Genomic DNA, 65,175 nt, shown 5'->3' on the forward strand with positions numbered 1-65,175 from the left:
CTTCTCCAGCCTCTGTGAATGGCAGCTCCTGCCTCCACCTCCCGTCCCTTCTCCTATATTCCCCATCTGCTGTGGGGTTGACCCCTGACCCTGACTCTGGGCTCTCCTGGCACACACTGGGACACACCAGACTCCACACCAGTTACCTGCTCATGTGGCTGGAGTCCCCGAGTGCTGGAGCTATGTGGCTCATCCCCGTGTCCCTGACACCAGCACTCAGCCAGCACAGACCCTCTAATGTCTGCTACTAAGTGAGCTGGGGGTAAGAGGCATGCTCAGCAGGAGTTGTTTTGACTACAGTCACGCCTCCCTGTGGGGCTCGGGTGCCCATGGGAAATGGGTTGGGCATAGCAAGGTCTTCTCTGGCCCAGAACCCCTCGAAGGATGCTGTTCCCAAGACCTGCACTGACGCAGCCCTGGGAGGCATGGGAGTGAGCCAGGGATGGTGAAGTCCCCTCCAGGATGGAATAAAAGCCAATGTGAGGGTCCTGGTGACAAGTCGGGTGGTGGGGAGGGTTGGGAGGAGGAGGTCAGGAAAGGAGGAGAGGGGAAGAGGAGAGGGAAGGAAGAGATGACAGAGAGGAGAGTAGAAGCAGGAAGAGAGAGAAGGTTGTCTGTGAGCGAGAACCACCTCCCTACTTTTTTCTTCTAAAACTGGAGCAGCAGCATGGTGTAGGGTTAAGGACACAGGTTTAGACGCCCTCCTGCTCTAACACAGCCCCTGGCAATTCACGTCGCCTCTCTGCACCTTGGTCTCCTCATCTGTAAGAAGGCGTGAGCACCTCGCTGGATGGCTGTGGAGAGGAGACGGCTCCATGGTAAGGCAAGGTGGACAGTGTTTGGCGGCGACACAGGTGCCATGGCTGCTCTGAAACTCCACGACTGCCCACCCACATTGACCCTTTCCAGGTCCTCACTATCGTTACTCTCTTCCTTCTCAGAGAGCATCGCCTGCAAATTCCTCTGCAAGCTTCCTTATATTGGAAAACTCACTGCAGAGTTTAGCCTTTTAAATAAATCAAGCTCTATTCCTCCACAAAAGGACTTTGTGTGGCTTGTCATCCCTGCAGGAGAAGCTCCAGGCTCCCTGGTCTGGCTCAAGCGTCCTCCACCATCTGGCCCCTGTCTACCTTTCCTCTGTGTCCTGCCGCTCCTCCCTGCACCCTCCTCCTGGCCACATTGACCCCTGGCATGTTGTTCACCCATGCTTTTTCTTCAACTCCAAACCACCTGCCCCAGGCCCCAGCTACAGGCCCTGTACACTTGCCATAGCCAGGCTGGAGCACAAGCCTTCCTTCCATGTGTGTCTGGATGTCCTGGTCCATGAGCTCCTAAAGCCTGGAACCAGGGTTTACTTGTAAATAACAGCAGCAGTAACAATAATGCCATTTGTAATAATAATGCCAATAGCTATTATCGTGTACTCACTTTTATGGGCCAAGAACCAGGCAAAGTGTCTTCCCAGAGCCTGAGAGGCAACCTGGTATAGGCTTAAGTGCATATATGTGACCCTAAACTGCCTGGGTTCAAATCCCAGCTCCCTACATTTCTGGCTGGGTGACCCCAAGCAAGTTACTTAGCAGCTCTATGCTTCAGTTTCTCCAGCTGCAAAACATGTGTGCAGATACAGTTGTCATGAAGGCTAAATGAGTTAAAATATGGAAACTGCTTAGAACAGCACTTGACACATAGGAAGCTCTAGGTTCATAATTGCTGCAGTTAAGGTGGCCTTATTTTTTCTTCTACAGGAGGAGCAGGTCTCACAGGTCAGTAAAGGAAAACCCACACAAGCGATGATGCCACTGCCACTCCTGGAAGGCTGCCCTGGCCTCTGTAAACCGGGGGATGCAGTTCGACGTGGACACAGACAGAGTCAGGGAGCTGGAACTGAGCCAATGTCCTTGGAGGGCTATCCCCTCAGTAACAGAGGGAATTAGAAGATAGAGAGGAAGTTTGTCCTGGCTTGAGTTCTAGGTGAGAAGAAAAAAGCCATCCTTAAGAAGATGTAACCATAGCCCTATATCTCATGGGAATTTGGGGTTGAACTCCCTTGAGGCTGTGATATACTCGGGGCTGACGTTGAGACACACAGGATTCCTATAGATAAAGCCCCAGGGCTAGGCGTGGTGGTTCACACCTGTAATCCCAGCACTTTGGGAGGTTAAGGCAGGGGGATCACGAGGTCAGGAGTTCGAGACCAGCCTGGCCAACATAGTGAAACCTCGTCTCTACTAAAAATACAAAAATGAGCTGGGTGTGGTGGTGGGCACCTATAGTCCCAGCTACTCGGGAGGCTGAGGCAGGAGAATCGATTGAACCTGGGAGGTAGAGGTTGCAGTGAGCCAAGACTGCGCCATTGCACTCCAGCCTGGGAGACAGAGTGAGACTCTGTCTCGGAAAAAAAAAAAAAAGCCCCAGAAGCCAACATTACAAAACACCCAAGAAAGCAATCCTTTATGAATGAAGACATAAGATGTATTTGTCAGAAAGGTTAAGTTCCCCCAAGAACATCAAACAGTAGAACTATTGAATAGAGACCATAAAGTGGATTCTTAAAACAATTAAGATAATGTCTAACTAACTTGGATATAGCACTTATGATGGGACAGTACAACTCTAAGAGCTTTATCTGTATTGACTTATTTAACCTCAAAATAATTTTAGGTTATTTTGGTAGGTAGGTGGAAGGAGCCCACTTTGGTAGTAGGTGGAACTCCCACTGTAAAGATGATGAAACCAAAGTACAGAAAGATCACACGGCCTGGATTTAATACCCAGAAGTCTGGCTACAGAGTCTTCATGCTGCGAGTCTTTTCATGCTGCAGAAAAAAAAAAAAAAAAAAAAAAAAAAAAAATGAGCTTCAGGATTTTATCTAATGAAATTACCTAGAATATAGCTTAGAAAGACAGAAAGAGGATGGGTGCAGTGGCCCCTCACGCCTGTGGATCCAGCAACTTTTGGGAGGGCCGAGGCAGGTGGATCCCAGAGGTCAGGAGTTCGAGACCAGCCTGGCCAACATGGTGAAACCCTGTCTCTACTAAAAATACAAAAATTAAGGCCGGGCGCGGTGTCCAAGCCTGTATCCCAGCACCTTTGGGAGGCCGGACGGGTGGATCCACGAGGTCAGGAGATCGAGACCATCCTGGCTAACATAGTGAAAACCCCGTCTCTACTAAAAAAATACAAAAAACTGAGCCGGGCGAGGTGGTGGGCGCTGGTAGTTCCAGCTACTCGGGAGGCTGAGGCAGGGAGAATGTGGTAACCCGGGAGGCGGAGCTTAGCAGTGAGCTGAGATCCGGCCACTGCAAACTCCAGCCTGGGCCGGCAGAGCGAGACTCCATCTCAAAAAAAAAACAAAATAAAATAAAATAAAAAAATAAAAAATACAAAAATACAAAAATTAGCCAGGTGTGGTGGTGTGTACCTGTAATCCCGGCTACTCAGGAGGCTGATGCAGGAGAATTGTTTGAACCCAGGAGGTGGAGGTTGCAGTAAGCCGAGATCACACAATTGCACTCCAGCCTGGGCAACAATGGTGAGACGCCATCTCAAAAACAAAACAAAACAAAACAAGAAAGACAGACAGAGTTAGTTATAAGTTAGATATAGAGGTTATGAGCCACAAAGGAAAAAATTGAGTCAATCTAAAACTGTTAATATGAGTTTCAGAAGGAGAGAAAAGACAAGGGTTTGAAGGTGTAATATTCAAATATATAATAACAATTTTTCAGAAATGCTGAAAGATACAAATTCTCAGATTTAGAAATCATAAGCCCCAAGGAGGATAGATAAAAATGAATATATGTCTTATAGCAAAACTCCAGAATCACAAAGACAAATAGAAGATGCTAAAAGCAACCAGAGAAAGAGAAATAGATTACCTAAAAGTACTTAGCAGTTACACCAATAACGGGCTTCTCGATGAAAGCCAGAAGACAGTGGAATAGCACTGTCATATTACAAGAAGAAATAATAGAGAATCTAGAATTCTATATTCAGCTAAATGATCACCTAACCATAAAAACAAAATAATGACATTCTCAGGCAAAGACTGAGAGGTTTTTACTGCTAAATGCCTTGCTAAAAGAATACTCGTAAGGAATGTGCTCCAGGGAGAACTAAACTAAACTCAAAAAATAAAAATAAAAAAAAATCAAGAAAGAATGGCAAGTAAAGAAACTGGTAAATCTAAAAATGTATTAACTGTATAAAATAATAATAGTGACTAATGTGAAAAGTATAAAAATACAGCGAAAGTCTATTCCTGAGAAATATGAAAGATGCCAGGGGAGGTAGGAAAGTTAAAGCCTTCTTAGGATTCTCTGTGCGTGGGGAAGTTGGAGATGCCAAGCCAAGAATGCACATTGAAATGTTGAAGGGTAGCCACTAAAATAATAGAAATATCATGCACACCTGGGGTGAAAAGTAGACTAGAGAAAACTTAATCAGTTTTGTATAAAGCAAGAAAAGTGAAAAATTACCAGCATAGCAAAGGCAGGGTAAACAGTAAGCACACAATAAGATGATGGATAAATATATATATATATATTTATCAGCTATAATATATATATTATGATATACATATATCAGTTATCATAATCATTATAATGGACTAAACTTTCCATTTAAAAGGCAAGGATTGTTCTCAGCTTAAAAATTTTAAAATACAGCTATATGCTGTTAACAGAGACATACTAAAAATATAAAGACACAGAAGGATTGACTGTAAAATTATGGGAAAATGTGTACCAAACAAATACTAGCCCAAGAAACTCAGAATATCCATATTGACATTAAACAAAATAGAATCAAAAGCACAAAGCATTATTAAAGATCATAAAGGTTACTGCCTAATTATAAAACAAAGATTCATAGTATAATAGAAAAATACTAGACTTATATGCACTAAATATTAATAATATAGCCTCAAAATGTATAAGGCAAAGACTAAGAAAATTAGAAAGAGAATCACCACAGTTGGGTATTTAAACACATCTTCCTCAGAACTTGACAGATCAAGCACACAAAGGTACCAAAGAGGAAACAAAGAAAATTTGAAGACCATGATGAACAAGCTTCATGTAATGGATATATATATAGTCCGAAACATTATTATAATAACCAAATACATAATATTTTCAAAACATACATGGAACATTTTCAAAATGCATTTATAATCTTGGAAATAGAGTAAGCCCTGACAAGCAAAAAAAAAAAAAAAAAAAATGGAAATTATATGAACCATATTCTCTCTTTACAATGGAATTAAAACATAAATAAGGAAAACCCCACATATTAAGAATTTGAAAATATCCTTCTAAATGACTCATGGATCAAAGGGACCATAACAGGAATTAAGAGAATCATATAGTCTTTGTCACCAAGGGGCTCTCTCTTCAATAATCCCCTCCAACAACTTAACTATTACAATGTGCTAAGTGGGACCCAAGGATCCAAAGGTCACAGAAGGAGGGACCCTCTGATCTAAGGAGGTGGCCTTAGGATGGGGAAAGACAAGCCTTCCCACCACTGAATAAGAAACAACATTAGGGTGGTTTTGCAATCAGTTTACTAGGTCCCTTGAACAGGCCATTTTTTTCCCTCTGGGCCTCAGTTTTCTCAAATGAGATGGTTGAGCTGATTCATCTCCAAGTCTCAGATAACCTTTTTAAAATTTAATTTGAACCTATCCTCAGTTTTAATTCTACTTAATATCACACTAATCAAGGCAAATTCTTCTCTCCTATTGCAAAATCTATCAAACTCCTTTCATAATATGACGTCAACTTTTTTTTTTTTTAACATTTAAGACAAATGATGCCTCTTTTCCACCTTTGCTTTCCCCTAATCCTCCCAAGTTTGCTGGTGTGACAGATGGCGTCTCCATCAAATAGCTTGCTTTCCTCTGTCTGCTCATGCTGCTCTGCTTTTTTGATTTATGAAAAAAAAGGGGGGGCAGGGCTCAGTGGCTCATACCTGTAATCCCAGCACTTCCGGAGGCCAAGGCAGGCGGATCATCTAAGGTCAGGAGTTCACGACCAGCCTGGCTAAAATGGTGAAACCCTGTCTCCACTAAAAATACAAAAAATTAGCTGGACATGGTAGCGGGCGCCTGTAATCCCAGCTACTCCGGAGGCTGAGGCAGGAGAATTGCTTGAAACTGGGAGGCAGAGGTTGCAGTGAGCCAAGATTATGCCATTGTACTCCAGCCTGGGCAACAAGACTGAAACTCTGTCAAGAAAGAAAGCAAGAAAGCAAGAAAGGAAGGAAGGAAGAAAGGAAGACAGAGAAAGAGAGAGAGAGAGAGAGAGAGAGAGAGAGAAAGAGGAAGGAAGGAAGGAAGGAAAGAAGGAAAGAAGGAAGGAAGGAAGCAAGGAAGGAAGGAAGGAAAGAAAGAAAGAAAGAAAGAAAGAAAGAAAGAAAAGAAAAGAAAAAAGAAAAGAAAAGAAAAGAAAAGAAAAAGAAGGAAGGAAGGAAGGAAAGAAAGAAAGAAAGAGAAAGAAAGAAAGAAAGAAAAAGAAAGAAAGAAAGAAAGAAAGAAAGAAAGAAAGAAAGAAAGAAAGAAAGAAAGAAAGAAAGAGAAAGAAAGAAAGAAAGAAAGGGAACACACCAGTCACCACTTGGTCCATCAGCCACTGTCCACAACCAGGCAACATCCTCTCTCCCTGTCCCCTTTCTCCACAGTGATCCAAAATGGTCTTCCTAAACCACAAGAAGTCCTTCTCTGTTTGAAACTCCCCCTTGACTTTGAGGGCACCATGGGGTCAAATATCAACAGCAGCAAGGTGAGGGCCCAGTGTGCTCACTGACAGCTTCTCTGGCAGAGTAACACTGATCCTTTTCTTCTGGGCATCTAGACTATGGAAAACTCTGCTCTGATGTTCAGAGGCTTTCTCATTCCATTTCCTACTCCCTACTCTGCACAACTTTGGCATGTGACAAACGTCTGGAGGAGAAACCCACCCTGGCCTTTGAAGCCACTCAAGTCTCTAATTTGTCTCTCCAACTCCATCAGTGGTCATTGCACTGAACCAGGCCTGGATGCTCAGCCCTGTCCCTGGTCCCCAGACTGTAGAAAACCCTAGTAGGAGAGCAGCACTGACTTTCAGAAGATCTCCCCTCTCCAGGATTTGGTTCCTTTAGTTCTCACTGCTTCAGCAGTGATAAGAGACCACTAACCATGAAGTGGTTCTGGCCAGTCTACAGAAAATATGCAAAAAGGGTTTTTGCATCCTCTGCGCCACCTTTTGATGTCAGATGGCTGAAAACACCCTCCGATCATGCTAATGCTGCCATTTTTTAACATGGGTCCCATGGAAATGCATGAAGCTCAATTGCACATGTGTATGTTTATCCTTTCATAAATATTCATGACTCCTCCCATAACTAATTAAATATGTATATCTGGCCACCCAACTCAGCATAAATTTCTGTTCTCTTTGTCCGTCACTGGAAGTGTCTATTTCTGGCTTCTGGCTGGAGATTATGCTCCCTAGCCTGCCAGAATGGTCACCCTGCAGGCTGCAATCCTTTATGGGAAATAAAGCTCTCCTTTCCAAATGTATGAACCTCATCATTCAGTTGACACACTTGATAGAAATCTTACTTCTTATCTGTAATTCATTTTACAATTATGGTTTTCCTAGAATTCTGCAGTTCTCACTGACAGAAAGAACCCAGGTGTCCTTCCCCTAGGCCCTGATCTGCAGCCCGAATCCCGCCATCTCAGATGCCTCAATGGCTTGGCAGACTTGGCCTGAATATAGTATTCCCGGTGACAGTGAAGTCTTCGCCTCACCATTTTGCTATGTGGATACATCTGTGGAAGCTGAAGTGTCTGGTAAGTAATCAGAGCCTCAAAAATGTCATTTCCTGCCAGTGAAGGACTGTTTGCAAAGCTAGTTGCAAGAATCCCTCCCACCTCTGTGTGCACATTCATTTGCAATGTGACTCCCCTGCCCCTCCCAGCTAGAGGTAGAGTCTGGTTCTCCACACTTTGGACTGGCCTTGCCACATGCCTAGACCAACAGAAAGATGCAGAAATGACATTGTGGGAGATTTGAGCCTGGGCCTCAGGAGACCTTGAAGCTCCTGCTCTCTCTTTTGGAACCATGCCTTTAGACCACCATATGCAGAAACCTGAGCTAGTTTCTGGAGGCTGAGAGGATACAGGGAGCAGAGATGAGCATTCTAGCTGAAAAACCGGTCAACTGATGGCTAGCACCAATGGCCAGACACAAAGCCCTCCTAGACTACTCAGCCCCAGTAGAACTATCTGCTGAATGACCCAAGTGAGACCAGCAGAAAACCACCCTGCAGAGCCAATCTACATCTAATGTATATACATGAATATATAAAATGGTTGTAGCTTTAAGCCAGTAAGCTTTAAGGTGGTTTATTACCCAACCATATCTAATTTATCTTTTTTCTTCTAATTAATAAAATGTTCTGATAATGATGATGATTTACATTAATTGGGTGCTTTCTTTGTGCCAGACTCTGTGTTGAGTGTTTTATAAGTTTAAAGCTCTTGTCATTCTGACAACAACACTGCGAGTTAAGTACTATCGCTGTCCTTATTTGCTCACAAGGAAAATGAGACCCCAAGAGATGAGGCAACTTGGCTACAGTTGCAGAGCCTGCCAGTGGCAGAGCTGAGACTGGGACTCTGGTGTGCTGGTTCTGGTTCCCGCACCCATTGCTACTCCTTACATTGCTTCTCTCTTATTCTACCATCTCCTCTCCCATCTTCTCACACCCTCATCTCGCATCCTCCTAACTACTTCCTGGAACCTGTGTAGGCTGGTAGGGACGGAGAAACTAACTTTTATTTGTTAAGTATTCATTTGTCCAATAACATTTCCTCATGCCTGCCCAATACTCTTCTAGAAATTAAGGGCACCAATTTCTACGACACAGAAGACAAGGCTTCTGCTCTTAAAAGTCTAAACTCATGCTCAGCACACACTAAACCGTCCAAACACATTCTCTCCTATTGTCCTTACCGCAGCCTTGTCCCCATTGTACGGAGGAGGCTGAGGGGAATAAACTCACTCAGGGTCACACAGGGATTGGAACGAAGGTTGGCCTGGCCCCAGACCAAGGCCTTTTCCAATTTACAATGGGACTCTTCCTCCTCTCACTTTCACTAGGTACTCCTTGGGGTGGTAGGTTCCAAGTCTTCTCTAAATGAAATACCCCATCTCTTTTCTTTGTCTTTCTTGGGTTTTGGTTTCAGTCCCAAAAGCATCTCCAGTTATCAATGTTTATTTTTTAAAAGTGGTTTTCAGCTCGACTGTGCATGCATTTATGGAATGCCAGGCATCTACCAGGCACTAGAGAAAGGATTGATCCTGGAGGAATCTCAGTCCTAGCTGCCTAAGGAAGCTTTAGGGAGAGGTGGCAGCTGATTTGAAATAACCAGAGGTGTGGGCTGGGTTACAAATGGACTGAAAAGGCCTCCTTTCCTGCAAACATACAAAACCCTAGGTAGTAGCAACAATCAATATCAGACAAATCAATAGCAGCATCCACAGTGCCAATCTGGTTTGCTTAGAGCTAAGATCAGGAGCAGGGTGGTCTGGGTACAGTCCAAAGGCTTGGGGGTCATACAGGACCCGAAGGGGTTTGATTCTGGCTTGCCGGTATGACTTGGCAAGTGACCTGTCTGCCCCAATTTTCAGTTTCAACATCTGTGAAATGGGAGGCAATATCAGTTTCTTGGCATCATTTAGAAGTGCAGTGTGACAACATGTGTGAAAAGACCCTGGAAAATGCCCAGCACGAAGTAAGTAGTGGGGATGAACAAGGGAGCCTTAAATAATTTTACTGAAATAATAATAACATCAAACATTTAGTGAAAACCTGCTCTATGCCGGGTCCTGCTCTAAGCACTTTACATATTTAGTTTGTTTACTCCTATAAGAGTATGAAAAAGGTGCTGCTCTTATCCTCATTTTATTTAGGAAGAAATGGAGGCACAAAGGGATTAAGCACTTGCCCACAGCTTGAGAGACTATTCCAGAATCCATTAACCAACATGCTATCCTGCCCCTACAAAATAGCATGTCGATACTGCATGTTGAATGAGAAATGCTTTAAATATCATCGCATACAGTACGATCTCGTGTTTTAAAAAGCCTGGATGCCTAAGGATAAATGTCAAAATGTTGAAAATGAACATCTCTTGTTGGTGGAATTCCATGTGTTTTTGTCACTTTATTTTTTTTTATTTTCCAAATTCACTCAAATACATATATATTAATTTTTTATAAGCAGAAAAATGTTATTTAAAATATGTTTCTTTCTCTCTGCTGTGCCAGGCTTGGTTAGGCACTAGGCACATATGAAAGGATATTTGATTATCCTAGTGTTCCAGGCAGGATCTTGGAAAACTTCTAGCCTGAGCCAGAATCGACGCTCAATGAACATCTGGCCTCATTCCTCACAGAAGCAGCAGCTGTTTCTGTGACGCTGTGTGTCTGTTAGGCACCGGCAGTAGGCTTCTTCTTAAAGTGATCACATCTTTTCTAAAATTGCTCTGGACACAACAGAACCGAACAGTATCTTAATGGTTTTGTTTCTTTGCATTCACTTTGAAGCTAAGCCCCTGAGTTTTCCTAGGGGTTCACATTTGGAATAGCCACATTTGATTTTTGGATTTTACTGGCTGTGCACCTTTGCGTTGATGTCCAAGCACCAGGGGTGAAAACTGGGACAGCCCGAAGGTCTGATTTCCAGGGAGCGGGGGGATCAGAGGAAAACCAGCCTCTCCCCTTCACCCCAACTGTGTGATCTTGGGAAGATTCCCAGACTTCACTGTGCCTCAGTTTTCTGATCTGCAAAATGGGCATCCTCTTCCTTGATCCTCTCTCCTCACAGCTGTGAGACTCAAACAAGAGCACACATCAGGAGATGCTTTACAAACTGCGAATTCCCATCTAAGAGGCGGGAAGTACTTTTGAGTGTCTCAGCTATGAAGCCTCTAACACATCAAAAACGTTGGAGTCAGAAGAAGGACAGGAAATTGAGAACCTGACAATAATCCCTTATCAGCTCCAGAAATCACATTCGATTAGGAAGCACTGCCCTATGTAAGATTAGACTCATCATACTTCATCTTATTTCATTAAACGACAAGTTCCTTTTGAGAGTGAAGACAAACCCCGTACAGCTGTCTAGACATGAAGATGGATGCTGACAAAGGGCGAGGCCAGACAGTGGGGGCCAAAGGTTCCCCTCAAGCAGTCCTTGCTTACCTGTCATGTTACAGCTGGACAGTCCCCACAATGGGCTCTTTGGGAGGCCTCTGGCAGCCCCCATCTGAACCCTGTCTCTCTTGCCACATGTTTCTGACATACAGAGACAAATAGACATATAAAACCCTGGCGAGGAAGTCACAATACTTGTGCTCTGGGCATCAAGTATCCCTGCCTTCTGGTTCCTCCCTCCCCAAGGAGAGTCATAGTGGACAGTCTCTAAGCGCCTTTCTTCTCTCAAAGGCTGGGCTCTCAGCTTCTCCTAGGCCTTCCCCAGGGAATTCCTCCCTCAGGCCCCCATGGAGGCTGGAGGCCCCTTCTTGCCTCTCAGTCCTCTGCAGGGGAATGTCTTGTTTATATGGCTCATGATTCTCTCTCTCATTTTCTCTCGCCTTCATTCTCTGCCCCCCAGGAGTTCTCCCACTATCCTGTTCTCCCTGGAACCTTGGAGACGCTAGGTGAACCTTTGTGGAATGAAATGATTGATGGAACAAATAGGAGTGAGTGAGGGGGCAGCCCCCAGATAGAAAGCATGGCCCAGAGTCACATGGCCCACCCTTCGCTATAGCTGGTGAACACAAGCCCCACCCTGGCTCATACCTCGGAGAATCTTCTGGAAGCCCCAGTGGAGGAAGCGCCATCCCCCACACCTAGCCTGTGCTGGAATGCTGGATAAAGATTCAGCTTGGTACCCACAGGAAGCAGATGCACCCATGTCCTTGAGGAGCAGGCAGCCTGCTGGGAGACAGGCAGGTGACAAGGAAACAGAACAGGGCAGCTGGGACAGGGCTCAGCAGCGCCATGGGAAACGGAAGCCAGGAGTTCAGAGACCTGGGGTGGAGGGATCTGGGAGGACCTCCCCGGGAAAGGGAGATCAGAGCGGAGGGGACTAACACTTCCAAGCAGCAAAGATGGATAAGCCAGCCAGCTGCCTGATTGACTTAGTCCTTACCAAAGGCTATTTCACAGGGAAGGAAATGGAGGCACAGGGCCACAGAGACACCTGCCCCAGGTCTTGTAACTGGTAACTGGCATGACTGGAATTCACACCAAGGCTCCACACCTGTCCTCAGATTTCCAAAATGATCTGTCACAGGCCAGTGCCTTTAGCACTGGAGTGTGCATGGGGAGATGCCCTGGGCTGAGGGTTTTGTGGCCCTTCCTGGAAGGAGGAAGCTCCAGGCCCTCCCAGCCCCCCAGTTCCCACTGCATGAAGCAAGCCGAAGCAGAGGGCGAGGGTTTCCCTTAGTAAGCAGCATTTGGATTTGAATGCCTGCCGCCGGCATGACATCTTAATCAATCTTCCTACAGGGCTATTCACGATTCGGCTTGGTACCCACATTCCCAGGGGACCCCACAGCTGCTAGAACCCAGGCCCTGGCTGAGGCCACATCTCAGGGGACTCACTTCATTTTCTTCTGTGTCTTCTCCTGCATTTAAGTAGCCTGGCCAGACTGCCAGTGCCCGGGAGAGGGGAAACCTCCCATTTCATTGACAAACATGGCTCCTGAATGTGAGTCTGGCACGTGCAGATCGGAGACCCACATGGAATCGAACGAGCAAAATGAGTCGTGGGGCCCTGTGGAGTCGGGGCGGCGGGATCTCTTCCAAGGCCTTCACCTTGGAGAGCAGGAAACAGAGGCCCCGAAGGGTGAGGCCTGCCCAAGGAGGTGCAGATCAGACTTGCCCCGGCCCCTGCCTCCTTAACATCAACCTCCTTGTTGCCATCTCAGTTGCTTCTATTAATCATTTGAAGGAAACCTGCATTTTTCTTGACCAGCTGGCAGGCTGGGCCCTGGGCTCGACCCTGGGCTGGGGCATATGCCCTCTGTGTTTTTTCACACTCGGCTGTCCTGCTGGCTGCTGTTCTGCCCTCTTGGTCCCAGTTTCATCCATTCTCTGGCCCCAGGAGGCTGATCCCAAGGATTATGTCCCTGGCTTCCTTGGCGTCTGGCTTCCAGCTGGGCTTAGCCAATGGGAGGCACAAGGAGGAGGCTGGAGAAAGGGAGGACAGAAGGTTCTAGAACTTACTCTCCACTCCATTAGGAGTAGGTCCGGCAAAGGCCAGGCTCCTCTACGGCAGCCCCCAGTTCTAGCTCTCCCAGCCTCCAGGAGCGGCAGTGCCCTCTCCTTGCCCCTGACCCTAGGGTGGTCACTGCTTCCCATGCTTGCCACCCTGTTCACCCCTTGTCCTGTCCCTGAGCAGGACACACCCTCTGCTTCCCAGGAGTGCACAGTCAGCTGCAGAAGGAGCTCCCGGGGTGGGAGGACAGCAGCCAGGCCAGGGCTTGAGGGGACCTAGAAAGGACAGGTGGGAGGGTTTAGTGCTTTCTTCACAAATCCCAAACCCTTAGACCTTCAATGCATCCCCTGTGCTGAATGATAAAAGACATGTGTAGAAAGTAACAGTTCCTCTTCAAAGTTTCCCTTCTTGATAAATAATAAACATAAGTGTTAGAAATAATAGTTGCTTTTAAAGACTAACTTTATGCTACACATGCTCACAGGCACATAATACACTCTATGTCCTTGTACTTTAATGAAAATATCTATGCTGGACGTACTCACAGGCATGTCCCAGCTCACAGCCTCTGCCCTTCCTTATTTGGGAATGTTATTACTTTTCTAAGTCCTTTCGTAAGCAACCTCCTCTTTTCCTTTGTCTTTCTATTGCCTTTACCTATTTAGAAAAGTTTTAAACTGTTAGCCAATCAGGTTTCAGTTTAAATTGTGCGGTCTGGCTCCAGCCAATGGAGACAGGACACAGTAGCAGGGACAAACTGCATGAGGAATAAAAATTGCTTCCCTCCTTTGTTCAGATGTGCTCTTGCCATTATTCCATCTGCGATGAGCACCCTTTCTGCAGAAAGTAAACATTGCCTTGCTGAGATAATTAAATTCACGTTCAAGTGCTATTTCTTTGTGACACCGGGGAATAAGCATTTACATATAACAACGTGGGAGGTGATAACACACATGCTGCTCTTGGCCAGTACCCTTGGAGAGACCATCATCTAAATAAAGATGACAGCCATGGAAGGTCACAGGCTTGGCCTCCACCCCATCAGAGTTCCCACCAACTCATTCGTGGAACCTATTTAAGATGAAAGGTGGAATATTCTGAACAGTAATGTCTTATTTTATTCTTCTTTTTATTATTTGAACAAATAGACTCCCTCAGTCACCTCTTTCCTGTTGAGACCCCATTCATGAGATGAGGAAGCTGAGCTGCGTGACCTCCAAGAATGACCTCCCTTCCTACTGACCCCAATTTTAGTAGTTGGAGAGTTTTATATCAAGCCCCCAGTAGGGTTGCAGATTTGTTGAGAACTCAATGCCCATGGGCCTGGAAGAGGCAAATGCTCTTAGATGAGGTGGCTGATGAGAAAGGAAGTTCAGCATAGGAGGAAAAGACTACAGTTAATTGTGATGCTTGGGGCACCTTGGGGAAAAAGAACACAGCCTCCAGAAACACCCCTGGCAACCAGGCGACCTGTCCACGCAGCCACGCGCAGGATGCAAGCTCAAGCAAGAGATGGGAAAACAGTCCCCAAGAGGCTAGGGAGCCCCTTCAAATCATCGACTGGTGAGAGGCAGAGGCAGCTCCTGCACTGCAGCCCTGAGGGCCTCCCACACTCACAACCCTTCCTTTTGCTGCCTCTGAGGTCCTTTTCATCCCCACTGGAGCCCTCGATGTGGATTCACCCAGGCTGCAGCCTAACACTCCTCCAAGTCCTGGAGATGGAAGAAAACCCCAGGATACCAGCTGGATCGTCCCCCTGGGAGCCCCTGACAAAATTGGGACTGCTTTATCTGCTTTCAGTTTCAAAAAACTAAACTTAGAAAATCTAAAAGTGGGAGCTGTCAGCCCAGCCCCCAGGGTCTCTGCCAGCCAGCTGAGCCTCTGCAGGAGATCAGATGCATCCAGATGCAGGCACCTCTTCCAGGTGCCCCTCACTTCCAGGAGGGTCTGTCCCCTATGTGCGCCCACAGGATTGTGTCAGTACCTCTACCTCCATGGTCAATTTGGGACGAATCCACTTATGTACCTGTTTTTCTCTCCCACAGGTCTGTGACCACCCATGGGGTTGGGGACACTTCTCTCTGTGACCCCAGCAAGAGGCACAAAGCAGGCAGTTAGTAAATGCTGGGGACCGACAGAGCGAGGGTCACATAGCATGTAAGCTTTGCAAGTGTGAAAATTCAATTAACTGAGGAACTGAAGAGGGAGCGACGGGAAGTGCTGCTAGAAGGAGTCTTTCAGCGGATAAGTGATGAAAGAATGATATTATAGGACACCTTGAATTCATAACTAATGAGTTCATGATCTAGGTATTGGGCAATAGGGATGCTAACATCACAGAAAGAGAGACAGCCAGGGCCGGGCATGGTGGCTCATGCCTGTAATCCCCACACTTTGGGAGGTCAAGGCGGATGTGTCACTTGAGGTCAGGAGATCAAAACCAGCCTGACCAACATGGTGAAACCCTACTTCCACTGAAAATACAAAAGACCGGGCGCAGTGGCTCACGCCTGTAATCCCAGTGCTTTGGGAGGCTGAGGCAGGCGGATCATGAGGTCAGGAGATCGAGACAATCCTGGCCAACATGGTGAAATCCCATCTCTACTAAAATACAAAAAATTAGCTGGGTGTGGTGCCATGCACCTGTAATCCCAGCTACCCGGGAGGCTGAGGCAGGGGAATAGCTTGAACCGGGAGGCAGAGGTTGCAGTGAGCTGAGATTGTGCCACTGCACTCCAGCCTGGCGACAAAGCAAGACGCCATCTCAGAAAATAGAAAAAACAATTTGCCAGGCGTGGTGGTGGGCACCTGTAATCCCAGATACTCGGGAGGCTAGGCAGGAGAGTCACTTGAACCCAGGAGGCAGAGGTTGCAGTGAACTGAGATTGCACCATTGCACTCCAGCCTGGGCAACAGAGTGAGACTCCATTTCCCCCACCCCCAAAAAAAAGAAAAGAAAAAGAAAGAAAGAGAGAAAGAGAGACGGCCAGACATGTGCCCCTGATGGAAGAACTTAACACCACCTTTAAAGGAGTCTTGAAAATAAAACCATTGACCATGGATAAAATCAAAGCTCTAGAGCCAATGGCCAATTTAAGGACAGACAACGGAGGGAAGAGCACAGCAAACACCACCGCAGGGACACAGCAGCAAGACCCCCGCCTTGTGCACATGAAAAACTGTAGCACAGTGACCTGATTTCCTCAACAGCATGTTGCAAGAAAATAAAAAGAGAAGGAGGCAGAAGCTATAGATGAAAAGACTTTAAAGACATACCACCAGTGTTCACAGATGCATGAAGGAACAAACAAGATGTGCTTCTTCCAGACAAGGGAAGATTATTCACCCTCAAAAGAAGGAAATTCCGGCCCATGCTCCAACATGGATGAACCTCAAAGACACTATCCTCAGTGAAACAAGCCAGTTGCTCACAAAAGGACAAATATTGTGTGATTCCATTCAGATCAGGTCCCTAGAGTAGCTGGACTCATAGAGACAGAAAGTGGATTGGGGGTCGTCAGGAGCTGGGGGAGATGAGAATGAGGAGTTAGTGTTTAATGGGAACAGAGTTTCAGTTTGGGAAGATGAGAAGGGTTCTGTGGTGGATGGTGGTGATGGTTGAACAACAATGCAAATAAATGTATTTAAAGGTTAAAATGGGATGTAAATAAATGTACTTGAAGGTTAAAATGGGCCGGGCTAGTGGCTCACGCCTGTAATCCCAGCACTTTGGGAGGCCAAGGCGGGTGGATCATCTGAGGTCAGGAGTTTGAGACTAGCCTGGTCAACATGAAACCCCCTCTCTACTAAAAATACAAAACAACTAGCCGGGCGTGGTGGTGGGTGCCTGTAATCCCAGCTACTCCAGAGGCTGAGGCAAGAGAATCATTTGAACCTGGGAGGTGGAGGTTGCAGTGAACCAAGATCGCACCATTGCACTCCAGCCTGGGCAACAAGAGTGAAACTCCATCTCAAAAAAAAAAAGGTTAAAATGTAAATTTTATAGGTTGGTGCAAAAGTTGGCACAAAAAATTGTATAGGTTGGTGCTACTTTTAAATAGCAAAAACTGCAATTATTTTTGTACCAACCTATTCGTTCTGTATATTTTGTCACAGAGAAAGACAAGCGCAGTGTGAAGACCTTATTTACATTCTGATTCAAACAAACTGCAAATAGTTTTGTAAACTATGAATCTGACAGGCCACTTAGAAATTTGAACACTGATTGGATATTTGATGAAGTGAAGGAGTCGTCATTTGTTTGAGGTGTGACAGTGGTATCATGACTATTTAAAATATGAATTAAATGATATGATACCTAGCATTACTTCAAAATAACATGAGTGGAGAGAAGGGGGTGGTGTAGAGATGAAACAAGATTGTTCTTGAATTGGTCATTGTCGACGTTGCTGATGACTATGTGAGGTTCCTTTATTATTCTGTGTACTTTTGTAAAGGTTTGAAATTTTCAAAACAAATATTTTCAAAATGGGGCTGAATCTGTTCTTTTACTCGCTGAGTTCTCCTGGGCAAGCTACTTCACCTCTCTCCTGCCTTCCTTCTTCAACCAGTTTTCCACTCAGAATGGCACTTCCTCCAGGACGCCTTGACTGACAACATCCAACAGAAAAGGTCACCCTCCTTGTTTCCTACCCACTGTCTCCACCCCCTGTTTTTCTCCCCTCACAACATCCATCAGGACTTGAAATTATACAATATATATGAACCTGTGTGTAGCCTTTCTCTTCTGAATCCTTCATAGGATGCAGCTATGACTTGTTCACAGCTGAATCCCATTTCATAGCTAAATCCCATACACCAAGAAGCAGGACTGCACATAGGAGATGATCAGCAAGCATTGATCATGGGAGTGAATGAATGAATGAATGAATGGGTGGATGAGTGAATGAATGAATCACTCACGGCATTAAGGCAGTGACAAGAGTCCCTCCAGGTCAGCATAAGCATGAGTGAGACAAGGTGCTCAGCCCACAACGCCGAACAGAGTAGAGGCTCATGGCCACAATGTCATCCCCAAAGCAGCACATGCTTTCCTTGCCTGGTTTTCATGGACCCACAGCTCCTGGCTGGATGGCTGGCTGTCTTCTGGACCAGAACTAGAGTCCCATTGAGAGTCCCCTCATTCTATCTCACTCCTCCCAAACCTGCCAACTGAAATTTTCTCTATGCCATGAGCATCCTCTTTACAAACTACAAAAGGTAGTTTTCTGTACAAGGTTGAGAGACTATCAGTCATTCACAACTTAGTGCGAAATAGGTAAACCAAGTGACTTTTCTCATAACAATATAGTAAAGCCACCTGCACTGAGGGAATCATTGCGGGGGTGGGTATCACATGATTGTGAAGCAAGAGAGACTCTGAAATGAGAAACTGAGGCTCAGAGAGGTTATGTCACCTTAGATCTCAAAGCTAGTTAATGACAGATCTGGTACTGGTATCCCAGCCTGTCTCATTTCAAGTTGTTGATTACCCTGCAAACCAACACTCGGAGAATCACCTTCATGAACTAAGAAATGCAAATGTGAAGCTGAGAAAGGAAGTCACTTCATCTATGAGGTGAAATTTATGGCCCTAATAATAACGGCACAGATAAAATTCCATAATAAATGGTCCAAGACAGACGGTATGAAATAAATAACAGTCCTTCCAACAGAATAATTAAATTTCAAAGCTGAAGACAGTCTAAAGTCTCCCTGCACTACTGCCCTCCGCACTTCCTGTTTCTTCTCCATTCCTTCCTATAATGCGTTCGCTCTCTGTCCAACCTACCTTCTCGCTAATCCAGACCTCTTCCCCAACCCCAGCGAAACCCCGGCTCTCTCCTCCTTCAGCAGCAGGTGGCAATGTGGCAATGTGCAAGGGGAGCTGGGTTCCAATCCCTCTTCTCCTCTGCTCTTCCCTGAACCATTGCCTTCCTACCCCCTCTACTCCCAAAGCAAAAATAAAAAGGATGATAATATTTTCTCATCTAAGAGAACTTGCACGGAGACAGTGAGATATAATAAAATATGTGCTTGGAAGTGCCATTCAAATAAAATGAAGCAATGACTTCATGGAGTCATTCAACAAGCATGTTTGGAACCCTGGGAGGAGGCAGGCACTGTTCTAGGCACCAGGGATGGGGCTGCCAACGAACCAGGGTCAGGAGTCCTAAGAGGCAGCTGGATCCTGGGTGGAGGCGACAAGACCTGCTGATGGAGGGGATCTGAAGATAGATGGATAGATGATTGATTGATTGATTGATTGATTGATTGATAGATAGAGGAAGAGGAGATAAAAGAAGTTAAGCCACTTTTCAGCTTTCTTTGCTCTACTGATTTTGCACAGAAAGCCAATGAGAAGCCAGCCGAACTGTACCCCAGAATCCTGGAAGGGCTGGCTGTGGGGACAGCAGGTGCCTCCAGAGCGAGGGAACAGGGTGAAGTGCGTGAGCACTGGCTGGCCTCTCCTCAGAAGCAGCAGGGCTGGTCTCTGGCTCTGGGTGGCACAGTCAAGGGACCACCGCTCCCCACCTGGCTGCGGGTGGACAGGTAGAAGGTCCTTGGCTGGGGACCTCCATCCACTCCATCCACTCCATCCACCCCTTCCCTCACCACTTCCCTACCTTAAGGGAACTTGCAGGGAGATATTCCAAACTGCCTAAAAGGTCAAGTGCTAAAGAAATAAACTGGCTGGCTACTTTGAGGACTCCATCGTTCTTTTTGGGACATCTCTGTTTAGATCCTCAGGGAGAAGCCAGAAGTAAAGCCAGGTTTCCAGAAGAGGAAGGAGCGCGCTCAGAGAGGCCCTGGACATGCACAGTTACTGGCACCGGGCACTCCCGCCTCCAAGAACAACTTGTTTTGGCACCAGCTGTGTGCATCCACCCCTGACTCCACTTTAATTCCCTATCGTAAGTTTTAGTTTTGCCTGGAAATATTTTATGCCCTTGTGAAGATATTCAAGGAAGAGCCAAAGGGAGCCGAAAGCTGCTGGGAGCCTCCTCTGTGATGAGCACTGTTCTCAGGTGGCTGCTTCTGGTCTTGACCCCTGTCCTGCATGGGGTGTGCTAGGTCTGCTGTGAGAGGCTGGAGGCTGGATGCTGTCAGTTCTTCCTCCTCCTGCCATAGCAGAGGAGTGTGAGTCCCCACCCCACTGATGTTCACACTACTTCCCGGGGCATGGGCGGGCCTGAATCCCAGTCCTCTGCCTGAAGCAAAGCCTCCAAGCTGAGCCCAGCCTGGTCAGCCGAACCCTAGCCAAGCTGTAGACCGGAGAGTAAGAAAAAATGGTTGGGAGTCATTAAGTTTGGGCTGGTTTGCTACACAGCAATATTGCGGCTACAGTTGACTTACACAGAGAGGTTAAATGACTCACCTAGAGACACACAGCTATGAAGCAGCAGCTCCACAATCATCCCCACTGCCCTGGGTCCTTGTACCAACTGGCCTCAAGCTGGGCATGGGTGGAGTCACAGTAACTTCCTAAAGGAGGACCCAGGATGCAGGTGCTGGGACTATTTGGGGACAAAAGGCAGGACTCAGTGACAGCAGTATCCTAATCCCACCAGTGAGCCGAGAGCACTGTCCCATCATCCCACAGCAGGACTGTTCGCAGGCCAGGTCCTGGGAGAGTGCCAGCCTCCTGAGTCTGGCAGGAGGGCACCTGGGGGCAGGTCCAGCCCGCCTGGCACTATACAAGCTGGAGGGCCCTTCCAGAAAGCCTCGGGGACTCCAAGACCTGCCCACCCCAGGCTGCTGACTCAGCACTGCTAGGTCTGAGTCAGCAAAAAACACTGTGCTGGGCCACACAGTGCCTTTGTGCAGAATTGCAAAAAGATGTCTGCTCCAGGTGGACATAGGTGGCAGGGCTTGGCCAGGATGACTGAGGCAGACTCTGTAGGAACTTAAAAAAGGCACTGCTTCCTCCAGTCAGGCACAGCCCAAGGAGAGAGTATGGCTGGATTTCAGCCCCTCCTGCCCTTGGACCAAGTGCCTTGCTTAGGACACAACCTGAACAACCAGATGCAGTAGCTCTGGAAGAGCGGGGTCGATGCCTTTTGGCTCCTGCTGCCTGACAGTGAGCCCCACCCAGCAGTCAAGCTAAGAGCTGGCTCTGTCTCCCCGGCTCCCAGGACAGCAGCAGCACACAGTAGGCCCAGAGCAGTCAGTGTGTGTGCCATGGATGGACTATCAGTGACAATGGGGACTGGCTACTCTAGGATCCTGTCTGCAGCGTCCCCTTGTGTGTGTCAGGCTGGGGGTGGGGTATTGATCTGGGGTCTGGTCCAGTGTCCAGCAAACACCAGGAACCCAGCCCCGGGGCTGGGCATGGGGAAGCAGCAGCAGCTGGGAGCCCAGTTCCCCCCACCCCTGCCCTCAGCCCTGCACCTGCTGCCCGATACTAAATTACTCTCGGCCACTCAGACAGAGCCATGGCTCGAGGGCCCCAGGGAACAATGGGCTGAGGTTCTGTAGCAGAGGAGGGAGTTGATACGTGTTGGGAGGGAAAGGAGAGGAGAAAAGATGCGCTGGGAGGATGGGGGAGGGGCATCAGCTCCAGGCAGCAAAGCTGACCTCCACTCTCACCTAGGCTTCCCTGGGCAGGCAATGCATGGAGAGGAGAGGGCTCTGGAGCGTCACATGCCAGCCTGTATTCGATTCGTTCATTTTAAAAAGGGTCAGATCAAGTAAAAGGTACTGGCCCAAGCAGCAGGGATGCAAATTCTTCCGGATAAACAAACGTGGACGTAGGGAACAGAAGATGCCCAGATCAGCCCACCTCCAGAAGGCCCAGACAAAACAACCCTCAAATCCAAGGGAAAGGCTGTTCCAGAAAAGACGGACCAGTGGAACGGACCAGAGATGCTGGCTGGGAGAGACCCGAGAGAAGCCTCAGCAGCCACAGACGTTGAACTCCTGTTACTTTCAGGATTAAAGCTGAGAAGGAAACTTCTGGACAGGCTCGTTACAACCCCTGCAGACCTCCGCTGACCTGCCCTGTGCACAGGCCCGAAGCAGCAGCCTTGCTTCCCTCTGACCCCTGCTGTCTTCCTCCTGAGCTCTTCAGCTGTGAGCGTGTCTCCCTCTGAGCACCCGCCCCTACCTCTCCTTCCCACCCGCACCTTAAGTGATTTGTTTTCATTCTGTTTTTTAAAAATGACACGCATGGAGATAAAGCAGTGGCGGCACCTCCGTAGCTCTACACATGTCACAGGGCCCCCCATTGAGCGCTTCACAGATGCTAACTCACTCACGCCTCACCACCGCCCTTGGAGGCAGGCATCCCCATTTTACAGACGAGATCACCGAGGCAGGGAGAGGCAGGGTAAGGGGAAGAGCTGGGATGCAAAGCCAGGCGGGGGTGTGTGCTTGGCTTCTGGGTCACCTGCCTCCAGCATTACAGGGAAAGGACGAGGGATGGTCACACACCTGGGCTGTAAATGCCACCGCCGGGCACTGGCCACATGATACCTTTCAAGGTTCCATGAGATAAGATGATGTCACAGGGCTGTAATTTCCATTTTCCCAAGAGGAAGCCAGGCCTGAAGGGGCCTGGGCAGAGGGTCCACAGCTGCTGCGTGGTGGATGGGGATAGGAACTCAGGACCATATCAGCCTTCCTGGCTCAGCCCAAAGGCCACTTCTCAGCCCCTCACCAGCCTCCAAACTGCCCAGTGCTCTGTCAGTCATCTCCGGCAGCCAGATCCCAGTCTCCCAGCTGAGATCACTTCTGCCTGTGAGCACCTGCAGATGGAAACGCAGCTGACCCCTCCGGTGGAGGCAGGAAGCAAACACCTGCTTGCTAACTCCCATCTCCCCTACTCAGAAGCACCCCTGTCAGCGCAGGGCCCTGTCTGTGATGCTAAATGGAATCCACACATCACAGGTGGGTGCTGGCAGGGTTGGGGGCCCCAGGCACCCCCAAGCTCTGCAAGTAGATTCAAAAAACGCTACAACTTCAAAGAGAGGTGAGGAGTCAAGTTTGGTCAAGGCCAGCAAAATGACAAACGTTAACCTCCTCTGACCCAGGATTCCCTCTTAGCAATTTACCCACAGATACACAGTCATGCATATAACCGCGGGGATAGGTTGTGAGAAGTGTGTGGTTAAGTGATTTCCTCATTGTGGGAACATCAGAGAGGGTCACACAGTAGGATCACAAAAAAGGCAATGTCTTCCTTCTGGAACCTTCCACTCCAGGATTACAGAAAGCCATGTATCTCTACCACCATTTCCTACCCCAACCCCACCTGGGCTTTTGCTCATGATTTCTCCTAGCTTGGAGGCCTCCTCTCCCAGGCTGATCCCTACTCATCTTCAGGGCTCAACTCAGAGGACACTTCCTTCAGGAAGCGCTCCCTGACTGCTCATTGGTCAGCCGCCCACTCCATGGCCCCTGGGCCTTGTGTTGTCCCTGTTCATGTCACTCTGTCAGAGCAAACTCTAGAGGACAGGAACCTGGAGTGAGACTCCTGTGATTAGATCCCAGGCCTTCACCTGTCCTGACAAGTGCTCAGAGAAGCATCTGCTGAGTAGAACTCCTTTGCCGCTCGAGCAGAAGTCCCCCCAGGAGCACAGGCAAATGAGCCAGGCAGCAGGGATGGACCTTGCACTAATGCTTCTGCCGCTTGGCCTCAGGCCACGCCAACCCTCTACTCTGATTTGCTTAAAAGCCAAGGTGGGGCCCCTTTGTGCAGTGGGGGAGAGGTGCATTTACCTTGCAGGGTTTAGGACTCCGCCTCCAGGGAAGTTCACCATTGTTTGCTGACAGTCCGTGTGACAAATTGTTTTCTGCTGCAGAGCCAGACTGGATGTCTGGCTGGTCTCCAGAGGCCTCAAGGTCACTCGTAGAGTCATTGCCTGCCGTGGGGCAGCCTGAGACCAGCTCTTGTGTGCCAAGTTCCTGCCTGAACCCGCTGGGTCGCCAGAGCAGGTCCTGCCCTGGAGCATCTGATGGGTGGCAAGGAGTCACTGTGTGCCCTTCCAGGAGCTGGGGTCTACAGACCAGGCAAGGGGAATGCAGGAGTCCGCCATCCTGCACTGTAAAAGTGTCCCAGGGAGCCACGGCACAAAGCTTGAGCCGACCCAAAGTGCTAGATAGACCCAGATGGGAATTGACGGCCTGAGAGAATAAGTGGCTTCTGCCTTGGAAACATGATTTATTAGGGAATCGTTGGGTTCAGCTGCAAAGGTCATCTTGGCTTGCTTTAATGGATTTCCTGGGTTGCCTTTCTGCCCAGGCCCAGCACGTGGGCGCAGCAGGGGGAGCATGAAGTGACAGGACGCCGGACGTCTGAGCTCCTGGGAGTCCTGGAGACCAGATGTGGTGGCACCACGCTGCATCTCGCTGGCTCAGCAAGGGCTCAGCTGGCTGTCCTCAACTGTACCGGGTTTCTGTCCTCTCTCCGTCATGTTCCTGATGCTCAAAGCTAATGACGTCCCAAAATACAGAGGGAGGTAGAAGGCAGATCACCAAACCAGTGCTGCAGGTCACTTCCTACTTGGAAATTGTAGGGAAGCCCTGGGGTGGTTGAACCAACAAAGGGATCACCGCAGTGGTTTTCAATCTGGGGATTCCTTGAGGGGTGGTAACAGGGCCACAGGGTCTCCAGGGGGGTCCCTGAAAACCTAGGTGGACAGCATCATCTTTACTTCTTCCCCAGCAGCATCTAGTCAGACACTCGCACAGCAGTCACTAAACGCATATTGAATAAATAAACAGACAGATCTCTGGGTAAATCAATCCAGGAATACATGGATGAATGTGTTAACCCATCAGAAAACCCCATAAACGAATTTAAAGGGTGGAACTCGATGTGCTGAGGCTGCCTTTCTTATGTCTCAATGGCTCCCCAATTTTCCTCAAAATAAAACCCACTAGTTTCTATAATTGTACAACATAAGTCACATGAGATGTTAACATCAAGGGAAGCCTGGGGAGGAGCCAGTGGGAACTTCGTGTAATTTTCACTTCAAAACAAAAAGCTAACCCATGTTAAAATAAATCTACGCACTTTGACACTTCCTGGGGAGCCCTCAGTTCCTTGTCATTGTCCTTGTTTGTCCTTCCAGGAAGGGACAGCCACTTCCAGGAGGGGACAGCCACTTCCAGGAGGGGACAGCCACTTCCAGGAGGGGACAGAATTGGAGAGGTAGTGGCTTTGGCCTTTTCCTTAAGCCCCTCCTCAGCCCCTTCCCAAAGAGAGAGGTGGCATCTCTGGTGAGTGAGCCCGGGTCAGGGTCTGGTGTGTGTCGTCCAAGCCCCCTGGACTCTCTTTATGGGGGGCTGCCCTCAGGATGGAAGTGCTCTTCTCCTGGGTTACCCACCTGATTCAGGGCATGAGTCTTTGTTCTTGGGGGAAGGAAGGGGTGCTGGATGGGAACGAGGCAGTGACTGCTTGTAGCTGGCTTGAGAAGCGCATGCTTTGCCCACTTCCCCTCCCGGGGCACATCCGCAGTTCAGTTTTATGCCTCAGGGCCTTTGCACATGCGTTCCCTCATATGGCAGCACCCTTCCCACCTCACCCACAGGACGCTGCTCAGCCATTCCTTTGTGGCTGACTTCCAATTCTCCCAAGCCAAGTAGAACTGACCCTTGCCTTCATCCTGTCGCTCAGGGCACAGGTGACACTTGTGTGCATGCTGATTTACTCACAGGAGTATCTCTCCCATTGTGCTGTGAGGTCCCCAGCACTGGGATCAACGTTGACTCATCTCTTCTCCTACATACCACATTGCCTGGCATCCAGTGGATAACGATAGACATTTTTGGAGTGAATGGACTGATTAGAAAGTTCTGGTTAGTTTTAATGTTTTTAAATGTAAAATATGTAATGATTTAAGTTAGGGATTTCACTTAGTAGACAAAAAAATCCTTTAAAACATGAGAAGGACCCCAGGGGCAGAAAATTCTCCATGGCCGATCATGTTCAGAGCTGTGAGATCCATCCTGGGCTCTCGGCCTCAGCATTGGCGAACCTCGGGCTGTAATTCTTTGCCGTAGGAGGCTGGCCTGGGTATTGTAGGATGTTTCATAGCATCCCTGGCCTCTACCCACCAGATGCCAGTAGCAGCGTCCCAGCTGTGACAACCCAAAATGTCTCCAGACATGGCCAGATTTTCCCTGGGGGCTAAAACAGCACCCAGTTGAGAACCTCTGGGCCAATCATCCAATAGGCTTTGGTACAGTAAATATTTCCTCTGCTGCCTCGACATTGCCAAAGCCAAACTCCTCAGAATTTGCCAGGCACAGGCCAGCATTTCTTTCAGGCTCTGACATTGAACACAAAATTCCCAAGCCGAAGGCAAAACCACTGGCCACTAAATGAGGACTTTGATTGCTACCAATTTCTTAAAGCACTCTCTGAAGGTTCCGCTTCAAATATTTATGGAGTCTATGAAATGGCTCCGGAGAATGAGTGGCCCTATTACATTTATAACTCCAGCGGTGATTTATGGACCTGGGAATTGCTGCAAATGCTTTGTCTAAGCTCTTGGTGAAAAGCCAGGATCCTCGCTGGGCTCAGGAGCTCGGAGGGTGCTGGGACGTTGTCGGCTTGGAGGGCAGGACAGGGCATTCCGCCTTTTTCTTGCAGACGTTGTGCGGAGAGTCCTGGTTCCACAGTGACCGCTGCCAGGCACGTTCCAGGATCAAGCGTGGACACCAAGGACAGAGGGAGCTGCGGGCAAGAGGACAGTGAAATGGTCTCTGCATCCAAATGTTTGTAAAAGCCCCTCCATTCACACATTTAATCAAAGGAAGAGACGACAAGGATAGCTAACAGTTACGGGGCATTTTCTGTACCTGGCACCAAATACTCTTCACACATTGGCTCACTTCCTTTGGTGACAGTTCAATGAGACACACGCTATCATTACTGTGCTCTGGGTCAGAAAATGAGATTGGGGCAGCGTGAGACTCCCCCTCCACGTCATGAGGCAGGTGCCTGACAATACAGTCAAGAGTCCTGTAGAGTGGATGTCCTCTATAAATTTTCTATTTCCCAGTGACAAGAGAAAGTGACCTTCCCTTGAAAGAGGAACTAATGTCTTGCTGGTTGCAAACCTCATGCCCAGCATGTCTCAGGGCTTTCCCCAAATGTGTCATCTTACTTGCCTTCACTTAGTTCCCCCAACAAGCTATCATCAGGCCCACTTTAGAGATGAAAACCCACTTAACAGTTTAAGAGATTCTAAATGCCTTCACTAAATGTATTAGCTCTGAAGTGGCTGGCTCAGAATTCAAAGCTAAGCCCATCTGATTTCAAATCTCTGCTCTTTCTACATCTCCTTTCCAGTCACTATTGTACCTGCGATCCCGTCACAACCAGCATCTCACACCTCTCAGGCACCTTTCCTGCAAATGACAGGAAGGACCGCCTCACCAGGTAACATGTGAGTCCTGCTAATGCCTCTTCTCCTTCCTCTAAAAGGTGTGTCAGGTGTGTCTGTGCCTTGCCAGACAGATCTGCAGAATGGAGCCAAATTCTCCACCAGTCCCAGGAGACAAGAGCAGCCGCAGGTTTGCAATGTGCAGGGCCTTCTGCCTTGCCGGTGGAAGACGCTGAAGAAGAGGCTAGACAGCAGAGGCAGGGAATCGGCGATCACAATGTGGCAAGCCTGACCTTGTCCCTGCCCTCAAAGCACTTCCAATCCAGTGTGACAGGCAGACACATAAACTAGATATTTATGCTGCAGTGTTCAAGCCCAAAGAGAGACCCACAGGTGCTGACGAAGGCTCCAGGACAGAAGTGAAGATTGCACACTGAAGATCTGGGAAGGCCTCATGGAGGTAGTGTCTGAGCTCGGCTTTTGGGGAGGAGCAGGATTCTGTTATGTGTTTAAAACGCAAGGTCATTCTGGGCTGACTAATGTGTGCATAGAGTCTGGACTCCATCTTATAATAATAATAATAATGATAGTCGGCCTGGCTCATGCCTGTAATCCCGGCACTTTGGGAGGCTGAGGTGGGTGGCTCACCTGAGGTCAGGAGTTCGAGACCACCCTGGTCAACATGGTAAAACCCTGTCTCTACTAAAAATACAAAAATTAGCTGGGTGTGGTGGTGCACGCCTGTAATCTCAGCTACTCAAAAGGCTGAGGCAGGAGAACCGCTCAAAGCTGGGAGGCAGAGGTTGCAGTGAGCCGAGATCATGCCTCTGCACTCCAGCCTGGGCAACAGAGGGAGAATCCATCTCAAAATAATAATAATAATGATGATGATGATGATAGTTTAAGCAATATGAAACTACTGTTTTTGAGGGAAAGAGTAGTATAATATTGGCAATTTCCTAGGGTTCGATCTACAACAGTGAAAATTTACTGAGTTCTTACGATGTATCCTTCCAAGTGCTTTCCAGGTATTGATTCATTGCATCTTTACAAAATACCAAGGAGATAAGTGCTATTATTATTATCCCATCATACAGATGAAGCAACAGAAGCCCAGAGAGGTGAAGTGGCCCAAGGCCACACAGCTAATAGGAGCCTGCTGCAAGATTTGAACTCAGGCCATATGGCTCTCAAGCCTGCATGATCCCCCACCACAGGAACAGCTGAACCCTGGGATGCAGTGTTGGATCTTCAGTGGGTGAGTGATGGGATGAGGCTAATGTTACAGAGGGCTAAACATTTCCTCATTCACTCAAGATTTGTCAGCCTTTTCAGGACATGTCTGTGTACTCTTAAGCTCTCTTCTCCTTTTTGCGCTAAGCTCAACCATACAGTAACAGAATTGTGTGACGTGACGAATTTAGTTACTGCCCTTCAAAACTCCATGCCTCATTTTCCTTGTAGATCACGAATCTCCTGGTGTCATTATTTAACAAGTTTGTTTTCAGCATGGGAAGCTCTTCCCCAAAACCAGCCCAGATACGTGGCTTGCCGTCTGTTTTTGCCCAAGGCAAGGAGCTGTGTTCCCAGATGCTCATGATGACTGGACAGAACCAAGACTGCAGCGAAAATGGAGTGCTGGGAACCAGGAGCAGGTGCCGTGCGCCTTCCAGAGAAACAGCCTGATGTCCCCTGTCTCTGGCTAACTACTCACCCAACAAGTGCTCCTGAAGGCCTCCTGTGGGCCAGGTACCGTGCAAAGCACGGGGAAAACGTTTAAATTGACATTCTGCCATCTTGCTACAAAGAAACAGAAGTCCCCTATGGACTTGAAATTATTTCTAACAGAGGAAATCCTCCAACAGAGGAAATCATTTCAAGTCCACAGCATTTCCAGTCCAGTGGGATTCTGTGTTTGTGGCGATGACTTTGAAGAAAGCTGAAGAACACCTGACAAACTTGGAACCATAAGGGTATTAAGATGCGTTTTTGGTTTATCCTTTCATGCAACATGTTACTTCACCTCTTTCCTCAGAAGCTTTGCTACAGGTTTCTGGCCAGTATCACCGAGAGCGGACACTGGAGAGTTTGTTCTCACACTGAGATCCAGATTGGAACTTTGAGGGAGGGAGGAGGGGACTGTTCCTCTCCCCCAACCCCGCCCCATCCAGGCCATGCACCATCTGGCCACGTAACGATCAGAGGGTCAGCTCCAGAACAAGGCGCCCTGGGTTGGGAGCCCGGCCCAGCCGCTTATGAGCTGGGTGGACTTTGCCCCTCTGTGCCTCACCTTTTCTCACAGGTAAAGTGGAGCTGATGCTGATATCTGTTTGGTGAGCCCTTTGTGGGACTGTCTGAGCCAATGCCGGCACAGTAAGATTTGGGTGTGCTTTCTGTTTCGCTGCTGTTGCTATCACTGTCGTCATTATCCTCTTCTCGTCTCCTCTCTACCTCCTCATACTTCATGCTCCAGAGATGTTGCTTGCCATGCCTCCAAATGCCTCATGGGCACTCACCCTCCCATCTCTTTGCAAGTGTTCCCTTCACCTAAAATGTTTTCTTCTTTTTTTCTTCTTCTTTCTTTCTTTCCTTCCTTTCTTTCTTTTCTTTTTCTTTCTTTCTTTCTGTTTCTTTCTCTCTCTTTCCTTCTTTCTTTTCTTTTCTTTCTTTCTCTTTCTTTCCTTCCTTCCTTTCCTTCCTTTCCTTCCTTTCCTTCCTTTCCTTCCTTTCCTTCCTTTCCTTCCTTCCTTCCTTCCTTCCTTCTTTCCTTCTTTCCTTTCTTTCTTTTTGAGATGTAGTCTCGCTCTGTTGCCCAGGCTGGAGTGCAGTGACACAATCTTGACTCACTACAACACTGGCCTCCAGGGTTCAAGCAATTCTCCTGTCTCAGCCTCCCAAGTAGCTGAGACTACAGGCATGCACCACCATGCCCAGCTAATTTTTGTATTTTTAGTAGAGACGGGGTTTCACCATGTTGGCCAGCTAGCCTCAAACTCCTGACCTCAAGTGACCCACCTACTTCGGCCCTTCAAAGTGCTGGGATTACAGGCGTGAGCCACTGCGCCCAGGCTGCCTAGAATATCTTCTACCTGCTGCCGATAAGGTAGACCAAAATAAGAAATCAGAGGTAATTAACCTAGGAATGATCAAGACTTTTTTTTTATTCTTAGAAAAGAAGTCATTTAAAATGAAAGTTACCAGTCAGAAAAAAAAGTTTAAGGTCAATAACAATAGCTATCATATTTTTTGAATACCTCCCCTATTTTTGATTCCAGGAACTGTAATAAATACTTCATATGCATGATTTCACTGAATTGTCCCAACAAGCCTGAGAGGTAAATATTATTGTCTGTTTCATCTTTTAGATGAAACAAATTAATGTAATCATGCAGGCAGGAAAGAAGCCATAGGGATAAAAGAAGGGAGAAAAAATACAATCGGCTGAAATAAAATAAGAGCAGTTTTCCTTCTGAGTAATGGCTGCTTTCTGTTTTTTTTTTTTTTCTGTGAGCACCTCTGATGTGCCAGGCACACACTCAGCTCTGCCTGCCTGATTTCTCCTCCTAACAGTAACAGGCAGGCAGCCGCATTTCACAGCTGAGAGTTACCTGCAGGCAGAGGAAGTACTTGCCCAATATCACACGGAACTAAAAAGGGGTAGGGACTGGGACTTGAATTCAGATTTGCCAGACCCCAAAGCTCATAAGTAAAATAAGTTTTCTCTGGGAAGACAGAGGGGAGTGCTGCTCTGGCAATGACTGATTAGGATCTTCGGGACCAAACCTGCAGTAAGTGCAACTAGAAAAGGTAGGGGGACTGTAACAAAACATTTGTCTGGAGGCATCTGAGAGCTACCAAGGATATGAGGACTTGGGGGACCAAAATTGAAAACAAAAGAGAAGCCAAGAAAAGCGAGCAGGTCGCTTGAGGATGTATTTCCCCTCGAGGTGAAGGCAGGGTCTGTGCAGAAAAGAGCCAACTGAGAAGGTGAAAAGCTAAGGAGAGCTCTGAGCAGCCTCCTGGGTCCGACAGGGGAAAGGGCTCTGAAATACTCGACAGGCTTTTATGCCCTAGGAGTGAGCGTGAACCAGAAACACAGCAGACCTCCTGAGCACTGGAACTCCTCGATGACTCAGCGCTGAGGTGAGAAAGATGATCTGCTCTGACCAGAACAAAGGAAGTCCTCCGTGGATGGAGATACTGTCAGACCTCACATTGTATCATCAGTGTTCCATATATGATGTCCAGCATCCACTAAAAGTCACCAGACAGCTGGGAGCGGTGGCTCACGCCTGTAATCCCAGCACTTTGGGAGGCCAAGGTGGGCAGATCAGGAGGTCAGGAGTTCGAGACCAGCCTGGCCAACAGAGTGAAACCTCATCTCTACTAAAAATACAAAAATTAGCTGGGCGCGGTGGTGGGCACCTGTAATCCCCAGATACTTGGGAGGCTGAGGCAGGAGAATTGCTTGAAACCAGGAGGAAGAGCCTGCAGTGAGCCGAGATCGTGCCACTGCACTCCAGCCTGGGCAACAGAGCAAGACTCCTCAAAAAAAAAAAAAGAAAAAAAAAAAAAGTCACCAGACCTAGGACACATGATTTGAGCAGAAACAAACATTAAAATTAGATCATAGAAAGAGACTGAGGGTGAAACCTGGGGGCGCTGTTGGGGAGTGGGTCGTGCTCTATTTCTTGACTTGGTGGTGTTTTTCCAGGTGTATATTGCTTGGATAATTTGCTAAGCTGTTAATGTGTTGTACTTTCAATAACAAAGTTCATTTACGAAATGAGGTGACAGGTGCCTTCTCACCTTCAGGGAATCCAGTTGGGCTGTCTGTGCTGGCCACTCCGGCTCGGGAACAGGCCAGGACTCTGAAGACGATGAGCTTTGGAGGACGCTGTCCATTTCAGGATTCAAGAGGTGTGTCTGAGCTGGAAGGGAAAATTCTCAGTCAAGCCTCCACCAGGAACCCAGATGAAAAGTCTACAAGTGTCTGGGCCCTGCCATAGCCTTCTTCACTCTCTAGCCATTCCCAGATCATTCCTAGATCCCATGCCCCGGGGCAGAGGCCCTCTCAGATGCCTTTGAGCTCTCCAAGCACCTCACCCACACGCCTCTGATGGCGCTCTCATGATCTTGGGATATCCCAGAAAACTGCCTGCCTGCCTCGCCTTCCCCTACCTGGCTGCAAGCTCATTCCATGCAGGGACCACAGCCTTCGCAAGCCGGCTTAGCTTCGTAAGCCCAGAAACACCTATGTGGGATCTGGCACATGGTGGCCCTCCAGACATGTCCAGTGAAAAAATAACCCAATCGGTCTAGTACATGTCCTTCTTTGAAAGGGGATGAAGCTGAGCCAGAGAGGGGAGGAGACTTGCCTGGGGCCACAGAGAGAAAATTAGTGGCAGAAGCAGACCAGCTAGGATCTGTGCCTCTCCAACTGGGAGAACAGGTGCCAAGTCAGGGTGTAGGGACAGAAGGCCAAGGTAGAGAAGGACAGGCCCATCCTGAGGCGTCAAAGACTGAGAACAGGTTTCTCTGGTCGTGTACTGACGTCATGCTATGTGTCAGGTGCCAGACACTCCAGAGGAAGGTCATGTTTACCTCCTGTTAAAGAGTGTATGGCTCAGAGAGGTTAATGAACTCATCTAAGACCACACAGCTGGCAAGAATAGAATCTAGAAATAAGAACCACTAGATGAACAGATCTCAATAGCAGCTCGGTCTTAAAGGTAACACCATCCAGATGTTCTACATGTTTTTATCAAGCACCTGATCCAAACACAACACTAAACAAATCCTTAGGAGCCCCATCCCACCCCCACACTCAGGGTAGTAAGCTGCGCTTAAACAAGACCCAACCAAATGCCACCTGTTTCCCCAAAACTATTGAAATAAAAAAAAGTAAAAGAAGGCCCAGGAAAATTCTGTCTGGTCAGGTAGTGGCTTAATTTTCTTTTTAATAATAAAAATAGGCCAGGCGCAGTGGCTCACACCTGTCATCTCAGCACTTTGGGAGGCCGAGGCAGGCAGATCACATGAGGTCAGGAGTTTCAGACCAGCCTGGCCAACATGGAGAAACCCTGTCTCTACAAAAATTAGCCAGGCATGACAGCGGGTGCCTGTAATCTCAGCTACTGGGGAGGCTGAGGTGGGAGAATTGCTTGAACAGAGGAGGTGGAAGTTGCAGTGAGCCAAGATCACACCATTGCACTCCAGCGTGGGTGACAGAGTGAGACTCCATCTCAAAAATAAATAAATAAATGAATAATAAAAATAACAGAACCAAAAAAAAAAGCACTCATGTTACCATCTCTCTGAGTAACCATGGCTAGTACTTTAGTTGCTGTCCTAGCCTAAGTTGCAGATCAGACCCAGATGTGCACATAGAATCATACAGCTATAATTATATGAAACATTCCATATCGTAACAGTTTTTTTTTCTTTTTTTGAGATGGAATCTCGCTCTTTCACCAGGCTGGAGTGCAGTGGCATGATCTCGGCTCACTGCAACCTCCTCCTCCTGGGTTCCAGCAATTCTCCTGCCTCAGCCTCCCGAGTAGCTGGGACTACAGGCGCCCACCACCATGCCTGGCTAATTTTTGTATTTTTAGTAAAGACGAGGTCTCACCATGTTGGCCAGGATGGTGTCAATCTCTTGACCTTGTGATCTGCCCTCCTCGGCCTCCCAAAGTGCTGGGATTACAGGCACGAGTCACCATGCCTGGCCCATATCCTAACAGTTTTGAACTTAGTAGAACATGGTAATTCCCATGCTGTTGCATGGCGTTTTTCAGTACCATTTTAATGACTATGCTGTATTTCACTGATTATATGGGCTCGTTAACAATATTGAGGGTTTCCCCCAATTTTTCACTATTACAGATGCACTGGCAGGAACATGCCTGTCCACAGAATCTTTCCACATACAGAATTATCTACCTAGGATGAGTTTCCAGGAGTGAAACTCTAGCACTGAGGAATTTGAACGTTTGTATTTTTCCAGTGTGTTCTCATTGTGAAATGAGAAGACAATGCCACACAGGAAAGGGGGAGGGAGAAGTGGGTCCCATTCCTTTTAGTAGCATGAACGTGACAGTGGGCATCTCTCCCCTGGCCCACCAGTCACAGCGTCCTGCTGGCCTGGACTTTTTCTGAGTACACACGCTTTTCCTGATCAAAAATCACACTGACCTCTTAGAGCTGCCGTCATCTCAGACTTGATGTCCAGGTGGTGGCTTGTCTGCAAGAAAACACACCTGGGCAGTTATTCTGCATGGCACTGGAGGGACAGCCTTGCACAGAGCACTGCAACTGGGCCAAGCAGGGCCATCACCCCTCCCCGAAAAAACTGCATTCTGTGTAGGACCAGCCCTGCCTGTGTGCATGAAGGCCTCCCTCCTCTTCTCTCCAGGATGCTCGAAGGAGAACAGGAATTGGTTTTGCTCTTAGGAAACACCGGCACAGAAAAATGATTCCATTTCCTTTTCTCAAATTAAATCTCCAAACGGAGACAGTAATAAAAGTGCTTTAGAAACCGCTATTAAAAAACATTTTAATGAGGACATCCGGTGCTCTGATGTCTCCCCTGGGGCCCCTGATTTAATCACCCAGGAATTCAGGTCAGGCTTGGGTCTGAGTGCACCACCGCACAGACCAGTGTCCTCCTGGTTCCGCACTGCACGGGGCAGGTGAGAAGTGAGATGGCAATGATCACTCAACTGATTGGCCCATGGCCCCCAGGTGGTTGAGTAAGAACAACTGCTGGATCTTCAAGGCAGGTGAGAGTTGTTTCCAGACCAGCAGCCTGGATCTTGCTTCCTCCTGGGTGTTTCTGTGATAGCTGTCTTCCCTGTCTCCACTTCCAACACCCTGGTCACACTCTTCCTCCAGGTATAGGAGACCATCTCCATGTCTGGAAGGGCCCTGCCCTCTCTTTCTGTCTCTGGTGAACTTCTACATAGATGTCAAGGCCCAAGTCAAATGTTGCCTCCTCTGTGAAGTCTTCCCTGACTCCACCTGGCAGAGTTCAGCCACTTGCCTCTCACACAGCCCCTCCTGTGCTGCAGCGGCACCTGGGTTCTATGAGGGTCCCCTCTAACCTGAATTGACTGGTGCAGGGCCTAATACTCAGGGACATGGGTAATGGCTCAGCCATCTTCTGGTAGTGACCGGATCACACCAGCACTCCTGGGAGCCTTCGGTACCAGGCACAATGCCTGCTCCTGAACGGTGCTCTTAGAGCACTTTGCTGTCGCCCGTATCAACACTGCTGTGGCTTCAAGCACCATGGACTCTCCCACCCCCGTGCCTGTACCCAAGCAGTTCTCGCAGCCTTGAGACCTTCACTCCATCTTTTCAGCTGTTAAATCCTGCTTTCTGTCCTTCAAGGCCGGGTCTGAGTGCTTCCTCCTCCTCCAATCTGTCTCTCTCTCCTCTCTGCTTATTTCCAGTGCTTTGAATGAATGCCTTTTATTGCCCCTGGGTTTAAAGTCAGGTGTCTCCTCATTAGATAGAGGCTCCTTCAATGAGAGACTAAGGTTTGGTTTGCCTTCGTAGAGGATACACCCGCAGAGCAGCCTCAGGTGCACTCAACTGACTTCTGGGTGGGCCTGCATTCAGTATGTGATTGGGGTGCAAGGACCCTTGTCTGCTTCCAGCTCCTCAACTACCGCATGGGCCTGGAGTGGCTGGAGAGGGGCTGTGTGAGAGGCAGAGTTGGGCTTTTTTTTTTTGAGACGGAGTCTTGCTCTGTCGCCCAGGCTGGAGTGCAGTGGCCGGATCTCAGCTCACTGCAAGCTCCGCCTCCCGGGCTCACGCTATTCTCCTGCCTCAGCCTCCCGAGTAGCTGGGACTACAGGCGCCCGCCACCTCGCCCGGCTAGTTTTTTGTAGTTTTAGTAGAGACAGGGTTTCACCGTGTTAGCCAGGCTGGTCTCGATCTCCTGACCTCGTGATCCGCCCGTCTCGGCCTCCCAAAGTGCTGGGATTACAGGCTTGAGCCACCGCGCCCGGCCAAGAAGGAATGGCCACTAAATGCCAGTGACACAGAGTAAGGGACAGATGAAGACTTGTGCTACATTCTCCCGAGCCCTGCCTCTCTCCCCACGCAGACTTTTAGGGAAATATTCTAAGTTTCATAAAGGCAAGAGTTCAAGAGAAAATAATTGCCTGGATCCTTGGAGGCCCAGGCTTGGGGATTTGCAGATTTAATGAACTGGGGGAGTTCAGGGTTTTGAGGGACAATTCTTCAATCGTCTGAGTATGACTGCCCCTTTTTTAGACCAGATTCCATTTCCAAAGGCCCGCAACTAGATCTCGTTGATAAATACCCAGAGGAAAGCAGGAGGTGGCAGGAGGAAGAAACAGCAGGGCGAGAGGAGGTAAAATTAGCATCTTCCTTACTAGGTCACCTACCTCTTTGCCCCGACCGGAGACTCTCCCCTGCTAGTGCACCCAAGGCCCCTGGCTGTGCCCAGGGGAGCAAAACTGAGGGTTTGCTTGGAGGTGCCCCAAAAGCTGTTGGGTGTGTGTGTGTGACAGGTGCGGCGCCAGGCATCTGACATGGGGTCTTATTCAAACCTCACAGAGCCCCATCTGGGGACAGCAGCCTCCACCCGGCCGAAGACGACAGGTGGCTTAGGCAGGTGAAAGGCAAGTGTCAAGTTCATGAGATGGGTAACTATTGAGAATGAAGCTGTCATCATCTGCTGGTGAATCTCCATGCCCAGAGAGAGGACAGGAAACCACGCCCCAGGAGCACAGGAAGCTCCGGAGTTCTCTGTTCTCTGATGGGAACTTCCATCTGGAGATTGGACCTCAGGGGCAGACAATAGGGGAGGGCAGGAGAGCCAGCTGCCATCCTAGCCAGTGCTGTGACCCAGGTGAGCCCCAGCACCCCTCTTCTCCTCTCCTTTGGTACCCGGGCCTCTGCCTCCAAGGTCTCAGGGACAGGGTAACTGAGTACAGACAGCAAAGGTGTCTCATTTCACGCTTGTGAATATCAACAGAGTAGGTCCAGGCAAAACACAGGAAAAATAAAAGGCCCCCTGGGGCTAGGGGCCAGTAGGGGAATGGGAGAGGAAGCAAAACAGGCCCAACAAGGTGCCCTGAGCCCTGCTCACTCAAGGCGTCCAGGGGACAAGGTGGAATTAAGAACTCCAGAGAGGTTTTAGGAATCTGAGAACAGCAGGAGCCTGCCTTCCCTGAGGGCCCATCTCCAGCTAACATCAGGGAGGTGGCAAGACCCATGTTCCCAGCAGAAGGAAGAGTGACCTTTGCCATGGCCAGACTGACCTCGTGGGATTCCCTCCATCTCCAGAACAGACACCTGAGCTGGAGAGAATCAGCACAGCAGGAGGAAGGAAGCCAGGGCGGATACAAGGGTGACCCATGGATGCTAGTGACCCGGACGGTAAAACAGCAGATACCAGCACAGACAGTGGCGCCAGCACCCATGGCCCCCAGCCCATCGTCACATGCCTGTGGAAAGGGCACTGGGGATGAACCCACTGAGGCTCAATTTCCACCACCCACCCAAACCAGGACAAGCAAAGATAATGGAAATACAAAGATTCAGTCACATGCAGGGAGGGGAGGTGGTCACTGACTGCTGCCTGCATGGGCATCAGGCCATGCCACCTCCTCCTGAAAGGGTAGAGTTTAGTGGTCCCATCCCGAGGCCCAGCCCCCACCCCCTCAACAGCCCTGGGATATGCTGAGGCTCAGGGTCCCCTGTGGACCCTTGCAGCAGGATGCTGGGAAGGTGGAGTGAGCAGATCCATGGAGAGCGTGCGAGGCGGAGGGCAGCGTGAGCCTTGGCCACCATGGCTTGGCTGGATAAATGAAGGCAGCCTGTCCAATTGGGACCCTAGCCCAGCCCATGCCCCCATCCCAAAGGTAGGGGCCAGAGAATGGGAGCGTCTCAGGACACTGTGGGCACCAGGAGCCCAGGACCATCCAGGGGTGTTCCTGGAAGGTACATCAACCCTCCACTGCCTGGCTGGAGTTCCCAGGACCTGTCCCTTGCTGCTCTGGCACTTCCTACCTCCAGCCCATCAGAGTCTCCTCAGCCATCCTGGCAGTCCTCCTGGGCTCCTATCCAGAGCCCAAAGGCCTCCATCGGGAATTCCATCTGTGTCCTCTGAATCGAGAGTTACTGTCCATCAAGCAAGCAGCACTGGATCTGCTTCCTGTCCGGCTACCAGTAGGAGGAGCTGCCAACGCCACTCCCACCCTGCTCTCCACTGAGAACCAAGAGGCAGACACCCCGCCGGGGCACAGGTGCCTGTGACCTCCCATCCAGCCCAGCCTCCCCCCACTCCTCCCCATGGCTTCCCATCAGCCCAGCCTCCCCGCCACTCTGGAGTTCTCTGAGTTTCTGAAACACATCATACTTTTTTTTCACTTTCAAAAGGTCTGTCAGGGACACCCTGGTCCACGGAAGCATGTCCGGGCCCAGAAACACATCCTTATAGGAGATGAATGCATCTGTCCGATGACATTATTATAACTCTCTCTGCTCTCATTCTGGGCTCTCAAATGACAGATGAGGAAATGAATGAAAAAATTTGATTTTCCAGATAATTCTGCTATAGGGAGAGAATATGCTGACAATTTTTCATCCATCCATCAGATACTTCAACCTGCATAATAGTTCTATTTCTCATAGGAAACTTAAAAATTAATGTTCCAGTGTATACATCATTCTCTGTGAGTTTGGTCATTGTAAGTCAGTCTATCCAACCCCAGTGAACATTTCAATTCTAGCTCCATGGCCTAGGAGAATGGGGAGCAGCCCTTGGAAGGTGGGCCACTGCTATGATGTCCCCTCAGCAGACAGACAGCTGGCCTTCCAGGGTGACACCAGCTGCATTTGCTGTTTGATACTTTCACAACCTGGAACTCTGCTTTCGATTTTTTTTTTTTTTTGACGGAGTCTTGCTGTGTCACCAGGCTGGATGGAGTGCAGTGGTGTGATCTCGGCTCACTGAAACCTCCACTTCCCTGGTTCAAGAGATTCTCCTGCCTCAGCCTCCTGAGTAGCTGGGACTACAGGCATGTGCCACCACACCTGGCTCATTTTTGTATTTTTAGTAGAGACAGGGTTTCTCCATGTTGGCCAGGATGGTCCCGATCTCCTGACCTTGTGATCTGCCTGCCTTGGCCTCCCAAAGTGCTGAGATTACAGGCGTGAGCCACCGTACCCAGCCTGCTTTCAATTTTATCTCACTTAACCCCCAGATATCAGGTCTGTAGTGGATCTCAAGGACTATGAAGGCATTTTGACAAAATTCTGCTCTTTTCTCACCCCTATTCTAGTTCTGAAGGAGTCTTGTACCCCTTGGGCAAAGAGAAGAGCAAGAGACTGGGAGCCTGGGGCTCTGGATTCAAGTTCTGCCTGTGGACCGAGTCAACAAATGGCCCTGAACATGCCTCTTGGCCTCCAGGCCTCCATCTCTGCTGTGCAATGATTTGGACCAGAAGGGACCTCTGAAGGCTGTGAGGGAAAGGAAGGATCAGAGGAGGTTGGCCTTGCAGAGACCAGACTGGGCAGAGCTGCAGAGGGAGACTCAGACCTGGTGCCAAGGGGCTGAGAGCAAGTCCTATAGGCAGAGCCTGGAGGGACCGTGGAAAACAGTCCCGGCTGTGTTTACCGTGGGAGCTGCGTCTCGCCCGCGCACATAAGGAGCGGAGCTGGTCTGGCAGGGGCATTGCTGGCTTGTCCCCAGGAAGGGGGCTGCATGTACGTGTGTGGGCAGGCATGGCTGGGCACCCATGGGTGCCGACTGTAGTCAGGAGAGCTGGCATTCATCTCCACTTGCACTGCCTGCGTTACCCGGAGCACATCTCCTAACCTCTCTGGCCTCAATTTCCTCTTTTGTTGACCACTGGAAGAAGAGATTCTCATTCCTTTGGTTCATTATTTCATTCATTCAACAAACATTCTTCCAGGTTTGTGGCGGATTCTCAGAGCCAGGCACTGGGAAGACAAAGATGGCTATGGAGCAGCTCTGGGCCCACTGGAGAGGGGCCCACAAAGCCCTGCAACAGCCGGGAGAGCTCCCTGCTCACGCCCCGTCATGCACAGCCACATGCAATGGAGCACAGGGGAGGCTGTGGCTAACTCTCTGGTCTGCAGGGCTCAGAGCAGGCTGCCTGGGCAAGGTCACACCTGTACCTTGAAGGATGGACAGGAGGTCATGGGGTGACTGAAGCAACCTGCCAGAGGAAGTGACCAGTGCACAGGTCCCGGCACAAAAGATCCATCTTGTGACACATGCAGTGAAGCTTATATGATGCTAAATTACAATCACTGTTTGCATCTGTGCACTGCACCATTTCCTGAGCACTGTAAAGGGTCAGGATTGCCAGATGCACCTTCCCATGCCCACCCAGGGCATAGGCATGGGCACAGAGGAAAAGCCAGGGGGTGTCTTCTTGGATAGTGTCCGTGGATGGAGACAGGGAGGAAAGGAGGGGGTGTTTGGGCCAGGCCGGGGCATGCAAGGGATGTGCCCACACCCCATAGGAAGCAGAGACAGGGCCGTCTCTGGGATTCTACCTCTGGGACTCCCGGAGCCAGGAAGGTGGCCGCGTACTCAGCCAGTGCCACGTCGTTGAGCATGTTCTGTGCCAGCTCAGAGAGCAGGAGGTTCCCCAGCCCATGTCTGTGCAGCTCCTGCAGCAGGTGGGTGATCAGGCGGTTCCTCTCCCGGCACTTCTGGACCAGCGAAGCTATCTTGGCCTGAAAGGGAGGGAGGCTATGGATGCAGAGCTACCACCAGGGCTGTGTGGCTGAGCTGGGGGACTGGGGGCCGGAGGGTCAGCTGAGGCCCCTACTCACCATCCCCAACTCTCCCTCTGCTCAGCGGAGCAGGCTTCTCCCTGCAACGCCTCCCTGCACCCAGAAGCCAGGCTGCCTTCGGAGCAGACGGCCACACACACCCAGGGGCTCCACACTGCCCTCCCCATGGTCTAGGCTCAGGGCAGCAGGGGTCAAGAGCGTGGATTTGGGCCCCACCACGGACCAGCTCTGTGAGCAAGCTCCCCTCTGCACCTCGACTTGCCCGTCTGTACAATGGGGGTTGTCACGGACACCAGGATAAAAGGAGACGGTGCAGGGAGGCACCTACCCAGTGTCGTGTTTCTATCCTTATCTCACATTTAGATAGCACTTTATAAGGGATTGTGGTCTTCATCCAAAGAAACGCTCCACAGCAAATGATGGCAATGAGAGGGAGGAGGAGGGAAACCTTGCACTGCAGCAGCTCCACGGTCTGCTCTGCACTTTCCCAGCTACCACGTCTGCAGAGGCTCGGCAGGAATTACGACGATTTTCATTTTACAGGCGCCAACTCGAGGCTCAGACAGACACGGAAATGTGGGGTGGGAAATAACTTTAGGAACTGTGTGGCTCATGCTTCTGATTTGACGGCTGAGGAAACTGAGGCCCCAGAGGGAGGATGACTCTGCAGGTCAGCGGGAGTCCAGGGCATAACCGGGTTCTGCGGATGCCCAGCCCAGGGCACCTCCCTCTCCACTCTGCCCTGAGACCAGAAAGAAAGAGCAGAGCCCCCAGCTTCTCCCCAGATCCAGGCCCATGTTCGAGATGAAATGTGTTACCTTAACCAAATTCCGTGTCCTGCTAGCAAAGAACATATTAAACCCTGTGGGCGAGTAATGACATTTCCTGGAGTTGATCTTAAACATAAATGTCTAGACACGTGGAGAAAACCTTTCTGAGAAAAACTACATCGGCCAGGTATGGTGGCTCACGCCTGTAATCCCAGCACTTTGGGAGGTCGAGGTGGGGGGGGATCACGAGGTCAGGAGTTCAAGACCACCCTGGCCAACATGGCAAAACCCCATCTCTACTGAAAATACAAAAATTAGCCAGGTATGGGGGCGCATGCCTGTAATCCCAGCTACCTGGGAGGCTGAGACAGGAGAATCACTTGAATTCAGGAGGCAGAGGTTGCAGTGAGCCGAGATCGAACCATTGTACTGCAGCCTGGGTGAGAGAGCGTCACTCTGTCTCAAAAAAACCAAAAGTGCGTCACAGTGTTTATATACAATTAATGATACAAAAGAGAGAGCGAGATAGAAAGGAAGGTGCTTGAGCATACAGTGCAGGGGTGGTGATTTTCTGAACCAAGGCGTCTCGCGCTTCACCCCAGCATGAACAGTGCAGCCTCAAAGGCTGGAACCCACCTCCTAGGTCACCCTGTCGAGTGGGAACAGGAGGAGGCAAACGTACAGACATCGTAGGCTTTCAAACACATGGGAAACATACCAAAGGAAAAGACATGGAAATGCCATGTACAAGCAGGGGCTGCTGCCTTCTGTCTCCTTCATTCTTTCCAGTTTTGTTTTGTTTTGTTTTGTTTTGAGTCAGGATCTCACTCTGTTGCCCAAGCTGGAGAGCGTGATGTGATCTCAGCTCACTGCAGCCTTGACCTCCTGGGTTCAAGCAATCCTCCTACCTCCGCCCTCCCAAGTATCTGGGACTACAGACGCATGCCACCATGCCCGGCTAATTTTTGTGTTTTCTGTAGAGATGGGGTTTCACCATGTTGCCCAGGCCAGTCTCAAACTTCTGAGCTCAAGCAATCCACCCGCCTCAGCCTCCCAAAGTGCTGGGATTACAGGTGTGAGCCATCGCGCCTGGCCCTATCCAAACTTTAATACAATACAGGTGGATTACATGTCTAATAGGAAAAATACTAAACTCCCTGTTTTGAAAGAGGCATTTCATATTGATTTTATGGACATATTACCTTCAGGGGAGTCACCGCCAACTTTGCTTCATGTTGCTTTTTCTGAAGTTCTTCAAGCTGAAATAAAAGCGACATTTTTGACAGCACTGCACTGTCCTTTACCACTGTCCAGAGTTTCCCCAGGCAAGCCGGGCTCAGAGCAGCTGGCAGTTGCCTGCCCTCTTTACCCTCAGGGGGACTCAGTGCTGGGAACAGGGGCCTTTCCCACCACCTGCCTGGCAGGATCACGGGAGGGCAGATGTTCTGAATACTCAAGAATCAGCTCTGCCCAGCTACAGTAGCCGGGGCCAACTCCAAGCTCTCTTCTGAGTCTCCAAGCAGCCTGGCAGTTTTCTGGTCTTGTGGTAAATATACAAGCTCCTGAGCCAGACACCAGGGGTCGTAATCCCGGCTCAGCCAGTCGCTGGAACTGAGATCTTGTGCAAGACACTCTTTCTGCCTCAGTCTTCTCATCTGTGAAGGGGGCTCATATGAGTGCCCCCCCCCCCCCCCCCCCCGCTGGTGAGAACTGTAGTGAGGATTCAGTGAACCCATTCATGTAAAGTGCTTAGAACAAGCCCTGGCATCTGTCAGTGATCAATAAACTCATGTTACTATTAGGGGCAGATGAAAGCTGGACACAGATTCTTTGAGACTGCTCCCTGTGGAGGGGGCTCCTATCCTCTTCCCTCAGATCTGGGCAGGCCTGAGAAGCCTTGACTCACACAATGCAGTGGAAGTGGCCCTGGGGCCTTTATGGGTCCAGCCTTGAAGAGGAAATGGCAGCTTCCACTTTGGGTCTCTTCTGTTTCTGAGCCAGGATTTAAGAATCCCAAGTGCCCACTGGGGAGACTGTGAGACATGACAGAAAAGGGAAGGCACAGGTGGGGGCTGCCTTCCGCCACCCTGCAGAGGGGCCAGGATGTAAGTGAGGTCGCCAGGGATCCCCCAGTCAAGCCTGGCATCCAGCTGGATACCACTGAGTCATGCCCACTGATCCCTTGGAGGGCGGAAGAGCCTGGCCGAGTCCTGTCTGGATTCCTGAGCCATAAGATACAACAAAGCAGGTGTTGTGTGAGTTCTTCTAACTCTCTCAGTCCCTTTGTAGTCAGTTTAAAAAATCAAATAAAAAGCCACAAGCCTCTTCCTCATCCCCAACCTCTTCTGACCAACATACTCATATGGGTCAGAATGTGTGTATATGAAATTATATTACGCAAAAGATCTTGCATCTTGCTTCATAATTAAATAATAGGCAAGATTTTAAAAGAATGAGATCAGTTTGTATGTGATACAAAAATTTTGGTGTTATTTTCATATTAACACATAGAAACTGACCTCATTCTTTTAAAATCTTGCATATTATTTAATCACGAAGCTGAAATAAAATGATTTGACCAGTTCTTTGTTTATGGAAATTTATATTAGTTCTGTTTCTTTGTTTTACAAACAAGATTTCAGTGAACATTTCCATATATCTGTTTTTGGCACACCATTCCTAATATATTCAAAGAGTAAAATTCCAGCTTTAAGCAGACTGTCTTATATTCAAAAGGCACTCAATCATATTTGCAGGCTTGGATTAAGCCTTCTGTCTGCTTCAGTTTAGGAAATAACCTAAATATGCCACAGTGAGATAAGTATTGGGCATTTGCAATCAAAAAGCAAACGAGAAGCAATTAAAAAGATAACCTACAGAATTGGAGGAAATATTTGCAAATCATATATCTAATAAAGGACTTCTATCTAGAACATAAAAGGAACTCTCACAACTTAACAAAAAGAGAGTCAATTAACCCTATTAGAAAAATGGGAAGAATCTGAATAAACTCTTCTTCAAATAAGACATACAAATGACCCATAGGCACATGAAAAGATGTCCCACATTATTAGCCATCAGAAAATACAATTCAAAACCAATGAAAGACAATTTCCCACTAACTAGGATGTCTATGATAAAAAAGACGACTAGTAGCAAATGTTAGTGAGGGTGAGAAGTTGGAACCTTCCTACACTGCTGGTGAGAACATGAAATAAAGTGATCAGAGACACTCTTCCTCTTTAAAGCAACTGCAACTGAGATGTTCAGGAATTATATTACAAAAATTTCATCATAAAACTGAGAACTGCTAAAAAGAATCCTAGGGAAATTCTCAACCTGCAAAATAGACGAACTGAAATTAAGAACTAAAGTGAGTTTAAGAGCAAATTAGATTCATCCAAAGAGTACTATTTAGCTGGAAGAGAGATTCGAAGGAAATACTGAAACTGAGCAGAAAGAAAAAAGAATGAAAATAATTTAAAATATACTTAAAGTCTAATTCACGTGTAACTGCAGTTTCCACACACCCCCCCTCCCCACAGGCCAGTGACAGATAAGAGAAAAAAGCAATACTAGCTCTTGTGTTGGTTGAAGACACAGTGAAAGAGACACACTCAATTATTGCTGGTGGCATGGAAGGGGATACCACTACTTTGGAAAGCAATTTGTGATATGTAGCTAAGACTCCACAATATTCCCACCTTTGGAGCCAGTAGTCCCAGTTCTCTGAACTGTTTTAGATAAACAGTTATCTGTAAGTTCATAGAAATAGCTCTAGATGTAACAATTGGGGAATAGTTAAGGAAACCACATCCACCCAATAGATTACTACACAGTCAATCATAGACAAAAAATCATAGATTACTACACAAACAGTCATACGTACGAGGACTATGCAGCCACATGGACAAATGAACATAAAACTCTACGTATAACATGCTTTGATCTTACCAAAAACACATGGGAGAAGAGGCAGAAATTATACTGTAATGCTGAGGCTGTATTTTTCATCTATCAACTTGTTCAAAAATTGTAAAGTTGCTAACATTCAGGATAACAAGTTATGGGCAAATGAGTAGACCCGTTTCCAAAATGATAGCAAAATGATACTATCATTTTGGAGGATTATTTGCCATTCCCTATCACAGTTAATTTATACATCCTTTGTTTTGCTGGAAATTTCCCATTTAGATATACAGCAGATGTATATGCCGAGAGATAAAAATGTTCATTGAAGCTGCATTTGTAATGCAAAGAAACAGACACAACTTGAATTTCCACCAACAAAAAACTTGATTAAACAAGTTATGATTTGGCCTCATGATGACATAATACACACGATTTTAAATGAATGAGGTCACTTTGTATGTGTTGATATGAAAATACCACAAGATTCTTAAATGAGAAAATGAAGATGTAGAATAGTTTTGTACAGTATAATTTCAAACATGTACACATCTACACACATTCAGAAAGTGGGTAGATAGGGTTGAAAAAATATTGGAAGTCAGAAAAGGTTGAGGTTGAGAAGAAGGAAAGCTTTTATATTTTTTATTTAAAAAAATTTAGATGATTAAGATTTGCAGACAGGTGTAAGAAATAATAGAGAGAGCTCTCTCGTACATGTTTTTTGAGACAGGGTCTTGCTCTGTCACCCAGGCTGGAGTGCACCCTTGTACATTTTGCCCAGTTTCCCCCAGTGGGAATATTTTGCAAAACTATAGTGTCATATCACAACCAGGAATTGAAATGGCTGCAATTCACTGAGCTTTTTCAGCTCTCTCCAGTTTTAGGCGTGTGCGTCTGCGTGTTAAATTCTGTGCAATTCTGGTACCTGTATACTTTTGCATCTGCACCGCCGTGTCATAGACACATCCACTTGCCTCTGACAGAGGAAGGGCTTTAACTTTTATTTATATGACACTGTAAACCTGCTTGACTTTTTAAATAAACCACATATGTGCATTTTTAAATTTAACAGAGAAGGGATCATAGAGTCTGTGTTTTCCTTCCTAGTACTGTCCTATACTTTAAAAATCCAGTACCCTAGAACTTAAAGTATAATAATAAAAAAAAAAATTAAAAAAAAAATCCAGTACCTGCTCCCAACCAGCTGGAAGGGTGAGGGAGTGCTCAACTCATCCTTATCCACTCCCCAAGCGCCCTGGGGTGTGGGAGCCCTGGCTGACAAGAGGGGAAAGAAAGTGTTTCCCACACCTTGGTCTGGAGCTCCTCCTGGAGGCGGGTGGCCTCGTCCCGAGATGCCTGGTGGGCAGCGCCCTGGTCCCGGAGCTGGCACTGCAGGGTCAGCACCCGGTGATGGAGCTGCTGGGCACGCAGCCTGGGATCCTCCTCAGTAACCTCGGCCTCTGAGTCCTGGAGCTGCGGAACGCACGGATTTGAATGAAATTTTTAGGTTATCTTCCAAACTATTTGTCTTAGCCAACAAACTATACCTGTTTCCCCACTCCTTAGTTTGTTTTCTTTTTTTGTTTTTTTCCCACTTACATTTCCCTTACAGTAAAACAGTTTTAGAAAATAGGGTAGCAGAAATCACTCCCAATCCGATTATCCTATAGAAGCTTTATTATCCATAGATTTTCTGCAGACTTCCTGCTAAGCCCCTCGACATGTGCATGTATAAGAGTGGGTGGTTCTGCTTGGTTTCTGGAGGGGGACATTGGGGAGGGCCTGGAGAGTCCCAGAATAACAGCCTGGAATATTAGCTTCAAAAATATGTGCAGTGGGGTGGCATTCCAGAATCTGCTGTAATAGATGCCAGTCACTGTTATACTGAAACAGGGTGATGAGTGAAATTGAATGTTCCAATCAAATTATGAGATGCTTATTACGCTAAAGCATAATATATTTATATAAAACAGAAGATACTATATCTCCCATAGGCACTTTTCTTAGATCAATACAATTGCCTCTTACTCTTCTTGGATCTAACGTGAGAGTAGCGGGTTTCATTCAGATGCCAAAGGGAAATTCTGGGAGGCAAGACAGTGAGAGGGAAGAGGCTGGCTTTGCATTGTGGGAAGTGTGGCAAAATGGGAGAGGTGCTACTGCCCCCAAATGGTTTTGAAGTCTAAATTCTTATTTTTTAAAAATAACTCACATACATACACACAAGCATACATAAACATACATACTAACACATATTTTTCTATATAAAATTTAAAATGTGATATATTTCTTTTGCTTTCTGCTTTTCTCCCTTAACACCATGTCATGGGCGTTTTTCCATATTACCAAATAATGTTGAAAATTCTGTTATTAGTATATACGCAGCCTCCTGTGGCCGTGCTGAACACTCAGATTATTCTAACATTTTGCTGTTACAGTTGGAACTGTGACAAAGACCCTTGTACATAAATATTTGGACATACCTCTGACGCTTTCCCTGAGATCATCAGGGGATATTTCCGGGTCAGCAACGTGAGCATCTTTTTTTATTTTTATTTTTATTTATTTATTTATTTATTTTTTGAGATGGGGTTTTGCTTTTATTGTCCAGGCTGGAGTGCAATGGTGTGATCTTGGCTCACTGCAACCACCACCTCCCAGGTTCAAGCAATTCTCCTGCCTCAGCCTCCTGAGTAGCTGGGATTACAGATATGTGCCACCACACCCAGCTAATTCTGTACTTTTAGTAGAGACAGGGTTTCTCCATGTTGGTCAGGCTGGTCTCGAACTCCTGACCTCAGGTGATCCACCCACCTTGGCCTCTCAAAGTGCTGGGATTACAGGCATGAGCCACCACGCCCGGCCCGACATGAGCATCTTTAAGCTCTTGGTTCATGCTGCTAAGGTGGCCTTAGAAGGGAACAGCACTGCTGAAAGTTCCATTTGTGAAGATTTAGGAGCCCAGAAACTCATATGCTTCTCAAACGCCCTTCCCCCTTGTGATGTCAGTTCCCTTCTCCTTTAAGGCAGATTCCCTGGGAGTTGTAAGACCCCCAAAACTCATCCCGACCTAGCAGGGGTGGGTAGGAGGGGGAACCCAAGCTACCCTGCTTGGGAAAGAGAGACGAGGGAGAAGAGGAGGAGAAGGAAGAATCCAGGTGGCTCCATGGCTGCTGGGGCATCTCTCTTGTAATAAAATATACAATAGCAGAAGATATTTTTAATTAATAGAAATATACACCACGTGGGCCTGAGATGCACAGGCTGGGCCCTGTCAAGAACAGATGGGTGCTCCGAATGGTCCCGTAAAATTCAGCTCCGAGACTTCAAAACAACTTGGCCTTTCTGGGAAGTACGTTGCCTCCTCTGCCTCCCTCCTCTGGCAGTGACTTGGACTGGGGCTTTGTCCCTTGGGTCCTCAGAGAGCACCCAAGTATCCTCTAAAGAGAATGGCTGTGCAGGTGGGGCCAGCCTGTTGTCCCATGGGACCACCCCACACAGTAGCCCTGTGAGTTGCCCAGTGAGTCTCCTGCTGTCTAGCAGACATCATGAGCACATGTGCTGGCTGTACACTGGCCTGAGATGGGCGGTGCTGACACTGCCCTCCAGGAGCTCAGGCTGGTGGGAAGAATGACAGGCAGGTAATTCAACATTCGATACAGTCTGATAAAGGGAAGCCAGGAGGCTGTGATGACCTGAAGGGAGCACTGAACAGAGACATCATCCAGTTGGGGGGTGGCAACTGTATAGCAACCACATTCTGGGTTGCGGGGATAGTACCAATTTGTAGCATTTGCCAGTTTCCGTGGTGTGAATATTCCCACCAGGACTGACTACAAGCTACCAAAATGGTATCACTGAAGGCAGACTTGGGAGGAGATGCACATGAGTTGGCTCTGACTTGTCTCTGCACAGAACCCAGCCTGGGGGTGGGGAGAAGCTTTCTGGAGGAGAGGCCCCCCAACAGGAGACTTAGAGGAGAAAGCTGGGTGCAGGGAGGGGTGGATAAAGAAGGCGAAAAATGAGGGCAGAGGTGGCAGCATGGAGTGTGGAGGCTGGGGGTGTAAGCAGCAACAGTGGAAGCTCCTGAGGTCTCAGGGGCCAGAGCACTTGTTGGGATCTCATGTCCAGTGCAGTAGGAAGCCACAGAGGGTTCTAGGTCAAAGAGTAACACATCAGGTGTTGGTGACTTCCTGTCCATCACCAAGTCCCATGGACTCCAGCTCCAGTTTTCACTCCAAATTTCTCAACCCCAGTGTCACCTCTTGGCTATCCAGCCACCAACTCCTTTCAACCTGTTCTCCTTCAATTCACCCAAATCACTGTTCTCAGAGCAGGCAGATCTTTTTCTAGTATAAATTGGGTCACATCATTCTGCTCAAAACCCTCTGATGGCTTCCTACGACATCTAGAAAAGATCAAAACAAGGGCCTGCAAGCCTTCTACAGCCTAACTTGTGACAGCTTCTCCAACCTCATCTCACACTACACCCCTCCTTGCCCATTGGAATCCAGCCACGCTGGCTACTTTCTGTTTTTCCAATGAGCCAGCCTCTGTCCTGCCTCAAGGCCTGGCCACTCACTTTTCCCTCTACCTGGAATGCTCTTCCTCGCTGCTCTTTTCTAACCTTGAAAGTCTCAGCTCAGTATTCAGCTCCTCAGATTTCCACACTCCTACTCACTGGTGTTGGACAGCTATAGAATCTGGGGAGAATATATACAAGCAATGCTTTGCAGGCATTGGAAGATGACTGCTACAGGGCCACAATCCTTAAGAAAAAGCATGCACAACAAGGCAGGCTCCACATTTTCCCTGGATTTCTCTCTGAAACATTTTCCAAATAATGGTCCTGAAAATAGAGCCCAAGCTGAAAGTGGTAGTCCTTCTAGATGGAGAAATAGAGCTTGGAGTTTAGGGATGCTAAGACTGCTGGGGTTTGTGGAACAAAGTAACAGGGAAGAGAGAGCTGCAGAGAATAAAAGCCCAAATACTGTCCTAGAAATGTCCTTTGGGTCCTTGGCTGAATCATAAGCTATGCAACACAGTAGAAGACTCTAAGCCTTGCAAAGAACAGCAGCTTGGAGGTTAATTGGTGAAGAGATGTCACAGGTCCCACACTTCTGAGAAGATGACAGAGTTCTGGCAAAGCCAAAATGGAGAGGACTTGGTGAATGCTGTGGAACTCAGCTGATGTCACTGATAGGCCATGCCCTAAGAGCAAGGGCCACACCTTAGGAGTGATATCAAGCCCTACGAGGTCTGAGGGCAAAACTTAAACAGACCTACACAAGAATAAGATGATCTGCTGATCATGCAACTACCTGCCAGAATAAAATTCACTCAACATTCTTTGGAGAAAGACAATAATCAGGAATCTTCATAACATATTTTACACAATGTCCAACATAAAAGTTTTTGAAATTCCTAGACATGAAGAAGCAGAAAAAAATGTGACTGTTCACCAATAAACAAAATAGTCAATAGGAGCAGGCAAAGAGATGATCCAAATACTGGTGTTAGCAGAAAAAAAACCCCTCAAGGTCTTAAAAATAATTATGATCTATATATTTTTTAAAACATAGGAAAAATAAAGAAAATGGATGTACAGATGGACTATTTCAACAGAGAACCAGAATCTCTTTTTAAAAGAATAAAATGGATATTCTAGAACTGCAAAATATAATAAACAAAATTAAGAACCCATTGAATAGATTTAACAGAAGTTGGGACATGGTAGAATATAGGATTAGTGAATTAAAAGACAGGTCAATAGAAAATCCAAACAGAAACACATATTTTTAAAACTGATACAGGATTTTGAAAGATGTGAGATAGAGCCAAAAGTCTGAATTTCTGGAAGGAGAGGAAAAGAAAACAGAAGAGAATGAAATATTTGAAGAAATAATGATCAAGAATTTTCTAAGTCTGACAAAAAAACATAAACACACAAGTTCAAGAAGCTCAAAAAAAATTTTTTTAAATAAAAACAAGCAAGACGAAAACAAATAAAACCATATCTAGGCACATTATAGTGAAACTGCCAAAACTCAAAGATAAATAGGAAATTATAAAAGCAGTCAGAGATAAAACAACACATTTATTTCAGGGGGAGTGAGGGAGAAAAACAATGACAATTACGACTGATTTCTGGACAGAAACTATGAGAGGCGGAAGACAATGGAATGAGACGTTAAGGAGCCAAGAGAGCGAAATACCTGGCTACCTAAAATTCAGAACCCAATGGGAAGAAAAAAAACTTAATGAAGGTTAAAAAATTGTTTTCATAAAAGAAATATGAGAAAATTAATCACCAGAAAATTCTCACTACAAAAAACCCACAGTTCTTAAGGCAAAAGGAAATCAGAGCCGCAAGAGTAAGAAAGAATGAACAACATAAGAACATGTAAAGATATGGGTAAATGAAAAAGATATGATGTTTAAAATAACAATGACTTATAATACTTATTCTACATAGGAGTAATATATAACAAAAAATTATAAAAAGTAAAAGAATAAATGAAGTTAAACTACTGAAAAATTTTTGCATCAATCGGGATACGGCAAAAAAACTAATTTAAAGTAAATTTAAATAATTACTAGATACATTTTTGAAATGCCTAGGGTAACCACTAAAAGAATAATACTAAAACATAAGCTAATGGAGAAGAAAATAAATAACAAAATATAATTAATACCAAAACAAAGGGATGAAAGAAAGAATAAAAGAAAACAGAACAGATGAGACAAATAGAAAAAATAGTAAATAAATAAAATAAATTAGCTGGGTGCAGTGGCTCACACCTATAATCCCAGCACTTTGGGAGGCCGAGGCGGGTGGATCACCTGAGGTCAGGAGTTTGAGACCAGCCTGGCCAACATGGTGAAACCATATCTCTTCTAAACAATACAAAAATTAGCTGGGCATGATGGTGGGTGCCTGTAGTCTCAGCTACTTGGGAGGCTGAGGCAGGAGAATCACTTGAACCTGGGAGACAAAGGTTGCAGTGGGCCGAGATCACACTACTACACTCCAGCCTGGGTGACAGAGCGAGACACTGTCTCAACAATAAATAAATAAATAAACAAATAAATAAGAATTAAAGAACATTATAATATATAGATTTTTAAATAACATAACTAAAAAGAGAAATACACAAATGCACACTCAGAGTGGAAGGTTTTAAAACTTGTCTTGGTTAATGACAAAACAAATAGACAACATATCAGCAAAGACAGAAGATATTTGATTAGGACAATTAACCAGGACAATTAACCAGCTTGGCCTAATTGATATGCAACAATCAAACAATGTTCATTCTTTCCAAGGGCATGTGGGATATACTGTTGGCCATAGACCATAACCTGGTCGATAAAACAAGTCTCAACAAATTTTGGAAGACTAAAATAACATACTGTATACTTTCTGGCAGGAATGAAATGAAACTAGAAATCAAGGACAAATGTATAACTGAAAAATTCCAGAGAGGCTTAGAAATTAAGCAACATGTTTCTAAATAACCCACGGGTCAAAGAAGAAATCATAATAGAAATTAGAAGCTATTTTAGTTTTTTTTTTTTTTTTTGGTTATTGTTGCTTGTTTTTATTTCATCCTCTTTGACTTTAATTTCTAAATCAATAAAATAGGGCTAGCTATAACAATGTCTTTTTTTTTTTTTTGAGATGGATTCTCGCTCTGTTGCCCAGGCTGGAGTGCAGTGGCATAATCTCGGCTCACTGCAACCTCTGCTTCCCGGATTCAAGCAATTCTACTGCCTCAGCCTCCCAGGCAGCTGGGACTACAGGTGTGTGCCACCACACCCAGCTAATTTTTGTATTTTTAGTAGAGATGGGGTTTTACTATATTGGCCAGGCTGGTCTCGAACTCCTAACCTCATGATCCGTCCTCCTTGGCCTCCCAAAGTGCTGGAATTACAGGAGTGAGTCACCGCGCCTGGCCCTAACAATGTCATTTTGAGGCAATTTTGAGGAATAAATGATAGTACATAAATTTCCTGGCACATAGTATATAGGCAATACATATTCCTTATCTGTAATCCTTAGAAACTATTTTGAAGTGAACAGACTTCATCTCAAAATGTGTGGGATGCTTAGAGAGACATTTACAGCTTTAATTGCATAGATTGCAAAAGAAGAACAGCTGAAAATCAATGACCTAAGTTTTCAACACAAGAAGCAAGAAAAAGAACAGCAAATTAAATCAAAAGAAAGTGGAAGAAAGAATATAATGAGGCCGGGCATGGTGGCTCACGCCTGTAATCCTAGCACTTCGGGAGGTCTAGGTGGGCAGATTGCCTGAGCTCAGGAGTTCGAGACTAGCCTGAGCAACATGGTGAAACCCTGTCTTACTAAAATACAAAAAATTAGCCGGGCATGGCAGCGTGTGCCGGTAGTCCCAGCTACTTGAAAGGCTGAGGCAGGAGAACTGCTTGATTATGGGAGGCGGAGGTTACAGTGAGCCGAGATAACACCACTGCACTCCAGCCTGGGTGACCGAGTGAGACTCTGCCTCAAAAAAAAAAAAAAAAAAAAAGAATATAATAAAGATCTAAGAAGAAACCAATAAATAAAATACAAACAATAAATAAAATCAATAAAACTGAAAACACATTCTTTGAAATGATTAATAACATTGTTGGGGGTGGGGAGGAAAGAGAGAAAGGAAAGAAGGAAGAGAGACAGAAAGAGGGAAAGGGAGGCAGCAGGGGGAGAGCAAGAGACAGAAAGATGGAGAGATAGAGAAGGAGACACAGAGAAGGGAAAGGAGGCAGAGAGGGTGGAGCAAGATGGGAGAGAAAAACAGAGATAGAAAATGGAATGAATGCATGCCAGGGTCTCAACACTAAATATTCTACACATGGTGAAGGTCACCATAGGAATATTATGAATGTTTTATCCCAGGACTCCCAACAGTCAAGAACTGTCCACAGATGAGGAGAGGGACTCGGAGAAGTCTGCATGTGGCCTGAAAGTCACAGCTCTGTAAGCACAGAGCCTGGTTGGAACCTTGTTTTATCATGCTCTACAGTCCATAGTTCTTTTCATTGCAACTTTCTTTTTTTTTTGAGACGGAGTCTTGCTCTGTCGCCCAGGCTGGAGTGCAGTGGCCGGATCGCAGCTCACTGCAAGCTCCACCTCCCGGGTTTACGCCATTCTCCTGCCTCAGCCTCCCGAGTAGCTGGGACAACAGGCGCCCGCCACCTCACCCGGCTAGTTTTTTGTACTTTTTTTAGTAGAGATGGGGTTTCACTGTGTTAGCCAAGATGGTCTCGATCTCCTGACCTTGTGATCCGCCTGTCTCGGCCTCCCAAAGTGCTGGGATTACAGGCTTGAGCCACCGCGCCCGGCCTTCATTGCAACTTTCAAGACCCAATATACAGAATTAGAACTTGGGCCGCTTAAAAAACCCCAGGGTTGGAAAATGCAAGGTCTGATCTTAAAGTATGAACACTCTCTGGGTGCCCCGCTGGAGCCTAAGCAGAGGGGCAGGCTTGAATCTCCCATGGCAGGTGGGAACAGAGATCCCGGGACCACAGCGCCGAGGTGTGAGTCCCTGCTCCACCCCTCATTGGTTGTGCGACTGCGGTGACTGCATTTCTCTGTTTTCTTTGTACCAACCTTCTGTCATCTGGTAAGTGGTGAGAATGATTGTACCTCCCTCACAGGACTCTGGTGAACTGCATAAGTGAATGGGGTGGATCCTGGAACAGAGTTGTGTGTGATGAGTAAGCTGTCAGGCAGACCCAACCTACCGTGGGGCCATTGCTCAGGGACCTCAGAGCTTGCCCCTGAGCCACAGAACACCTGGGCCTCTTCTCCTCTTTCTCCATATGTGCTTCTTTCACTCCTGCTCCACCAACATTTCCTTGCAGGTTGTTGGCTACATCAGCGTTTCTCCAGACCAGGGATGGAGGGGGAGAATCAGTACCGCATCTAGAATTCCCAGCACCTGTGGAAGGTCCTGTCTGCCCTGCAGCCAGACTTGCTTCCTCCGCCAAGAGTGGCCCACAGGCCCTTGAAAGCAGCTGCCCGGCGAGTGGAGTCACCTGCACCTCTTTGTCTACAGCGTGCGTCTTGGCTTTTCCCTGGAGGTGCTCCCTTCCCCTCATCAAACGCCCCTGATCCGTGCTCCTCTGCAAGGTGACTTCCCTCTCCAGGACATGGACCCTGTGTAGAAGGTGCTCGTTCTCCCCACTTAAGGCCCGGATCATGTCTTCTACTCCCAGCACGATATCCTTTATCAGCTCTTTGTAACTAATGCCAAGCTCCGAGATCAGCGCCTGGAGCTTCCAGTTTTCCAGGGTGACTTGCTCCATGGTGTCTTTGGATTTCCTGATACTCTCAGACATGGATTTCTGAAGTTGGCCCAGATTCCCTTTCAGTTTTTCATTTTCCTCTTCAAGCTCCAGAATTTTGCTGTAACTCTTCCCATTGCAGTCTTCAAGGTCAGAGATGACCTGTAAATATTGGTCCAGTTCTTTCTTTAACTGAGAGATGTCCCCTACCAGCCTGTGGTTATCCCACTCGAGCCTGGACATTTTTGTCACCTCTCGCTCTCTCTCTCTTTCAAGGGCGCACACTCTTTCATGGCACCGCTCTTGGTCTCCGTGACGTTCGGTGGTGTCGTGTAAAATCTGGTGTCGCTGTTTCTTCAACCCAGAAATGAGCTGACGAAACCTGCTCCTGACTCTCTTGAGGGTACCCCAGGGCTCCGCGGGCCCCTCTGGAGCATTTGAGCTGGCTTCATCCAAATCAGGCAGTGTCCCTGGGTTACCAGAAACTTCGCTGGTGCCCAGGGCCATGGTCTTTCCCAGCTTATCACCTTCATCACTCTCTTTAGACTTTGCTTCTTCATCAGAACAAATACCCCGATTTCCCCAAACCTGCTGAGAGCGAGCTCTCTCCCCACCACTGTGCCACTTCTGAGCAAAGCTCCAGTTCTCTCCCCCACATGCAGAGGCTGAGCGCCGCCAGCCCCCACTGCCTGGCTGCAGGGTGGACAGCTGCTGGAAACAAGCCTCCACCTCCTGTGCAAGCTCATCGATTGTGAGTGCACACCTGTCCTGTCCTTTGCTCACAGCCTGTGGATTGTGACCAGTGGGTTCGCCCTCGTCAGCTGATAAGGCAAATCTGGGAGACAGAGGCAGACCTGTCTCTTCCGCGAAGAAAAGCATTTCCTTGCTCTCATGTTCCTGGGAGTCAGGCTCCTTGGGGGCACCCCTGCACCCTGGACTGGATGCTTCTTGATGCGACACTTCATCCTTCTCCTCTAGCCCTTCGTCCTCCGGGCTTTCTCCTTGCAGAAGCAGAGCATTTCCAAACCACATTTGGTTTTCCTCCTTGTCCCTAGCTGTCCTCCCAATGGCTCTGCCTCTTCCTGCGAGGAGCTGACTGACTGTTGGCCACAGCTCTTTGGTCTCGTGAGACCTGGAGAAGGTGGCTAGGGGTGCCGCTTCCTCCTTCTCTGATGACAGTCCTCCTCGGAGACCCCAGACATATCCTTCCACCCTTTCCCTCCTTCTCAGGGATTCGGAACCCTCCTTTGCTACTGAGGCCTCCCCCTGTAGAAGAGGCATCAAAAACTCCTGCCAGGTCCCAGGGCGGCAGGTGGCAGCCTTGGTCTCTGAAGCCCCATTCTGGTCCTGCACGCCCTCTGTGGCTCCAGCCCCATTCTCCAAGCTCAGGTTCTGATGGCTTTCCTGATTTGGCTGGTGCTTGTCACCAAGGTTTTTCCCCTTCCTGCCCAAAGTCCCCTTGCCTCCCCTCTTCAGTTCTCCTCCCCAGGCTTCCTCCTCCATTGTTCCAAGTGTCTCTCAGATCCTTGGGGTGTTTTTTTGGAAATCGGTGATTTGAAAAGTGGGGGGCCTCATGGGAGAGGGAGGCACTGCGGTCTCTTGCCTGGTGACAATCCCAGCTGGGGGGTCCTGTGTCTTTGGGAGGAGGTGGGGACGTGGTGGCCAACTCTTCTTGGGTTTGTTGTCCATCTGAGGGAACCTCCTGGAGCAGAAGTGGTCGCCAAGAAGCGGAGTCCCCAGCCGGCCCCCAGAGAGGGAGTGTGGACGTCTGCACCAGGAGAAAGGCCTCTGTGGCTGGGTCAGCTGCTAGATTTTCTGAAATCCGGGCCAGGTCCATGGGGAGGAGTGATTTGTCCAAGCACTCCCCTGGGGGGCAGCCACAGACCAGGAGAAGAATCTGTTCATCCAAGCGAGGCTCTGCCAGAGTAAGCTACGAATGGAGAGAGAAGATGAGGTGTGAAACAGCCCCTTCCTCCATTCAGCACCCACCTCCACTCACCTCCTGGGGTTCTCCATGTCTCCTCACCAGTTGCACAGGGGACAAGCTCTTTCCCACACAGGACACAGCCGGTACCACCCTAGGGCCTTTGCACGTGCTCTTCGCTCTGCCCAGAATGTCCTTGCCCCAGATGCCCTCATGGCTCACTCCCTGGCTCCATTCACATCTCAGTGCAAATGACTTCCTTGAGAAGGCCCTCCCTGACTCACTCTCGGGCCATCCACCTCGTGTCATCTTCTCCCACAGCACCCTCCATGCCCTCACACCATATTATATATTTCTGTCTGTATTATCTAACTCCCCCTATAGCCCTGCCCCATCCAATCTACTAGTCATGGGCCACACGGAGCTCCTAAAATGTAGAGTAATTAAATCAAGGTTAACAGTTCTGCAGTGGCACTAGCCCCGTGTGGCTCGTGGCTACCGTCTTGGGCAGCACAGATGCAGACTGTGAATAGCACTGCAGAAGGCTCTCATGGATGGGGTTCGTGCAGGCCGTCCACTCCCTGAGGGCAGGACTTCATCTTTATTCAACTCCTGGGCCTAGAACAGTGCTGGGCACACAGGAGGTGTTTCCTTGATATTTTTAGTGTATTTTTATCTTCACTTATTTGATGTGTTTATCCAGAGAGGAGGAGCCCAGCTCACAGCAGAGGCCCCGGCTGGGCTGGGAGAAGCCTGAGGATGAATTTTGGTTTTAGCTAGGCTCACTGGGAGTCCCCGGGGGCTGCTCCCAGACCTGGCAGGCTGCAGGCAGTTCTCAGTGGGGCCCCTAGAATAGCTGGGAGAGGCTCAACAGGTCTAAGACCCAGAAGAGCAGGACAGAGGGAGCATCTCAAAGCACAGAGAGAGTCTGAGCCTTTAGAGGTGGACATACAAGCAGCAAAGCCCTTCAGGCAGAGGGGGCTTGAAGGCCAGGAGCGCTGCCCCTGCCTGGAGGGGTCACCACCTCCCTGCTCCCTGGAGCTGCCAGTGGGCAGCACCCCTTCCTCTGTTGTCTTTGCCTCTGTCTGCAATGTCCTTCAATCCAGACAGCAAGCCACTGTCCCAGCTGCCCACAGAGAAAAGAGCATTTGCCCCAGAGAGGTATAGACCTAGAGACCTGGCTTCAATCCTGGGTGTGACCTTGAGCAAGTTCCTTAACCTGCTGGAGCCTCAGCCACCTCACCTGTCAAATGGGGCACCTCCGTGTTCTAAGACATTGCCCTGGGCTTCAAGGGAAGGGGGTGGTGAGGAGTGAGGCATATAGGGATGTGACGTCCAACAACAAAAATAAGAGATGTATCATGAGCAGGATGTGAATGAATGAAGAGATAATGGAGGGCGAGCAGGACGTGAATGAATGAAAAGATAACGGAGGGCCTCTCTATTTAGAACCATACAACCACAGCCGGGCTCGCGGGTCCCAGCATGGCTCTGCTTCTCAGGGACGAAAAAAATGGAAGTGGAGAAAGGCTACGACTGCCTCAGACTCAGAGCAAGCCACGGGAGGTGGGTCGGGACACAGGCTCCTGACCCTCAGGGCCAGCATGGGGCGGTGTGGGCTGTCGAGCCTGGATCTCGGGGTCCACCTCCAAGCGGGGGACCTTGGGGAGTCACAGCAGCCCTTGGAGTCTCGTCTCCTCTCCAGAGCAGAGGTGGCAGCAACGCCTCGTGGGTGTCAGGAGGTGTCAATGAGAGGAAGCCTGTTCCATGGCAGCCAGGCCTGGCACCCAGCTGACCCCCTTCCTCCCCACTCCCCATCCAGGTCTCAGGATGTTTCGTTTCCTCTCCTCAAATCTCTCTCTCAACTATTTCCAGAATGTTCTTCCAGACCTGGAGCTTCTTTACCCCACCCACCTCCTGCGGGTGGCCACACACCCTGCAAGAGACAGGGCTGAGGGGACCCAGGGGCACTGCACACATGCACAGAAAGCCGCTGGCCTCACCTGTTCACGGTTGGATCCTGCCAGGTCTCCAGGGAGCTCGCTTGTGGTCTCCGGGCCTGGAGCCAAAACAGAAGAGGCCCGTCCAGGCCTGATGCAGCTCCAGGTGCAGGGCCCCTCCGGGGACTGGCCTGGAAAGCAACAAGACCCTGGGGGTTACAAAGACGCTCCCAGGGGCTCTGCCATGATTGCCTCTGGGGACCACGTCCTCGGGGCTTGGGTAAAATGGAACCCCCCACCCCGACTGTGAGCCTCATCATGCCTCCCAAGGGCAGCCTGATGACCACCAGCACCTTGGTCAGGGGAGGAAACTGAGGCTCAGAGACGTGAAACAGCCATCAGCAGGTGGGCAGAGGCCCCAAGGCTCCAAGCCACCTCTGCAGCCCACAGACTCCTGCACGGGACAAAATCCACCAAACCTTTCTAAGCCTCAGCATCCTCATCTGTCAAACAGGGTCATGAGCCTCACCCCAGCCCTGCACAGCTGGCTTGAGGACACATCTGACCTCGGTCAACGTAGCAGCTCTGCTCCCCAGAAATGAGATAATGGGAGAACGCTGGCTGCATCAGTCAGCAGCACCACTGTGCTACACGTAAGCCGGATAATGCCACCCCTAACCAGCCCTTGAGGTTGGAGGGCTGGAAATAAACCACAGACGCCCAGTTGGCCACCATGGCTGTCAGGCTCTCTGAGTGCAGGGGCTCTGGAAGCCACGGTGGAGGCTGTTATGAGATATTATAAGATACTACTCAAGCCCGGCATGGTGGCTTATGCCTGTAATCCCAGCATTCTGGGAGGCCAAGGCAGGCAGATCACATAAGGCCAGGAGTTTGTGACCAGTCTGGCCAACATGGCAAAACCCTGTCTCTACTAAAAATACAAAAATTAGCCAGGCGTGGTGGTGGGAGCCTGTTATCCCAGCTACTTGGGAGGCTAAGGCAGGAGAATCACTTGAACCCGGAAGCTTGAGGTTGCAGTGAGCTGAGATCGCACAACTGCACTCCACTCCAGCCTAGGTGACAGAAAGAGACTCCACCTCAAAACCAAAACCAAAACAAAACGAAAAAACAAGAGAGAGATATTGGTTCACATCAGGGACAAGAGGCTTCTAAGCCCCAGCAGCTTCCAGACCTGCCAAGTGCAATTCTCACTGCCTCACACTGGAGGCGTCACCTGGGAAATGGGGGAACAGGACGGCTCCTGGTCATCATATGGACTTCTGTGAAAGCATGTCCCTGCTGCCAACCTGCTGGCCTGTGAGGCCCCTTGGCTGGCACCCTCCCGAGGGCCAAGGGTATGAGCCTGTGTTCAGCTGAGCCTGAGCCAAAGGCCCCTGGTGGAAGTTGCATACGCTGATGCCCCCTGCAGCAGTTGTGTGACCCTGAGTGAGGGACCCTACCTCTCTGAGCCTCAATTCTTGTCTGTAGAGAGGGGGGACCACCCCTTCCCCCTGCGTCACTGGGACATGATGAGGAGGAAGCAAGCTAGCCTTTTGGTGGGTGTTGCCCGGGACCCTGTCCTCCACGCACCGTGGTACCCACGCACCTTCTGAGGCCCTTTGTCCAGGGGCGTCATCGGACCGCAGGGAGCTCCGCCAGCCTTGGCTTCTGCAGGGGTCCAGGGCCTCCTCCCTGGGCAGGGGCAGTGAGTTACCCTGAACACAGCCCAGAGCATCCTGGAGGAAGACAGAGCAAGTCAGGAGCCGTCAGTGTCCTGGCTGAAGTGTGCACTCCAAGCCCATCCCCAGGGGCCCCTCCCCAGCAGGGAGCTTGAGTCCCTTCCATAGGTGAGGAAACTGAGGCTCAGAGGGCAGAGAGCTCACAGCCTGGCAGCACAGCCCCAACCTTGTGCTTTTGGTTCACCAGGCCAAACTGTCCCCTCTTAGCACTCGGACTCCTGTCCACAGATAATGAGGGCAGTGTTCAGCCCTCGGAGGAGTGTGTCTGTCCAGTCAAGAAGCACCCAGGTCCCCTAAATCAGGGTCATGGACCAGACTGGTACAGTCCATGGCCTGTTAGGACCTGGGCTATACAGCAGGAGGTGAGCAGCAGGCAAGCAGGCATTACTGCCTGAGCTCCGCCTCCTGTCAGGTTAGCAACGGCATTAGATTCTCATAGAAGCGTGAACCCTATTGTGAACTGCGTAAGTGAGGGATCTAGATTGGGTGCTCCTTATGAAAATCTAACTTATACCTGATAATCTGAGGTGGAACAGTTTCACCCTGAAACTATCCCCCCGCACTCCCTGCCCATGGAAAAAGTGTCTTCCATGAAACCAGTCCCTGGTGCCAAAAAGGTTGAGGACCTGCTGCCCTAAAGGGCACCAAAGGCTCCCAGCTCCACCCTTCCTGTGCAGGGGTCCAGGGCCTCCTCCCTGGGTGGGGGCAGTGAGTCACCCTGAACACAGCCCAGGCCATCCTGGAAGAAGGCACCTTTCCTGTGCAGAGGTTATTTCCATGTCCTACCCAGGGAGGAGGGTGTCTGCCCAGGGGATTTGGACTGTCCTGTCCTTCAACTGTCAATAAGCTCCAAATGCGACTGCCCGGTACCTTGGCAACGCCCTACCCCTGGACTTCTCCACAGCTTGGAGCTTCCCCAGCTGCTGCCCTGCTGGAGATCAGGATAATTCAGAGGCAGCTCCTTTCCCCGTGCCACGGGGGAGAGGCGTGAGACTGGCAAAAAAAAAAACAAAACAAAAAACAGCTGTCACCTGCCACCCATGAGGGGCTGGGCACAGGTCTCCTCTGGGTCCCACAGCCCTGGCTGCTTCCACTATGGTGCTCCAGCCCGGTGCTGTTGGCTGGCTCCCCTTCCTACTCCACTGGACTGTGGACTCCTTTAGGAAGAGAACTTGGCTTCATTTGGTCTGCACCCTCACCCTAACCTGTATACAGTAGGTGCTTAATAAATGTTTCATTATCAGGTGGACAGATCGAACCTGAGGAAAAGCAGATGTTTTAGATTTACGAGTACAGTCATTCAGAAAACATTTATTAGGCTCCTACTATGTGCCAGGTGTGACTCTAGGCCAGGAGGAAACAGAAATGAACAGGTAAGTGCCCTGTCCCCTTCTCACTTGCTCCTGAGGTCCTCACCTTCCCTCAGCAGACCCAGCATCTGACTCCCGGCTGGTCCTCTGGCTACAGGGTCAAATGCTGAAATCAGGTGCCGGTGCCCGTTTATGGGCTGTCATTGCTGCCTGGGCACCTTGTTCCCACCCCTGCAGCTTTGCACCAGCTTCCCCTCACAGCAACCTGCTTGCCTGCCCCAGGGCATCCGTGCTCTCCCTGGTCTCTGTACCTTCCCATGTGCTGTTCTTGCCACCTGGCTGGCACATCCTTCTTGGGAGGGGCCTTGATCGCTTGCCTGCTGCAGGCAAAGCTTTCTCTGCTTCTTGCTCCCAGCCCCTTCCTTCCACGCACCGCTCAAGCCCCTACGATGGCACTAAAATGGAAACTGGACCTGGTTGCTGCCTGCTTCTCACCCTTCAACGCTTCCTGTTACACTGAAAGAGAAACCTCCTCCGGCCTCACTGCCCCTACCTCCACCCCGCTACCCCCACCCACGTCTGTGCTCCTGGAAGGGACTCTTCTCCCCACACCTCAGAGCCTTTGCACACTGTCTGGATCTTTCTTCCCACCCTCTGCCCGGTCAACCTCCTCCCCTTCTGGGACCTGCTTAAAGGCCAATCCTTAATGAGGCCTTCTTTAACCTTCATCTCCCACTCTGGGTTGGTGGCCTCCTGTTGATCTGTATGATGGTTTGGGTCCTGTCCATTTTCTTCTCATAGGCCAGGGGCCTCAGCACTGGCCACATCATGGAGTCACCCAGAAGCTTTAAATAAAAACCTGTGCAGGAGCCTCAACCCCAACCAATTAACCCAGAGGGCCTGGGCAGCGGCATCCTGTCCTGACAGCCACCTGCCTACACCCAGAGGGCCTGGCTGACCGCTGCAGCTGTCCACGTTCTCACAGTCCCGTTCAGCTGCTTCCTGTCTTTATCCATTTGGTTCCCACTCAACCAGAATTGTGCACCTTGTCAGCTGCTTAAAATCATCATTGGAGTGAGAGGGAAAAGAGAAAATGAAAGAGAGAAAGAAGGCATCAAAGAAAGGAAGTGAAAGAATGTGAATGACAAAGGAAAAGGAGAGGGAATGGGATAGGGAAAGGAAGAGACAGAAATTCAAAGTGAAAGGAGGAAGACAGAGAAGTCGAAGGAAGAGGAAGGACTACATAAACAGAAAAAGGAGGAGGCTGGGGAGGCAGCGTGGAGGCCACTGCATAGCTCAGAAGGTAGAAATGGTTACTGGTGGTGTGTTTTTTGGATTTTATTATCATATCCAGGCTGACTTCAATGCAATTCAACAATTGCTCGCTGAGAACCTACTATGTGGCAGGCCCTGTTCTGGAGCTGGGGACATGGCCATGGATAAGCATACCTAGATCCCTGCATCGAGGAGGTGACATCCCATGGAGACAACCTAGAAGACAACGCTGTACTGAAACATTGCCCATTGTCTAGTTTACCCCTTCATGTCCCAACCGATGAAGGCAGTACTCAGAGAGGGTGAGCCACTTGTCCAAGGTCACACAGTAAGTCGACGGGAGAATAGGAGCAGACCTCGGGTTTCTAAACTTGATCTGGAACTTTCTCTCTCCCTGCCTGCTCTATCAGTCCATCCTACATTTCAACCCTCAAGAAAACATTTGCCTGTAACTTAGTCTGGACTCAGCTTTCATGTGCAATTACAAGCAAAAAAAAAAAAAAAAAAAAAAAAAAAAAAAAAAAAAAAAAAAAAAAAAAAAAAAAAAAAAAAAAAAAAAGAGAAAAACAG

The 65,175-nt window shown here is 48.5% G+C and overlaps 1 protein-coding gene across 1 annotated transcript; it reads right to left on the minus strand.

The window, feature by feature from the left end:
* Nucleotides 1–26,621: 26,621 nt before the first annotated feature.
* CUNH4orf50 (chromosome unknown C4orf50 homolog) lies at nt 26,622–57,667 on the minus strand. The gene is made up of 7 exons (XM_017887083.1): nt 55,875–57,667; nt 47,412–47,576; nt 43,394–43,450; nt 41,179–41,361; nt 34,810–34,858; nt 32,425–32,546; nt 26,622–26,963 (listed from the first exon to the last, which is right to left on the minus strand). The coding sequence occupies exons 1-7, from the start codon at nt 57,447–57,449 to the stop codon at nt 26,718–26,720; spliced, it is 2,397 nt and encodes a 798-aa protein (XP_017742572.1). The 5' UTR covers nt 57,450–57,667; the 3' UTR covers nt 26,622–26,717.
* Between the last annotated feature and the right edge of the window lie 7,508 nt (nt 57,668–65,175).

This window comes from Rhinopithecus bieti, unplaced genomic scaffold (genome assembly GCF_001698545.2).
Source record: "Rhinopithecus bieti isolate Rb0 unplaced genomic scaffold, ASM169854v2 scaffold_16601, whole genome shotgun sequence".
Lineage (NCBI taxonomy): Eukaryota > Metazoa > Chordata > Mammalia > Primates > Cercopithecidae > Rhinopithecus > Rhinopithecus bieti.

Excerpts from the sequence above, each read along its gene's own strand:
- CUNH4orf50 (XM_017887083.1), bottom strand. The coding sequence starts at position 57,449 with ATGTGGTTTGGAAATGCTCTGCTTCTGCAAGGAGAAAGCCCGGAGGAC. Across the intron at positions 41,362-43,393 it reads TGGCGGTGACTCCCCTGAAG|GCCAAGATAGCTTCGCTGGT; the intron begins GTAATATGTCCA and ends CCTCCCTTTCAG. Across the intron at positions 34,859-41,178 it reads TGGCTCCGGGAGTCCCAGAG|ACAAGCCACCACCTGGACAT; the intron begins GTAGAATCCCAG and ends GTTTTCTTGCAG.